The following is a 72089-nucleotide window of genomic DNA, read 5'->3' as shown; positions in this document are numbered from 1 at the left end:
ATTCGAACCCTAGTTGTGCCTCGTCTAGTGTGTTGCCTTGGAACCTGAACCATTGAGACTTTGCCTTTCACCCAGTCCTTATCTGTGCTGACCATCTTAGATCCTTGAACCTGCAACTGCTAGGCTCTGACTCTGGGAATGTGACAGGCACCTAGCCTTCTTTGGACTGTCCTTCATTGTTGGTTTATTAAATAAACTAATTTAGTTTGTGTTTCAAATTCTAGGGTCTCCATTCTTTTCGTTCACTTTCCCCTTTTGTTAGTTAAGAAGCTTCATTGGTCTTTTTGTTGAGAAATATTTTGGACCAACAATCAATGTAACATTAGAACAGAAAAATAGCTATACTACACATCATTTAGTTGGTGTGAAACAAAATCTAATAGTGTTTCTGCTTTCAGTCTGTTCCCATTCTAGTTTACATGTTCTTTATACCACATTCAATATATCTCAAAGTTTGTCATCTAAGGGGATTCATTGTGGATTCTACATATGATGCAGTAATGTAGGTTGGCTATTCAATCGGCTTGTTAGAAAAAGTAAGGCTGTAATCTAGTTATCTAGGATGAGGCAAATTTAATACAGAAGAGTTTAAGTCAAGTGGTGTTGCTTTCCCACAATGACTGAAGGACTGAAATTAATTTATTTCTAGCTAATTTAATGATGCACAAAGCTAAGTGAGACATCTTGAGATGACTCAACAATGCTCCAGGTAATAACAGAGAAATGCCGCATGTAGATTACTAAGTCCAGATCTACACCAAGCAAGATATAGCACTATGAAAGTGGTATGTGGTATGTGTCATGGACCCCAACAGTTGTCAGTGCATTTCAATACCACTATAAAGTAGTACTGTAGATCCTGCCTCTTATATACCATTTTCATAGCACTTTCATAGTGCAATATCCTGCTTGGTGTAGATCTGGCCTTAAGTATCCGTCTGTAGGCTTATTTATTGGGACTACCAAAGGTTGTTGGTTTTTACATGTGTATAATATGGCAAATGAGACAAATCTTTCATATATGCACCAACTTGTCCCTGCTGTAATGTTAGGAAATTTGATTCCTCCAAGAGAATTCTGGATGAAAATAAGAAATTTCAAAGCAACTCAACTTGGCCTCTTGGTACAAAAGTAATTAAACTTATCATCATTGTGGTGCCCCAGGTGGGAAATGGAAGTGCCAAACCATTAGCAATTGATGACTGGCTCATTGGTACTTTTAACTGATAAAAATGCAGACAGGAGTTGCCAGGTTTTGTATTTGGGGTGCCATGAGTCTAGTACTATGCTGAGTTGCAACAAAAATATTAAAACAAAAGCAGAGGTTAGAAGTAGCTTCATACACCAAATCGAATGACTATTATCCAGGTTGAAAATAATATTTCAGGAATATACAGTTTCTTGTATAGTTGATCTGATTCCATGGGAAATAAATTAAGTTCCCTAGTTACAAAAAGTGTGTGTTTGAAGGGAAAATAGAGGCTGCAGAAGAAAAAGGTTTGTTTTAATAACTCATTTTCATGCTGTTCTTAATATGAAAGGATTAAGAAGTACAACTGTTGAGAATTTTCACTTTTAAAACAGATATTACTTTTTAATGTACATGTCCAGTGTCATTAAAGTAACTTTTTTTTTGTTACTAAAAGGGCCATGACATCTCCATGTGATTCTTTTTTCTTCTTCTTCTGAAAAGGTAATTGCTTTTCAGCACAAGGCATTTCAGACTTGGTAACATAAGGTGAGTGACAATCGGAGCGAGTAATCTTGTGTTCCCATTACAGCAAATTAGGAAAGCAGCAGACCAGAAGAATGGCCCACATGTCCATCTTTTCAACCACTTCCAAATCAAAGCATGTGAAGCTTTCAAAAAGCTCCCCAACAACAAAAAGAACCCACATTTCATCTCAGATTCCTTAAGAAGAATTTGAGTAGAAGTTCATTTCTACCTGCACCTGAAATGGGAAATGCATTTATTCTGTCTCTAAATGTCTTTCAAAATCTTATTTTCCTTTCAAAACCTGTTTCCCATCGGTATGCATATCCATTTCGGGATTTGTGTGGGCTGGAGAAATCATTGTTGTCTTCAATAGTATATAAAAGAATGTGTTTGGCTTCCATGTCAGTGTGGTATAGTGGCTAGAGTGAGACAGGGGAGACCCAGGTTCAAATCCGCCCCCACATTTAGCCATGAAACCCACTGAGTAATCTTGAGCTGATCACCATCTCTTAGCCTACTTCATAGGGTTGTTGTAAGGGTAAAATGCTATGGGAAGGACCATGTACATTACCTCTGGGAGAACCAAATTGGAGCCACCAGCCTTCTGGGGGCAGGGGGGGGGGGACACAGGTATTGCAGTGAGGAGGAAGAGGCAGGAAAGCCCCATGGCACAAGCAGCTTCCGGCTGTGTGAACTCCGGATCCAGCCCACTGAATTTACACAATGTTGTGAACAGGGGCTTATCAAGAAATAATTGCATGTGTTAATGGGGAGATAGAGGAACTCCCAAGGGTGTAGCATGACTCCCCTCCCCATAGCAAGGAACAAATTCGCCCAAGAAGTTCATTCTTTTAAAAACAGGGATCCTTCCTTAACGTTGCAAAACAATGTGTGCAGGAATGCATGCACAAACCAAAAGCTAACATATAGGTGTCAAAATACTAATTGTTTTCCATCCCCGGCCCCAAAAATGAATTCTCCCTTTTTTCTAACTATAGACCATGGGCCTCTTTTTTCTAAGATCAAAATAATTCAATTGCTCCTTTAAGATTTCTTCCAACTGTGCAATTTAAAGGTAAGTGTCAGTACTGCAATGAAGACTTCTTAGAAATAATGACATGAACAGATTCCACAATTGTGTTGAGCAGAGAGCATGGTTGCTTCATTCAGCTTAGAATCAAAAAGCCATCATTCTCGAGTAGAAAAACTTTCATTCTTAGCCTAGCTACTCATGTGTAAGCCCTACTGAAGACAACAGGGCACACTTTGCATAACTTAGCATTCGTATGAACAATACCTCACATTTATGAAAGGAATGATTTCGGAAATGTAGGATTGTTCTTTATTTTTTAACATTTTACGAGCCAGTTAGGTAATGTCACAAACCAATATTTTGGTATTTTAGACTGTGTTGTTTTGAATTTGGGGAAAGGGACTTGTCTGTTTTGATTATGAGTTTTTGTAAAGCACCCTGGTAAATAATAATAATAATAATAATAACAACAACAACAACAACAATAATAGATTATCCATTCTAGGGCACAGCATTGGTAGAGTGAGCCAAAACTGAGTCTTCCTGCTTACAGATGTGCATTCAAACAAACTCCATTTTGCTAATGGCTTCTCATGCTGCTGGCAGCTTCAGTCAGTCAATAAGTGGAGCCAAAGGTTGGACTTGCTCATGCGTCTTCTGCACTTTTTACCCTTCTATCTGCCCCCATCTCAGCAAAGGCATTTAGGCCAGATTGGAACTTTAGCTCCTGCCACTTAAGATGAATGTTGCTGCAGGAAGTTATATAAATTAGCTATGGGCTAGAAATGCTAATTGCGAAGTTATGGCCTTGACAACAGTCAAGGAGTCATTTCACAAGTTAACATACATTTCAGTCCTACCTATCTATATCAGAAATAAGTCCCAGTGATTGGAGTTATCCTAGAGTTGAATTAGGGCCTTGCTAGACGAGGCTTTAGCCTGGTGTGATCCCGGGGCTCACCCCTGTGCATCCAGATGACGCCTCCCTGGGCCTGGGGTAACCGGCACCACTTCTGGCCCGGTTTTTCCACAGAAGCGCTGTGGCCATCAGGGCTACAGTGGGTACAGGGGGGGGGGGGGAAATCATGGCCTATGGGACATGGGGGGCAGGAAACGGAGGCCATGGGGAGATCAGGGGGAATTGTGGCCCAGGAGCGATGGGGGGGCATCGGACATGGCGGGCGCATGGGCGGGGATCGCACATGGCAGGCGGGTGGTGGGGAGATCGGACATGGCTGCTAGGTGCGCTGGTGGCACGCGTGGACAGGCTGGGGATCAGACATGGCGGGCGGGGGCATCAGACATCGCGGGGGAGGAAATTGGGGGCAGGGGGAGCAGGGAATCCTTTAAAAAAAAACAAAAAAAAACACCTACCTCTCTCGTTGGTGCGCTCCTGTGCACATGGTCCCTTTAAATAAACAAACAAATGGCCGACACGATGGGGCTTTCCTTTACCCTATCACATGTTATGTGTAGACAGGAGCGACAGCCCATGCTACTTCTAGCACGGGCTGGCCCCTCTTCAGGCCCAGATTCCCAGGTAGGTCTAGCAAAGCCCAGCTCATTTCCAGAACTCAAGGCCCTTTCCAGAGGTACCTCAGTACCTCTTTCTGTAATCATTAACTTGATCATAAAACACAAGCAGCAAACAAATCAATCTATCTATCTACACAGTAGAAGAGAGACATATTGGGACAAGCTCCAATATACCAGGATGATCTTTGTCACCACTGTTGGGAATTCAGTAGAATTAGGTTGTCTGAAAGGAGCCACTGAGGAACACGGGAAGCTGCCTTATACTGAGTCAGACCCTTGGTCCATCTAGTCCAGTATTGTCAATACTGACAGGCAGCAGATCTCCAGGGTTTCAGGCAGGATTCCTTTCCTGTCTTTACCTGGAGATTGAACCTGGGACCTTCTACATGCAAAGCAGGTGCTCTACCCACGGAGCAAGTACATGATGGCCTCAGAGGCATCATGCTTCAGACAAAGTGCATGACAACTTCAGCAGGCAGAAATGAGCAAAAAGTCATACAATAGGCTCCTTCAGATGACTTAGTTCTTCTTGGGCTGGGCTGGGTCTTAAACAAAAATATATGCACAAGTCTTCTTATTGACATTTAACACATTTAGGTTCTGAAAAGTGCAGACCATTGGCTTTTACCTTTACATCCATTAATAGAATTCCCATTTGACACTAATATATGTCCCACCATTCTAACTACAAGAAAAAGTGATAGCCGTAAGGAAGGTTGTTATGTTTAGGCTTAGTAATTGGTAGTTAGAGGTTAATTAATTAATTAATTAATTATTGCATTTATATCCCACCTTTTTTCCTCCAAGGAACCCAAGGCGGCATACATAATCCTCTCCATTTTATCCTCACAACAACATCCCTGTGAGGTAGTTTGAGCTAAGAGTCTGTGACTGGCCCAAAGTCACCCAGTGGGTTTCCATGGCCAAGTTGGGACTAGAACCCGGATCTCCCGACTCCCAGTCCAACACTTTAGCCGCTACTTATTTAGTTTATGGCATAATCCTATCCGTGTTTAGATGGGGGGGGAAGTCCTACAACTCCCAGCATTCTGGAACATGCATAGGATTGTGCCATAAACTTCTTACTGCCAGTTACTAAACCTTTTCAACCTTTTAAAATGGAGGGGGGGGGGAGAACTGGAAAACCTTTTTCTGTCTAAACATGCATAGGGTTGCGCCCTTAAGGTAAAATATCCCACTGGTGTTTCTATGTTGGTCCCTCCCCTTTTGTCCTGCCCACCACTGGAATGTGGCCCTGAAAACTTTCTGCAAAACTGAATTCTTTTTTTCTTTGGTCTTACAGACTCATGTGAATTACCTCCAGGACAACTTGGAATTACATCAATGTTCATCCAAGAGTTTATCACTCCTACAAGAGATTTACATTTCAAGGGGCCAAACTGCACATTATGATAAACACATGGCTGGCCCTTTGTGTTTGGGTTTTTTATTTGTAAATAGCAGTGAGAGAGAGAGAGAGGAGGGGACAGGGGATTGGGTTTGGGATTGCAATGAGGAGTGTTCGGGGGGTTTAAAAACAGTTTACCCTGTGCAATGATCCCTATTGGTGCAATGGCAGTTTTCCTCCTGGGACCAGGTTCGAACCACACAAGGTGTTTTGCTACCTGAAGCGAGGGACAAGATGGCACTCCACATTCCATGTACAAAAGCCAGCTGGACAGGACTCACAGTTGAATCTTACTTCAACACTAGCAATCGAGGCTGCAGACTACCTTAGAGGAAACAGGGGAGGCTGAGTAACATATACAGTTTGGTTCTCCAATACCTCACTGCCATTTTCTGCCTCTCAGCATTTGCTGACTGAGGCAAGTGCTTCACCCCACCTAATGGTAGGGCCGGCCATGGGACCATAGCATGGGAAGAATTTTTTTTTTTAATGCTATAGCCCAGTTCTGATCAAGAGACTTGCATCTGTTATTTAAAGTAAAATAAGTAAATGAGCATGCAAGAGCAAACTATCCATACAACAATGAAACTAGAATGTGAGAGTGTGTAATGGACACAACCTACCATCCTACAAATTCTCTCCAGAAAATCTCTCTCCAGAGCCTGGAGTACGCAGTCCATAGGGGTGCTTTGGATAAACTCTCCAGCTGGGAAATTAAGTGTGTAAATTGGCCTTAGCCATATATTACAGAGTTTGTATAGATGGCATTGGCTTTATACATTTCTGTCTGGCCTTAGTACATAATAAAGGATACCCCAGAGCAAACACTGACACAATAAAATGCTTAAGCAAAAAGGCCATTCTTGAAAAAAGATTCCCTGCCAATCCCAGTTATCACAACACCTCACTCCTTGGGACTTTCTGTGATTCCAACAGACTACGCACTCTGCTAAAACCATGTTTGCATTATTTAAGGCCAGACTAAAACAGTAAAAATCTAGGGAATCGGCCAGGAAACAGGCAGAGACTCACCAAAGGTTAAAAAGAAAAAGCGGGGGAGGGGGAAAGCCTCTGTTAGATCGTTATGGGAGAAGATGGGAGTTGATGGCATTCTCTCAGTTTTAATGAGGTGAATATAGAATTCAGGAGTCTCTGGATAATATTTTCAAAACCCACTAAGTGTCTTGGAAGCTTTAGTCAAATTGGTTACTTTGAAACACTGAGAATCAGTAGGACACGAAGCTTCTAAAACTGCCATCTTCAAAACACTCGCTTTGGAGTAGTCCTAGGGACTTTGATCACTCTAAGACTATGCAGTCTTAGCATGCCATTTCTACACTACAGTTACATGGAAATGCCCCAGACTGACATTAATGGAGCTTATTTCTAGACGATGTCATGTTCCTCAAGATTTTATGAAATTCCACTCTGTTCTAAATTTACTAGTACTTATCCATGCAAACTCTAGACTTTAATGGGATCCTCCATCCTGCATGGGTGGGAATGGTAGTCCAACATTCCTGGAGCACACTAGTCTGGGGAAGGCTGCTATACCTGTAGTTCTAGTTCATAATTATTCATGGAACAACTTATCTCTTGCATGGGGGAAAAAACCCCTCTATAGTCTCCTTGAGTTTCTTTGAATCCCATGGAACAGACAGCTCCAATATGATGCACAAGCTCAAAGGTCCTTTAGAGCAGTTATTCAAATGGGAAGAGGAACACAAATGGAGTTCTCATGGAGTCCTAGTTTCCTGGCCCTCTTCCAGTTAACATTTTTCCGTATAATCACATATATTTAATCATTCTAATTGCCACAATTCATGGCTATAACATGTAGGGAAAATAACGCCCTTCGTTGAATTAACTGCAGTATACACACTTGAAAAGTTTTCCATGGCTTAGAATTAAGGCAAATGGGGAAATGTGCATTGAGTCCAAAAGGAAAACTTATCAAACTAGCAAAATAGTTCACACATAGGGCTGGCCCTACCATCGGGTAAAGTGAGGCAGTTGCCTCAAGTGGCAGATGCTGGGAGTTGGAGGAGAAAGTTGCATGCCCTGCACCTGCTGAGTTAGCCTGCTGTCTTTGTTTTATTTATTTGAAGCATTTTTATGCTGCTCATCAGCCAAAAAGGCTTCCATAGCAGCGTACATATGACCAATTCAACAAGACAGTCTGTACCTACAGGCTTACAAACTAAAAAGATACAACATACAAAGAAAAAGTAACAGGAAGGGGAGAAGGAAAATATTTCCTTTTGCAGGGCTGGTGAAAAGGCCCTACTCTCCTTCTCATCACACTCAGCTCAGCCTGCTGGAACAGCTGGTAGTGGTAAAAGTTGAAGGAAGGAAGAGCCTTCATGAGTTCTGGAAGAGGTTGTCCCATCGCCAGTGTCGAAGAAAGATTCAGCTACCAGTTCCATCGGCTTTGGACATGGATTAGAAGGGAGTGCTACCTCGTTCTTTCCCTCAGGTAGAAAAATGTCTTGGGCTGGCCCTGCTCATACCCACTTAAAGCCAGGCTGCTGTCAACTTTGATTTGTCAGTCCCTTGGAATAGCAGAATCGGAGTTCTCCAAAACTACCGAAATAAGCAATGAGTCAAACCTACACTACACATGAGAGTGAAAGACCACACCTTTAAAAGTGCATCTTCCTCAGTCACCTCTAAAGCAGGGGAGCGTTGGTGTAATTTAAAGTGCAATGGGGATAGTCAAGTGGGGGACGTTAACAGTGATGCAACGGTAAATGTTGACGTGCAGGAGCTGTGTGTATACACATACACACACACATACCAAAGAGCAATGGTACACAGCAAAATGCCTAATGCATTAGGATAGCATTTCATTTCATTTCTAAACTGCCAATAGCCAAAACTTTTTGGGCTGTTTGCAAAGATTAAAAACCTTAAAAATACAATATTATACATAATATAAAAATGGTTTAAATACAACTGTGTAGGCATACATGCAGAGACACACACCCCTAAATATTTTTTACAATCAACCATTTTAACTATCTGCAGTAATAGGATTACATAACTGCAATCCTCTGAGCTTCATCCCACATACCTGTTCCCCTCGAATTATCCCCTACAGCGCTAAGCTGTCGCTGTTGTTGTTGTTGTTGTTGTTGTCATTGTTGCTACTGGGCGGCTAGATCCTTTGCATACCAGGAAATGGGTTTAAGGGGGGAAATGTAAAAAAAACATTAAAAATCAATGGATGACCCAATCCGATTAAAATTTGGTATGCTTAAAGCAATCCTTAATATCTATTACTGTGCCAATTTTGATGTCTTTATTTTTAAAACTTATGCAGATGTAAGCATTTGTTTAATTTTTCTTGAAATCCTGCTCCTGCGCCCCAGTGGCCACTCGGAAAACAACAAATGATACACTTGAAAACTAGTAGCAAAATATTGCACTTCTTTTGGTTAAGAAGTGCAATTAAAGCAGGATGCCTGGGGAGTACTTCACAATAAAAGCAGATTATAAGCTGTAAAACTTAGGAGTCCTTTGCACGCAATTCACAGTGATTGCACAGTATAACGCTGGTGTGATAAAGCTCTATGTACGGTTACCTGGGAGTAATCTCCATTCAGTACAGTGGCACATACTTCTAACACAATAGGTTCAAACACATTGGCCTGGTTCAGACAACACTCTGGGCTTTCATTTTTACAGCTATCCCTTGGCTGACAGAAGATCCAGAACTGAGGTTAGATCCAGAGAGTTGGATCTAATGTTAGTCCTACTTAGTGTAGACCGATTGAAATTAATGGGAAAAGTCTGAAAAGTCAGACTCCCATTGGATACCACCCAGACTTATTCATACTTAGAGATGACCCATTGAAATGAGGGGGAGTTAAATTAGTCATGATTAATTTAAAACCCATTGATTTCAATGGGTCTACTCTATTTATGACTAAGTCTGCATCCAACCCCTGACCTACATCTCCAGCAGAATGAGGTGGAAACAAGATATGGTGGGATTTTGAGGTGGTAGAATGACCTGAACCATGTCAAGACACCACATTTTAACCCCCTCTTTTGAGCAGAAAACTTGTACAAAACAGTGGGTTGGACTACAACTTCTCTCCCTAGTATACTTGTTATTTACTTGCTTGCAAGTTCATGGGCTTTTTTCCCCATGAAAGTGTTGGGTTATTGTGCCAGAACTTTTCTCTCTCCACTTTGCTGTTGACTGCTTTTTCTTCTTGTTGTTGCAATCCCGCCTTAAGTGTCCTGTGGAACCACAGTTAAAGCATTTCCTTGCCTTTAATGCAGCCACCACGTCAGAAGATTTATGGCTTTGTTGAAATTCAGCCACAGGAAGTTTAAGGCTCTGTTGTTTTGAAGCTTGTCTTCTTTCATAGGTTTCCAGTAGTTTTCCAGCTACATACTCGAGGGTTAAATTTTTCTCCTCTTGACTTTCCATCATGGTGACAACCGCGTCGTACGATGAATCAAGACTTGACAAAATCACATAGACTTGGTGTATAGTTGTAAACTCCATCCCTCGTGCCCTGAGTTGATTGAAGATTTCTCTCATGCTTTTCAAATGGTTTGACATAGACTCCCCTGGTTTCAGCTTCATTCCATACAGTTTCCGGGTTAGAATTACTTTACTGCCCGCTGTTTCTCTTTGATATACAGCTTGTAGCGCATTCCAGCACTCTTTTGATGTATTCAAAAACTGAATGAAGGAAATTTGAGAGTCTTCCACAGCTAATGCAATAACTGCCATTGCTTTTGCATCGTCCTTAAACCATTTAGCATTCTGTGGATCTGCTCTATCTGGTGGATCCTCTGTGACTACATACCACAGTTCAGCCTGAATCAGATACATTTGCATTTTGTAAGACCATAATGCATAGTTAGAGTCATTCAGCTTTTCTAACAATTGATTCAAACCAGACATATTAGCTCCTGCCATTTCCTCTGCTTTAGGAATTGGTATCTCACCGTCCTCCTGCTCAGAGTCCTCCTCAGAGTCAGCCGACTGAGATTTTTCCTCACTTTGCAGCACTGGCTTTAGCTTGATGTCTTCCTTCATCAACAGTTTTCTGTTTTAGCAGACTCCTGGTTCTGGTTCTGATACTGCACCGTTCCCACCAAGTTCTGGTTCTTCTGCCTGGGTTAGGCTGGCGTAGGCTGGTCTAGGCTAGACTGGTCTAGACTGGGCCCATAACCTTTGTTGGGTTATTGTGCCAGAACTTTTCTCTCTCTGGAACTCTGTTTGTGCTCAGAAACAAACACACATCACGCAGGTCTTACACAGCAGAGCTGGTTTATTTCCTTCAGGCTTCTGTGCAGTCCAATTCAGATCAGTTCAGATCAGCACACTAAGGCATACACAGAGAGCAGTGATTATAGAGCAGTGATCAGTAAGCAGTGATCAGTTCCATTTTACAAAGTGAGAAACTATATACACATCTTACACAATTCTTATCTACATTACATACAGCTGTGATGAGGCTAACTTAGAATCTTGGCAAGGTTCCCAGAACAGCCTCTATCTCAAGGTAATTGCCCACAGATACTTTCTCTGTTTAACCCTGAGATAGCCATACACACACAATTTTAATGACTAAGCAAGTATTTCTTTTCATATACTTAACAGAAAGAATATTCAGAAATGGTGTTCCGCACCTGCAGTCTAAAGTGGTGCAAATCACATTATCACCTCAAAATTCAACTACCTCATTCTGCTGCTTGTGCGGCATTACTCACAATATAAATCTATGGATAATGCTTCCAATTCAGAACAGGTAAAGAGACATTAGTCAGCAGTGTCAAAGTAAACTAGATGTCTCCAGCTTACTTCACTCAAAGGGAAAGAGATTTATACAATATGGGAGGAAGAAAAGTTGTTTGGAAGTTGATAACTCTATTGAAAGAGTGCCAAGAGACCTGCTGGAGGAAAGGTCAGGCGTATGAGCAGGTCAGGCTTCATGCTGATGCCCTATTCAAAGGTTGCTGCTACAGAAGTTTCTCAAATGTCAATACACAGTGTACTGTTGCAACTGAAGTACAACACTATAAGTGGGAGCTCATCAGCAGGGTATTAATGTAACAGTCACAGACGGGATCCCTTCTGAAATAGCTCAAGCCTCCTCCTGTTGGTACATCCACCCTTTTCATTTTAGGGAAATGAACGCATTTGAAAACATTCTTTCACAAATTGTATTTTAGGACTACTTAGAACAGGGGTGTTGAGCTTGTGGGCCACTTGGGGCCCTCAGAGGTTCCCTAAATGCCCCCTTCCCTTGGTTCCACCATCTTTTCCCCAGCCACCAACATTCAGTGGTTTCCTAGCTTTTGTGCAGTTTCTTTCCCTTCATTCTAAAAGGTTTAAATGCCTCTCCTGAGGCTTAGAGCATCTCTACATTAAAGGAAATTGTGGTTGCTTACCTGCTTTGCTTCCTGCTCCTCTTCCACATTCGAAACAAGCTGAATTACATGGGAGGAGAGCAATGACCACGTGGTCCATAATTTAAAACTTCCGAGATCATATAGTGGACATTTTATAGTGCAACTTTGACTGAACATGGCAGAGAGAATAGGATATTTCAGAAGAATCAGTTTTTCCAAGGTTTATTTTTAAGTGGAATAACCAAGAGAAGGAGCGAGAGACATGCAGGAGGCTCATGGCATCATCAAAATGACCCACAAACTTCTGTGCGTGACCAGTCATGAGCATGCTATAAATCACTCATTTAAAGAAGCCCTTAGTTGCCAGTAGCAAGAGCTTTAAGCTAAAACAAGCTGGTATTTTGGCACAACCTGTTTTACTTTTGGCTTCATCCATCACTGGAAGATGGCCCCCAAGAGCTTCTCCAAAACTGAACTTGGCGCTGAGGCTGAAAGAGGTTAACGCCCCTGACTGGCAATAAATTTAAGCATACATCCACTACATCCTCCCACATATGAACTTCATTGGAACTAAATGTAGTAAACTTTCTTCATGGCAAAGAAACATTGGGTAGCTCACACAGCGATAGTAGATAGCTCACACAGAAACCTCCATTCTAGACACCCACTGTGATTCCTGGCTACATGATACAATGTATTTTACAGGTTGGTATGTTAATATGTGGTAATGTTGTCAATGTCAATTATATAGAGTGAATATGGTAAGTGACTTAAGGGGGGGAGAGAGTGAATGGAATGTTGGTGTGCTGGTGACTGATTGGTGGAGAGCATGGGGCGAGAGTGTTTTAAAAAAGGGGTATGAGTGGTCAGGGGTAAGTTAGTGTCAGAGAGTACAGGAAAGAGGTGTTTTTAATTTTATTTTAGGGTTAGAGATTGAGGGGAGAGTTGAGAATAGGCTGGGTATTACATAAAAAAGGAAACAATAACTCCAGTGTTAGTTTTTTTAACACACACAAACACATCTTATTTACTGTTTAAAAGTGTTAATAAATTTTTTTTTTTGTTCATCAATGTATTGTATTGCATCTATCATTCAAGATAGCCTCAAATTGAGACAAAAGGTATATTATTGGGAATATGCGGTGGCAGTGGTATTGAGAGTGGTTAGAGAATAGTAGGGAAGGCAGAATTTTGAGTGGCTTTAAGTGTATATAGGATAAAGTTTGAAGTGAAAGGAAAAACTTTCTCTTATATACAAAACATGTATATATTTTGAGCCTCTGGGATCTCAGGGGAGGGATATGATACCCACATTGTCATACGTTTGTATCCTCTCTGTCTCTCTCTGTCTCAAAACCACTCCTGGGGGTGGCCAGGGGTTCTCTTTTACACAGGACAGTGGTCTTTCTGAAAGGTTGCTAGAGGACCATCCTCTCTTTGAAGGGCTGTCCTGTCCAGTCCTGTTTAGAGATGTTGAGCCATAAGAACTGTTGCCCATCAAGAATTAGCACCCCAAACAAACTTAATAGGCAGGCACACAGCTCACCTGGTCACACTCTTCCAGATTAGGGTAAAATGTTCTTCTATTTCAATTATAATAATTATTTCTAAATGTGCATCTAGACATAAAACTAGCACATGCAAATGTTATGCAAAGCACTATCCTCTTTTTGGGTGATGTCTTTTTTCTTTTCTTTTTTAGCAACTCATAATTGGCCATCCTACTCCATTCACTGGAAAAGCTGTGGTTTCTGAACCTTGTTAATCAAAATGCTGCCTTTGTTTCTCCTGAAGTGAAGGTGGTAGCATCACCAAGCAGCTTGTAGTATGGAGCCCCAACTAGAGTGATTCAGGGACATAAAGGGCCAGTTTGCAAAACCACCGCAGCCCACCATGGCTTGTTTAAGCCACAGTGGTTGTAGCATGGTGATCAATGTGAATAGTCACACTGTTTGCAGGGATTTGTTTCATTTTCTGAACCTAACCCTAAAACAACCTTCAAATAACACTACAGTAGACCATGGGTTATTTGAGAGTTGTTTAACCCTCAAACAATCCCTACTACCTGTGTTCGAATGACATAGTAATCCACAACTGGGATTTGAATATTCAACCTAGTGCCCACAGGCAGCACAGGTTATTGTGGCTTGAATAAGGCATGGTAGATTGCAGTGTGCAAGCCCGGCCAATGTGTGTCATTTTTATGAGGCCTGTTTCACATGTTTCAGCAGAATAAGAGTTGTAAAAACATAAGACCAAAGGCCTATCTAGTTAGAATTCTGTTCACATCACATGCTGGCCAGCCAGATGTCCACAGGAAGCCCCACAAGAAGAACACGAGTGAAATAGCACCCTCCCACTCACGTTCCCCAGCAACTGCCTGATACTAGAGGTAATATATAGCCATCAGGACTAGCAGCCAGTGATGGCCTTCGCCTCCATGAATTTGTCCAATCCCCTTTTAAAGCCATCCAAGTTGAAGGCCCTGAATCTAAGAATGGCTGTGCTAGCAAAAACAACAACAAATCCTTAGGATGCCAATAATGTTGCATGGGCATTTTAAGGACATTATGTCCTTAGACATTGTGCCAACATAAATGTTTAAGACTGGAATAGAAACATAGTTTTTAATGGGTCTTTTTGTATACAACTCCAGATCTTCTCTGATGTAAATAAACTATAATGAAAATGATGTAGTGTTGTGACTGGGACGCTATTGAAACACAAGGTAATCTTGGTCAAGAAAGGTCTCTCTGAAAATAATTGTTCCCATATTTCACAGCTAAAGGTCTTGCAAGGTTACATGAGTGGTAACTTGTAGAAATTACCGTCACCAGTGGAGTGTTTTGCATGGCCTCTCGGGATTCAGATCAGCTGCACTGCCCTTGACTTGCAACTCTTTCCCAAAACTGCCAGATTGGCAAGAATAATAGAACATTTATATTTAATATCTTATTTAGATATCTGATTTAGATCTAAAGGATATACTTATTGATTTGACTAGCCTGAGGGAAAACCCATAGCATTTAAATAATCAGACATTTGGGTAAACTGAAATGCTAATTACATAGGATTACACTGAAAATGAGGCTGGAAAGAAACACAGTAGGAGCTGCCCACACCCTGGCTCAAAGCAAGATCCAACCAATTCAATGGCCAGATCGATGTCTCTGGGATGCATAGGATTGAACCCATCTTGCTCTTGGCATGAGGGAGGAAAAGACTCGAACACAACCCTTAAGCACGTCATGTATCACAGAAGAGCCACATCTAAACCATTGTGCTATACTTTCCCATTGTGCTAACCCAGCAAACTGCTGTGATAAAGAGCATTGTGCACAAATAGTACCCTTCCCTATGCCTGAAAGTGCATCCAATTTGTACACATAGAAATGTCTTATTTCACCAGATGAGGCATTTCCATGCATACAAAGTGGATGAATGGAAGCAACATCAGAAGAGCTCTGTGGACCATAGTTCCATCTAGTCCAGCATCTTCTAACCAGTTGCCTCTGAGAAGCCCACAAGCGGGGCTTGAAGCCCTCTTCTGCTATTGGCATTCAGAAGCATACTGCCTCGGACATTGGTGGTTCCATGTAGCCATCATCACACTTAACAAACATAGTTGTTCATTCACTGAAATGAATGGGAGAACCTGGGCATATAGGAGCTCCATGTGAACGGCAATACAGATGCAAGCTCTGGATCAGATGTGAAACAAAGACAGCTAAGTCATTTTGTATAAGGAAAGTTCAGACAACAGAATTATTACATTTTGTGTTATCCATATTTTAAAGTTTATAACCTGTCTACTTGCATATTTTATAACAAGATTCTTCTTACCATGGCAATCTTTTTAAAAAATTCTATACTATTCCATATATTTATGTTTACTGAAATATTTATAGAGTGTGGAATTGAGAAAATATGCTTTAGTTTCTGTCATTCTATCCAATATTAGTTCCATGTAGAGTAAACCCATTTAAATGACTGGGACTTAAGTTAGACTAACATTGGATACAAGCCATTATATTCTTTTGGGGAAACATTAAAGTAGGAAAGGCTCAGACTGAAGAGAATCCAAGGGTTCATCTACACCAAGCAAGATATTCTACTATGGAAGTGGTATGAAAGCGGTATATAAAAGGCAGGAGCCACACTACTGCTTTATAGTGGTATTGTAGTGCACTTACAAATGTTTGGGGCCATGATACATCTACACCAAGCAGGATATAACACTATGAAAGTGGTATATAGTATGTGTCATGGGCCCCAACAGTTGTCAGTGTACTTCAATACCCCTATAAAGCAGTAGTGTGGCTCCTGCCTTTTATATACCGCTTTCATTCTGGAACATCTTGCTTGGTGTAGATGAGCCACAGGTTTCCCCAGTCTTAGGACTCTTTTGAGAGCAATTTTTGGATCTTCAGGTGTAACATCTAAGGCAACCCTAATACTAAATTGTCTTTGTTATATTTGGAGTGTCTCATGAATAACTAGCTAAGGCCTAAATCAAATCACCTTGGGCTAATAAGTGTGGTTTATTTGGGGCTTTTCTACATGAGGCTGTTAATCCACTTCAACCACTCTTGTTTTTGTCCCAGAATTCACTACATAAGGAGTGTTTCCTTTTGTGCCTTTCTACTACATAACCTCTGGGTGGCACTGTGGTATATTGAAATAGAACAAATACATGAGGGGAAATTGCCATCAGAATTTATACCCCATTTTCTCTGCTCTAAAAAAAAACTCATGGAAAGTGTTGTTTCCAAACAGAATCTAAGCCAGACTATATTCAGAAGCCACCTTGAACCATGGCTTTAACCACGGTGACACTCACTAACCATTAGCTGCAAAAGGATTAGCAGCTTAACCATGGCTTAGTGTATCATGGTACTTGAGGGCCATGATATCATCTATAGAACCTGTAAACAACATGAATAGAGAAGATGAGCACAGAACAAATGTCTTGCGTAGAAAATTGCTTTGTTAACAATGAGAAAGATACATATGCAACATTAGCATAATAGCCAGCAAATATGGTTTAAAGTTATGGTTTGCCACTGTACTGCTAGATCATTCTAAGCCCTAGTTTTAAAATTGTCAATAAAATGCAGTGTGTGTGTGTGTGTGTGTGTGTGTGTGTGTGTGTGTGAAATCAGCATAGGGCCTCTCTTCAATACATTCTGAGTGTGAACAGATATATTCATTATTTTACTAGCACTGTGTCAAAAATGGCAACACATACTATTTTTAGAAACAAAATACCTCAACATAGGTGTGGCTACTGAGTGAAATTGCTGAGAGCGTTACTGAAATCTATTTGAGAAAGAGGATGTGATTTTGATAATGCAGTAGCTACAATTCCTTAAGGCTTTTAAAAAAATCCTATGAAAATACAGAAAGTTCAGGTCCAATTCTCAGTGGAAGATAAAATGACGGAGGGAGTAGTGATGGTTATGAAATCAGAATGGGAAAGATGGGATTTCCCTAATCACTGTGGATGGAGAGCTTTCTGTACTCTATTTTCCATATCCAGTGGGTTGGACCCAACCCAGTAATTTTGCCTCTCTTTTACATTTTTATTGATTGATTTATTGGTTGATTGACTTAAAAATTGCTTTTTCATTTAAAGTATCAAAACCTCTTTTATTACAATTTCTAATTCTAAATGAAAACAAATCCGAAACAGTCTACATATGGTAAGAGTTCCTCATAAAACATTTGTTTTTGTTTTTATTTTTAAAAAAAGGTTAAAAAGCAGCAGTAACAAACAGTAAAATCAAGAAATTCATAAAGGTAAAGAAACAAGAGATGACAGAAAACATCTATATATAAAACTGGACATTAGATAATCTTAAGAATATTAATACAAGCTTATTGTTGACTAGTTAGTATATTCCAATAGTTTATAAACGTTCTCATCATCCCAACAATTATTTCATATATATGAACAATAATGTTGTCTTATGTGTACCTCCAGAATCGCTGTACATGGGACTATCAAGATCGAAATGTAAGGGAGGCATCAGAAAGAGAAAGCATTGTAGTAATGGGTACTTTAGTTAATCTCACATAGGCTGGGTAAATGCATGTTCCAGTAATCATGAAGAGGTAAATTTTCTAGATACCCTAAATTACTCTGCCGTAGAACAATTGGACATAGAACCAACTGAGACTACCCCAGGCTTAATCCTGAGTGATGCCCAGGCACTGGTGCAAGATATGTTGTTGAACTGATTAGAAACAATGATATCAAATTCAACATACATGTGAGTATAGACCAAGGAAATCAAACACAGTCACGTTTCACTTCAAAAGAGCAAAACTTCTTGAAAAAGAGTGGATTAATAAAAAGGATGTTGGAAGGGAAAGTCAAGGTTATCATGCTTGAGGGGTTATTCAAAACTAAAGTAATAAATGCTCCACTAGAATATATACCAGAGATCAGAAAAGGACCATCAAGTCCAAGAGGCCACCAGTGTGGTTAATGTCAAGGAGTACTGCCCTATTTTGTATCTGGTCAAGAGGGCAGGGCTCCTGCAGCTTTAACTGTTGTGATGAAGGGGGGAATTTCACCTGGTGCTGCATGCATACAAATGACACCTGCTGAAATTCTCTTTTCAATACAAGTGTTAAAGATATAGGAGCCTGTGGTAAAAGAGAAAAGCCTCTTCTGGTTCGTAAACTGTGATGCAAATGCCAATGAACACATCCCAGCCAGTGTAAAAGACAATAATAGTTTATTCTTGTGCAGAAGAAGATCCAAGCTGGAAAAGCAAGCCCCGAGTAAGTAAAAATGTAGCTGGCAGTAATACATATAGGATTACAAGTTTGCTTATTGTGTGATGTGCGTTTGACCAATCAGGGTCACCTATTCTACTAGGCCGCATGCTGAAACTTGAGGAAACAAAGAACATTCTTGAGCTGTAATTATAGGAACAAGGAAGACATTCTTAAGGGGCGCTACTATGAGAACCATGTTCAAAGTTGCTGTTTCTCAAGGTTAAGAGACACAGACAGTGTGTTTAACAGCAACAGAAATCATCATATAGAAACATGACAGAAATCATAACAGAACTGCTGAGATGTGCAATTTACAACAAGCCTGGTCCTCCTTTCCATGGGGTCACCCTAGGCCTAACCCAAAGCTAAACCCTGTGCTTGGCAGCTGACCTCATTACTAGGTCACCATAGAGAGGAAAACAATACAACGGTGGTAGGCAACTTGACGATTTCCGGATGTCTTGGACTACAATTCCTATCAGCCCTAGTCAGTGTGGCCAGTGGTCAAGAGTTAAGGGAGTTGTGGACCAAAACATCTGGAGTGCACCATCTGGAGGTTGGCTACCGCTGCAACACAGGAAAGGCACTTTCCCAAATGTTTCCCAGGCCCTAAGAACTTAAATATTTCTACTAATATCCCTTGTGGCATGATTATCTTCAGAAAAATGTGCTGCCACTGTGTTTCTTTGTTATGAAAAGAACAATTACTGCTATTTTTACAAATTTCATTATCTTTCTTTCTTTCTTTCTTTCTTTCTTTCTTTCTTTCTTTCTTATGTTATTGTTATTCAGATTTTTTTAAAATCAAAGCACACCAACACCAAATAGAAATGCTAAAACCTTGAACGATCATGTAAATTAGCAGAAGATGGCCGCTGCTACAATATCTAATTAATGCTTTGGGAACTCATGTCACTTCTACTTAACTTCAAGTACTTGAGAAAGAAAAAAATGCTTTCTGGGTTTTTTGTTCCCTCGGTCTTCTATGTCTTGTGTATTCCTGATGTGTAAAGGAAAATGGCCCGACTCCCTCACCACCACCACCACCTTGATTGATTTGGTATTTGATATTGCAATCCTATATATGTCTACTCACAAGTAAGTCTCATAATGATTAAGTTCAATGGGGCTTATTCCTAGTGAATAGGTACTACAGATTACTGCCTAAATTCCCATCATGACAGAAGCCTAGAGAAACAGTTCAGTACACAACTATTTCAACAATTCAGTAGTGTACATTTGTTCTGTCCAGTATAAGGGCTTTTCACGTGAGGCATTTATCATGCGCTCATCATTCCCTACTCATGGTTCTTTAGATGACATCATGACCCTCCAGCTTTGTTTCTGTGTCCAACCAGCACTTTCAGTGAGTTTTTTTAGAGCAAGGAAAATGCAGCATTTAATTCCAAAAGTGAAAGAACGTGTGATTTCCTTGTTTGTATTTGTGTTATTCCACTATACCACAGTGCCACCTGGAGTTTATGTAGGGGGAAAGTGGAAAAAGGAAACACTCCTCGTGTAGTGCTTGGATCTCAATTCTGTAATGAAATTGAAAGCAGGTACAGCTGATTAACAATCTCGTCTAGAAAAGCTCTAAGAAGTGTATTTTAATATAGTGCCTACATGAAGTGCATTTCAGTCAGGAAAACTCAAAGGCCCTGCCCAAAAGCTCACAATCTAAAATGACATTAGTCCAGTTCCCTTTATGGAACACCCCCTGAACGTCCTCTAAAGGAGCCCTGCTTTGAGCCCCATCACTATCTAAGGTAAGACTCTAGTGGTCACTAGAAACAGTGCCTTTTCTGCAGTAGCACCTTCATTATGGAGCCTCCTCTCCAAAGAGACCTGCCAGGCACACTCAGGTTTTATCAGGTATTTGGAGATATGGGGATGAGGCCCTGGAATGATGAGCTAGATTGTGAGACTGTTCTGCTTTAATTTAATTTATATTGTTCTGGAGCTCTGCTTTTTTGTTAGTAGGGTGGGTTGGGATTCTGTTTGCTTGTTTGTTTGCTGTTTATTTGGTGATAAACTTATTTGTTTTTATTGTTGCTTTTACCCCCACCCACCCCCTTTTCTTTTCTTTTTAGCCATTCTGAGGTATCTATGGAACCATGTGTAGTAGAATATAAACCCAATGAATGAATGGATGGATGGATGAATGGAAAGGATATGGATAGCAGTTTGTATCCAAACAGCAGAATGCACGTCAGAAGAATGTTTGAATAGGACATTTAAATATTCAATTAATAAGAAATATTTTGGTTTAGCATGTTGTGTTAAGGGCTTTCCATAGTCAGATAAGCTCCAAAATGCTAGGGAATTGCAGCTGTTAGGGGCCACATCCTTATTAAGGCAATATGGATGAAGTATGGCATCTGATACTGTAGTTAATTCCACCTTCACCACTACCTTGGAGCTGGATGGCTATCAGTGGCCTAGGGGTGGATCTAAGGGCTTTTCTTTATGAAGCATTTGTTGAGTTCTCATCATTCCCTACTCATGGTTGTTTATGCGTTCATTAGATGACGACAACGTTGCCCTCCAATTTTGCATTTGTGTCTAACCAGCACAGTCAGTGAGCCTTTTTAGAGCGTGGAAATTGTGAAAGTGAAAGAACATGCGATTTCCTCTTGTGTATTTGTGCTATTCTGCTATACCACAGTGACAGCTAGAGGTTATGTAGCAGAAAAGAAAACACTTCTCATGTAGAGCACAGTTCTCAATTCTGTGACAAAAGTGGAAGTAGATGCAGCCATTTAACATTTCCTACCTCACGTAGAAAAGCTCTAAGTCCCAGATTTGTCAGTTCACAGGGATAGAGACAAGGCTGGCAAGCACCAGTCCCTAGAGGCTAGCCACAGAACCTCCCCGGAAGCCAAACTTCAGCACTAAGAGGGATGGGCCTGCATCTCAAAGGGTGTAAATTCCAGGAAAGCTTTTCTCTGGAATTTTATTGTAGCAATGCAGCATCTCCCACATCCTATTCAGTGACCGTTCATGGCTCTGTACCACATTAGAAAACCCAGAGGGCAATTTCCTCCCGGTATCAGGCCTTAAAACTACCAGAAGCTCTCTGGGGCACTGGGAAAGTAGCTGGCAACCCTAATATGGCTGGCTGCCACACAAGCTCCCACTGTCTGAGAGCCAGCGTCAGTGTGACAAATAGTAAGCATTTCTGTCAAAATGAACCTATAATCTGAAGGAACACTCTGGCTGAAACAATATTACTGACATTACTGCACAGGGGAAATTGGCTCAATCAATCATTAAGCAATAAGCAAAATAAAACAACCGTCGACACTCAAAATAGGCAAATTGATTGAAATTTATGAACATGCATAATGCATTATTGCAAGGTTATTCATTCTCCCTGCAATAAATATGTTGTGTGTGTCTATAAATGTCATTTGCTTTGTCTATCTGTTTTCTGGTGTGTCTTACAGCTGCTTGTGTTTAGCTGATGGATGACCATAGCTCACAATGGCAAACATTTGGATGCCCATATTGCGCTTTGAAACAGTACTGGATTATATAGACTCAGTATTGACTTTAGAATTATATGGTTTTATTCTACAACAGTGTGTGAGAGAGCTAGCATATTGCAGTGGTCAAGAGCATGACCTGTGAGGGGAGAACAGTTCACATCTCTCAGCTCAGCCATGAACTCACAGGGGGAAACCTTGGGGAAACCATCACCTCTCAGATCTTCATATAGCATATGTTAGGGTAACCATATGAAAAGGAGGACAGGGCTCCTGTCTCTTTAACAGTTGCATAGGAAAGGGAATTTCAGCAGGTGTCAATTGTATATATGGAGAACCTGGTGAAATTCCCTCTTCATTGCAACAGTTAAAGCTGCAGGAGCTATACTAGAGTGACCAGATTTAAAAGCGGGCAGGACACCTGCACCTTTAACTGCTGTGATGAAGAGGAAATTTCACCAGGTTCTCCATATATACAAATGACACCAGATGAAATTTCCCTTTTCTATGCCACTGTTAAAGATACAGGAGCCCTGTCCTCCTTTTCATATGGTCACCCTAGCATATGTAGATAATACAGGTCCAGTTTAGATGGTTGTTCTAAGGATTACTGACAAAATGTGTGTGATTGACATTGAGCAACTAGTATTTCCATCACACTTTTTTTAAGTAGAGTTGTGCTTAGGATATAGGAACATAGGAAGGTCCCTTATAAGGAGACAGACCCCTGGTCCATCTAGCCCAATATTGTCAACACAGACTGGCAGGGTTTCAGGCAAGTTTTCTTTCTGCAACTCCCATAATCCCTCACCATTGACTATGCTGGCTAGGGCTGATAGGACATGCAGAGCAACATCTGGAGGGCCACAAATTGTCCTGCCCATCCCTGGCTTAGGAGACAGATGCCCGCACAACCATTGCCTCTTAAGGCCTGAACAGCTGTGTTTTTGAGGTGCTGAAATGATAAGGAAGTTTAGTGTCATGATATTCTAGTTTTTCTGTGTGGTGTGCCGGTCCTTTTTCAACCAGGTGCAAGTGGAAATGTTTATTTTTGAATTTTGTTAATTTATTTATGTATCTCATGCTTTTTCTTCTACCATTTCGCTGTGAATGGTGCCTCTTTCACTCCACGAACACATTGGGAAGCCTATGGGCTGCAGTTGCATGTGGCTAACACTGTGTGTGCCGGACCTGCCCCAATCCCTTCTTCCTCCTCCAGCTCCATATGCTGCATTACAAGTTAGTCTAGGTATTCCTTCCATCTTTGGAAGCAGCACTTTGGGGAGCTCTGGGAGAAAGGTGGAGCAGGAACAGGAAGCACTGAGTTTCATATGGAAGGTCCCTGCATAGCCGATTGGACCCTGGTCAATGTGGGGAGCAGACGTGTATACCCATTGTCAAATATATTCCCGCATTTTGGTGCCCATGCTTTGTAATCACATCATAAACAATACTAATAAAGCATAGTCTAGCGGGGGACAGAGGGAGGAAACCACATCTCCAAAAAAAGAACATTTTTTTCTGGATATTAACAAAAGCACAGCCTTAAAATGTGCAGAATGATATCTGAACTATCTTCTGGGATCCTCTCTGTACATTTTAAAGAGGGGTAAGAAGAGCTGGATAGACAAAGAATAATCCAGTTGAAGAGGTTTAATCTCACTTTGAACAAATCCCTTCTGAGAAGCTGCTCAATCATATATATATATATATATATATATATATATATATATATATACCATCTTTTAAAATCCAACTTCTTCTGCAATAAGATTACAATCTGTGACTTCAGGTTTGTGGTATACTTTGATGTGCAGGTGCTTATCACAGTCCCCAGAGCCACGCCCCCAAGGAGAGGCCAAAAATGCAAGCAGCTGTGTTGGTCTGTAACAACAAACCAGATCTAGCAGTTTTCATCTCTATCAGGAGCATGTCTTTTATAAAGATATTGGGTCTTAATTGGCCATTCAAGACCAAGCCTCCCAAAATTACTTTGCATTACAACTGGGATCGCTCATAACAATATACTGTATGGTTGCTGGGGAAATCCATTCCGCCAGCACCACATAGCTACTGTGAGGACTGCAGCTAAGCTCAGAGTGAACAGGGAAGCTTGTCCCTGCTAATCAGTAAGTCACAGTGCTTTTGTCCTGTGAACCCTGACTCCATTACATATGAGCCAAGCCACTATTAGCCCTCTAAGGATCCTCCATATGGTTATTAGAAGAACAGAAGAAAAGCCATGCTGGATCAGACCAAGGGTCCATCTAGTCCAGCACTCTGTTCACACAATGGCCAACCAACTGCTGACCACAAGCAGGACACGAGTGCAATAGCACCCTCCTGCCCATGTATGGATCTTCACAATGAAGGCATGGCTGAGGGCGGGGGGCTAGCATACACATTGAACCTCACCCCCATCCTTTGTGTTCCTCACATGTCAGGAAGTTCATGTTCACTTTTTCTCTTGTCCTTGTAAAATTATTATTTATTATTATTATTATTATTATTATTATTATTATTATTATTTATTATTATCCTCAGGTGATGGGGGTTGAAATATTTTCTTTAGTCAAGCAATGTTATATGATAAAAAAAAATTAAAGTGAGTTTCAGCCAGATGTGAGTTGTCAGATCACTTTTATTACCCCTCCTGGCAACAGAACAGGTGATGTATGATACAATTGCCGCCATTAGATCAAGTGGTTTAAGGCTGACAATGCTGCCATCTATTGGCCCAAAATAGATACTGTTACATCACACAGAAGCCAGGCTGGCCTGCTTTGGATGCTCTGCACTTTGTAGAAAGTTTCATCTCTCTCTGCCCAGTTCATTCTGCTAAAAAACAAAGCCTCTATCCCAATTTTAACATCTTCTTTACATTTATAAATTGTATTCAGATTTCCAGGGCAGAAAACACAAAAAGAGTAGTGCAGGTTATTTTAGAGCAGATATCAATAAGGAGTGGTTTAGCTGTCTCACTCCCCGGTTAGAAACCTGGGTGGTCTCTGTATGATTGGCAGGAAACAAAGATGGGCTAAGAGAGAGAGCAAGAGTGGGTGACAGGAGGCGGGTTTGTTGCAAAGTCATTGATATGTTTCTGGAGGGTTTCTTGAGGCTGATGCTGATTATTATTATTATTATTATTATTATTATTATTATTTAAAAGTGAAATAAATAAATAAAAGTGGATAAAGATCAGAAAGTGATGAAAAGAAAGGCAGGGTGGGATGCATGGCTTCACCTGCATTCGACTCAGCATCAAGATGAATCGGAAGGGGAGAATAGCTTTGCTTCACCTTCTGCACTGCCTGACTACTGTGAGAAGAACAGACTGTGCGTAAGGGGGAAGAAGAATGTTGAGAAGAAGGCAGCTGAGAATGGGTGAAATAGGAGACATTTAGGGCGCTTCCTGATGGAGGGCTTCTAGCGCTACTGATCAAAAGGCATTGCACAGCTATTCCATGGTTCCATCCTTCACAGATTTTCTATGGTAAGAAAAGGGAAGGAAGAAGATGCGGAAAACCTAGGAAGGTTACAAATGGAAGACGATGGGCTTTTCTAAACGAGCAATGTATAGTAATTGGCAACTCATGATGTCATCAACAGCCAGGATGTTACACCATGTTGACATCCAATATAAAATCAAAACTAGTGTTATGTGCTGAAGTCACTTTTCAAATTAATAAATTAACCAAAATGCTTATATCTCCCTCATTTTTAAAGATAAAGAGATGAAAGCCACTTCCTGTTTTTATCCCTGAAATTAGAAGGGAGCTGATCATTTGAAACAAGCTATCGATAGCAATTGCCTCCCTGGACATTAAGACTCCTGTTTGGTGTAGGATGTTACTGTATTCCATCCTTCCCCAACCTAGTGCCCTTCAGAAGTGCTGGACTGCAACTCCCACCATGGCCAATGCTGTCTGGGGTTGATGGGAGTTCATTAAACAAACAAAAAACCCTGTGGTTTACAAAACAACGTTAAGGCTCTATAGTTTTCAACCAATCTCCGATCTCGAGGAGCGAATTGTGGGTGGTTTTAAAACCTCAGGAGATCCTCGGGGCAGAGCAGATGGTTGTGAGACCTCCAAACCATCCCAAAAATGTCGGACTGGTTTTTAGGGTCTCTATGAGGCTTGTATTAGTCACTGGAAGTCAACGGAACAGTTCTTCATATAAGGAAAATGCTCAGGTAACCAATAGCCACAGTCTCTTCCCTGATCCTCCAATCCAGTGCTTAGGGGGAGGGATTATATTACCCAGTTGTGCTAGCTGCTAGCTTACAAGTTAGATTACAAGTCCCAGAATTCCTGACGATGGGACATACTGACTTGCAATGATGGGAGTTGTAGTCCAACACCTTTGGACAGCACCAGGTTGGGGAAGGGCTGCTCTAAACAAAAAAAGAGAAGTAGGTGCCCCTAAGTTGTTCATCATCAGTTTTCCACAACCCCACAGTCACCTCTGCATATCCTATTCTCCGTCTTGTCCTCATGATTTATCTGCTTTGGGAGAATGAGAATTTCACTGGCACTTTCTGCCTCCTTAGGGAGGATGTGGCGTTAAGGCTTGTGAGCTTTAACTCCCAATTTCCCTGCTTTTGGGGAAATTGGGAGCTTGGTTGAAAACTGTAGAGCCTTAATCTTGTTTTGTAAACCATAGGTTTTTTTGTTTAATGAATCAATGATGAATTGTGACTGGCCTAATAAAAGTATTACATTAATATGGATTTTATCATTTTTCTTACAGTTCTGTTTGGGGTTGTTGTTGTTGTTTGTTTGCTTGCTTGTTTGTTTCTTGATAAATGCTACAACTGTTGCAAACTGGATATCCCTCCTTCTCGCGGTTAGTGGACACACAACACACATACACTCCTTACCTCAGCTGTCTTCTGGAAGGGGAAAGAAGAGTGGGGGTGGGTGGGTCTGTCTGATGTTCACTTAATGAGCCAAGGAGAGGCAGGAGGTCCCAACAGCTTCTCTCCTGGTACTGCTTGAATGATTGTAAACCACACAGTGTTACGGCCATGATGGGGAGCTGGATAGCAAGGTCCAATCAGTGGAGGCTGGTGGCTCCAGTTTCGGTGGGCCTGTGAATCCATTTTGGGTTTCAGTCAGAGCCAGCCAGAACTCTAAAGGGGCTATCCAAGGCGCTGAACCCATTTTGAGGATAGGGTTCTGCACTTTGGATAGCTACGCTAAGAGATTTTATTGGTTCTGACTGAAACCCAGAATGGATTTACAGCCCTGCCAAAAGTGGAGTCACCAGCCTCCACCAGGTCCAATCCCTTTAGAATGGGGTGGCAAGGGGAGAAATTGACACTCCCAGGCAGTTCATAAACAAAAGCCAAAATGTAGTGACAAGACAACTCCGTTAGGACATGCTGGAAATAGTGGAGGCCAATGCAAATCGTCAGGGCCTCCTGAATCTTTAGGATCATTGGCAAGGAAGAGGAAGGTTTAAAAATGGGCTGGACCTCCCACACTGCCACTACCATTTTATGAGTAGTATGCTGGAGGCTATAACAGCGTTTAACGGCGGAAATATATGTCAGCCAGCTAAAGCCAACGGTATGTTAAAAATAAACCTGTAGAACATCAAAGGGAAACTGACAATGGCTTAATCACATCTCAGAGAGCAAAAGATTGTGCTTAATTCTTTATTGTTCAAATCCAAATGGGATATGTAGGTCCAGGCATGTATTTTAAAGGTGTTACCTGTTTTCATTTTGGAAAATAAAAGGCTTAAAAATTGTATCTGGAGTAATGACACAACTACCTTAGTTTTGTTAAGTAATCATAGAGCTTCAGACCTTCACAATTCCTAAACACCACCTTTTCCCCTAGTTGTCTTCCATTAATAAAAGAAACCATAATCTGAGTGTTTGATTCCACCTGTTCTCTAAAGTCATGAAATCACATTTTTGTATCTGGTTCCTGATGAAGAGGAGGACACCACTGACATGGCAGCGCTTGGACACAAACAAGACTTTCTGTCTCATTTCTCTCTATTTTTCTCTCCCTTTGGGGCCAAATGTCAAACTCATTGCAAAAGAAATAAAACTCATCTTATTTAATTTATACAAGCAATGTATTGAACATATCAAAAACATAGACAATTATAATTAATTGGAGATTTTAAAGATGGCCACTACCAAACAATGAACTTTTCCACTAGGCGTGTGCAAGCCTCAGGCCTCGGATTTGGAAATCTGAATCACAGAGGCCATTTTATCGCGGATCTGCCATTTTATGACAGATCCGCCATTTCCTTAGACAACCCTAGGCCCCCATACAGCCTACAATTCCCAGCATGCAATGCCTGGGAGGCTGTACTTACCAGGACCTAGGAACAGAGGGCATACATGTACTCGCTGCCACCATTGCCTGCTCCTTCGCGCAATCGCCAGCTTCCCAGCAGAATCAGCCGCTGCAATCCAGAATATTCCATTGACCCTAGTGGGGTCCCTGCATGTTCTTCAGGTGCCCTGCAGCCGCCTGGTTCCCCCAAGAGCCACCCACTTCCTTTACCAGAGTGGGTAGCTCTTGGGGGAAGCAGGTGGCTGCAGGGCACCTGAGGAACATGCACGGACCCCTCCAGGGTCAATGGAGTATTCCAGATTGTGGTGGCAGTGGCCGATCTCACCACAAAGCTGGCGATCGCACGGAGAAGCTGGTGATTGCACAGAGGAGGTGGTGATGGTGGCAGTGAGTACATGTATATGCCCTCTGCATGCTGGGAGTTGTAGGCTGTATGGGGGCCTAAGGCTATGAAAGGAAATGGTGGATCCACCATAAAATGGCCTCCTTGATTCGGATTTCCAAATCCAAGGTCCAAGGCTTGCACAGCCCTATTTGAGGAGCATTTCCTTTCCAGCGTTTCCACTACATAACCTCTAGGTGGCATTGTGGTATAGAAGAATAGCCACAAGTGAAAATAGTGTTTTCTTTCACTTTAAGTAATACCATGTTTTTCCCTATTCTAAAAAAACACTGAAAGTGCTGGTTAAACACAGAATTGAAACATGAGTAGGGAATGATGAGCCCACAATAAGTGTAGGAACAGGTTGATATTATGACTGGACTACTTTCCCAGTTTGTTACTCTACCAGGCCCTCTATCTGAAAAACGAAGTGGGAAGGGAAGAAGGGCACAGCCAGCCTTTCCCAACCTTCCACCCTCCAGATGTGTAGGATTACAACTCTCATCAACCCCAGACAGCATTGGCTATCGTGGGAGTTGCAGTCCAGCACATCTGAAGGGCACTAAGTTGGGGAAGGATGGAATACAGTAACATTCTATACCAAACAGTAGTCTTATTGTCCAGGGAGGCAATTGCTATCGATAGCTTGTTTCAAATTATCAGCTCTCCTTCTAATTTCAGGGATAAAAAGAGGAGACATTTGGGAGTTTGTTGTTTTCCTTTTTGTTAAATTAATCCAGTACTTGTAAGTTAATTTACAGTTTGTGAAAGCCACTCTTTAACAATTTAAAGTTATACTGCCTCCTATCTATGGGGCTGAGCAGGGTAGATAGAAACTGGAGAACCAATAAAAATGAGTCTATAATGATCAGCAGTGTTCAATATGATATTACAGAGAGGCTTGCAAGGTTGTTGGGATCAATGGTTCTTTGACTTTTTCTGCAATTCCACATTAGGAATTGCTTAGTGTCTATTTGGCTGGTAGTAAATGCTGTTCTTACTAGTTTGAAACATCAGCAGCAATGAAAACATCATCAGGAATATACCAACATTTAATTCTAGAACAATGTACGGATTTATGAAGTAGTCAAGGTCAAATGAAGGGTTTAATGAGAATTGCAGTGCAGAGGATGGGATGAAATATATAGCCAGGCTGTACCAGTAATGCACATGGAAGGCTCCCACATGGAAGGCTCCTCCTACCTGTAGGTCCCTCTTGCTAGATTGTCACAACTCCATGTCAACATCCTCAGGAACAACATTTTTCTGATGCCAGATTTGTTTTTCTGGAACTTTGGCATACAGCAAAATCTACACTGTTCTCAGGAATGGGAATCCCATCACAGGAGTATTTATGGGAAAGATGCCCAAGAAGGGGGGAAATGGTGGTGTGAATGAGTCCTGGCATTTGATGTACAAATGCCTCAAAGCCAAAGTAGAATCTACACTACTGCTTTTTATTGGTAATTAAGTCCACTGATAAGTGTTGGGTCACATTACACATTCCATATCCTGCTTTTCTAGTGTTATTTCCCGTTTTTGATTCCGTATTTCCCCAAATATCGCAACAGCTGTCACCATGTGCGCTAAGAGGAGGAGGTATAAATATGCAAGAGGGATATAGTGCCATCACGACTGGATCGTATCCATATGAGACGGGGGGGGGGGAATCTACACTACTGCTTTTAAAGTGCTTTAAAGTGCTTTGAAAACGTTTTGAAACCTGTATATGCAGTGTGTCCTGGGCCCCAACAGTTGTCAAAACTGTTATAAAGCGCTTTAAAGCAGTAGTATAGATCCTCCCCCCCACAGGTGTACATCTGGCCCTGGAGCCGCTGTCAAATTCTGTGGGTGAAGCAGGACAATGGCGCGATAAAAAGCCTCGTCCGGAAGCACCGCAGGTGAGCCAAAGAGGACGCGGTTTCGTCCAAAGGGATTGGGGAGGGGGGGGCGTTGTTGTGTTTGCGGTGCCGGTCCAGGTCCAGCAGATGGCGCCATTGCCCAACAGAAAATGTTTAAACAAGCGACGGAAGGCCGGAGAGCGAGACTAGCCGTTCCGAAACGTGGGTTTCCTGCACGCCGGCTCTGCCGGAGCCCCGCCTCTTCCCCTTCTCCGCCTGCAGGACGGAAGAGCAGGCGCGGTGGAGTCCCGTGGTTATAACTGCGCAACCTGCAGCCGAAGTACGTGCGCGCTTTTGTGGTTGCCCTGTCGTGGGAGGGAGTGTTCTATGGCTGCCGGGCTATGAGCCTTTCCACATGGAAGCCGCTCCCTGTGCCGCTCCTTCAGTGGGTAGCAAGCGGGAGACCCCTTCCCCCGGCCACGCTGCTGTTTCTGGGGCAAGGAAAGGACCGGAGTGGGGGGTGGGGTGGAGAAGACGTATCATATATTATTGTATAGATATTTCTTGGCTTCCACGTGCCGCCAGACCCTCTGTTGCCTTTGCTGCAATAGGCTAACAGCTACCTCTCTGGAAAGTCCCAAATTCTCTGTCTGGCTATTGCATCTCCTAGGAATTTGCTTTCCTGGGTGAAGATTATTTATTTATTTAGGGCGCAAGCCTATGCATGGTTAGACAGAGAAAAGGCCTACAGTTCCCACATGGCTGGGGCATGCTGGGAGTTGTAGGCCTTTTCTCTGCCTAAACATGCATAGGCTTGCGCCTTTACAGCATTTTATATCCTGCCCTTTATTCAAAAAGTCTTACAAAGATAACTAGCATGACAGTTATGGAGGAACATGGGCAAGCTGTCTTTACACCACGTCTGATAGCTATGTGCTCTCCAGTAGCAGAGGCACTAAGCCCATGTACACCAGTTGCTGGGGAACATGGGTGGGAGGGTGCTGTTGCACTATGTCCTGCTTGTGGGTTCCTGGTTGACAGCTGTTTGGCCACTGTGAACAGAATGCTGGACTAGATGGACCCTTGGTCTGATCCAGTATGGCTCCACTTACGTCCTTATCTGCCTGTTGGTCTTTCTAGGTCAGCATTATTGACAGTGGCTGGCAATGGCTCCACTGGGATCTGGGCAGGAGCCTTTCTCAGGCCTATCTGGAGATATTGGGAACTGAATCTGGGATGTGCAAGCATATGCTCAGCCGGAGAACTGCAGCCCGCTCTTCATAAAAGTTCTAGACTAGATCAAGGTTTGTCTAAGGCAGGGCTGGTTAACTTATGGCCCTCCAGATGTTTGGGCCTGCAACTCCCAATATCCTTCACCACTGGCTATGCTGGAAGTTATAGGCTAAAACATCTGGAGGGCCACAAGTTGCTCACCCCCATTCTAAGGCATGCTTGGGCTGTGGGGGAGATCAGCAGCTAGAGTTTCCAGCTAATTTATGAACAGAGGCTCTGTGCTTTAAAAACAAAACAAACAGAAAATAACCAGATAGATAGATCAGACTCTTAAGTGAAGCCTTTCTGTGGCTAGAGATGCGGAGAGAGGAGAAATCTGCTCCTGATTAACATCTGCCTTTTATGCAGCAGTTTATTGTTTAGAAATAATGTCAGTTAAAGGCACTATGGGTACAGAGTCTGTCCATAAAGTGACAATTCTTCATGTACTTGGGGCCTCTTGAATTGTATCCATATGCACACTCAATGGTTTCTGAGTAGATGGATATTTGCCAAATGCTAATAATTTAAAAGCTATGGAAAATGTATTAGGAGGGCTGTGGATATTTCACACAAATACAGAATTTGGAATAATTGCAGGATTCTGTATACCTCAGCTTTCATTATAGAAAAATTCTAGCCCCCTTGGCTAGGGAATTAGACTTGAAAGTGTATTGACTCAGAAACCACTAGATGGTGAGGCTGAGGCTGCAATCCTACAGACACTTACTAGGGAGTAAGCACAATTGAACACAGTGGGACTTACTTTTGAGTGGAAATGCATAGTATTGTAGTGAATAGAATTTCTGGTGGTGGAGTTTTAGTAGCTTGAATTATTCCTGGGCACTCCTCAGGAATAATTTTCCACAACCCTCATACATACTTGATGTATAACGTAGTTCACAAGACATGGTAAAGCTGATCGTGGGTTATTTAACCCATGATGACCCATGGCACCCACAAGTGCCACTGTGTCATGTTATGTGAACCTAGCAAGCGTGGGTTAATATGCAGCCTTCACATAAGCTATGGTCTGTTCTTGTTTAACCCTCATGTAACCCCCACTTGCTGGGTTCACGGAATACAAACAGCTCCTGAGCAGGGCTTGGATAAGCAAATTGGCTGTGGGCGCCCCTTATATGCCACAGTCTCACTGTGGGTTAAATAACCCATGCTGCAATGTCATGCCGTGCAATCTGATTGCAGAATTTAGCTTTGTTTTATGCAGAACCTGGTTTATTTTGGTCCAGATTTTTCTTTGGAATGCACGGTGTTGTTGAAATCAACAGAGTAACTTCCCTAATATGATAAAATCTGCATAGGATTTGAATTGTTTAAGTGATGCAGCTATTGAGTGCAGCAATTTCACAGCCAATCATTCATGCACATCTAGGGTTTGGCATGCATGTGATAATTGATTACATTTAGAATTAACATGTGCAGAAATGCTGGATGTGACTGAATATATTTTCTATCAATTCTCCCTTGCTCTAGATTTAATTTCTTGCTAAATTTCAGTACTATATACCCAGTGACTATCTCGGGTACGGGGGTTTGCGTAACTGCTTAGAATAGGTATCAGGGTTTTCTAGGAATGTATAGTGAATTAAAAGGATGAGGTGCTTGTTTGTGCATTTTAAATGGTAATGATTCTTCTGATAGTTAAAATTGTTACAGTACCCCTAAAATTTGGTTTAGTAGTAAAGTCTTTCTACAGTCTATGCAGACTGTTTTACTGCAGTTTGTTCCAAATTTGCTTCTCTTTGCTTAAATCAAGCAACCCTTGTTCTCGTATCATGGAGGCTGGGCAGGCAGGCAGTCTGACCCCGTTTCTGCCATTAATTCTCCCCCATTAATCGCAGCCAGCAGGGCCCACAATTGTGCTGTTCAGGAATGTGCTGTTTCCCCCGGTGAAGCCACAGAATGTGTTCTTTTGCCAGTCTTCTGAATCCCTTAGGGGTCCCCCTGTGTTGATGTTTATGATTTTGCAACTGAGCAAGGAGCTGGGATGGTGGCGTGTGGGAGGATATAGGATGTAAAACAGTGAGAACATGCGCTACAGGTTACACAAGTTTATTTGAACAGTTCTTGCACAATCAATTTCCTTAAGGCTTCGTGTAGGTCAGTCTTTTCCATCCTGGCATCCTTCCAATGTGCTAGACTACATACCCTATCATCCCCACCAAGCTCACCCAATGGCTATGCTGGCTGAGGATGGTGGGAATTATGGTGATGCGGGTTGCAGAAGGCTGGTGTGGGTTTTAACTGCCTACAACTTGAAAAAGCTGCCACCATCTTGCAAAAGTTCTGGCCTGCTTGCCCTTACGGTCCTGCACCACCTCTTTAGTCTCTTTAAATCTGAGATGGATGCTCCAGGAAACTGCTTGAGAGGACAAGGACTGGTTACTACTGCAGTGCCTGGGGCACTGTCCCTTTAACATTGGTTAATGTTTGAACATGTTCTTGGCTTCTTCTGGTCTGTAAAGTAACTTCTGGTGATAGAGCAGTAGATGGGCAGGTTGTGAGAATGGGGCACAAGTCAACTTTTTCGGATGTGGGGGGCAACAACTTTTGGGATTTGGGGAGCAACAGTCTTTGTGGGTTGGAGGATGGGTGTGCATACCACCTCTGCAGAGATAACATCAGCTGTGATGCAGGTGCTCTGTTTACACACTCACTTAATTACAGAGTCAGCATCTGTTTCTGAGCCAAATTCAGGATGTGGATTTTGGTCCAGTACCAGCTTGGGAGCAGATACTCTGGGGATTCCTCCCTCATGAACCAGCCCGGGTGTTAAGATCTCCACTGGAGGGCCTCTTGCCGCTCCCTCTGCCATACGAAGAGAGGGGTTTGTGCTGATCTGTGATAGGGACTTCTCTGAAGTGGCACCTGGCCTTTGGAATGCCTGGCTCCAACTTTGTTTTCTTTCCATCACCAGCTGACTGTCTTATTCTGCCATTCCTTCTGGTATTCTTTGACTGATGGGTTTGTCTGGTTTTGTTATTTTTTCCTACTGTTTCTATTGCATTTTTGTTGCTTTTTTGTTTTGCTTTAGATTTTAGGAGTTCTAGCTAAGAAAGCATTATGCAGATATCTAAAATAAATAAATAAATAAATAAATAAATGCCATGCATGATATTGTCGTTGGGGTCGGGGGAGCAAGGACACACCCCTCACTGACTGACATCCAAGTCAGTGTCTGGACATTTCCAAAGATTCTTTCATTTAGAACAGCCTTTCCTAACCTGGTCCCCTCCAGATGTTTTTGTCTATAACTTCCACAATTCCTGGCAATTGGCCATGTTGGCTGGACCCAGTGGAAGTTGAATTCCAAAACATCAGGAGGGCATCAGGTCTGGGAAGGCTGATTTAGATGCTGCCACCATATGGTCAAAGTCAAGTAGATTCAACAACAGCCAGTAATTGTCAACAAATGAGAAATTTTGAGTCTACTCTGTGTTGGCCACCTTCAAACAATGTAGGTGAATCACACGCATGGAATCTGCCAATGTCAATGCATATTGGGGCGGATTCTGGTATTTGCCTATGGATTTCCTAATACTGGTAGCTATTGGAAACATGGAATCACAGTCTTATGAAATAAAAAGCAGAAGAGATTTGCTCTTGTCACAAACTGACCTGCTTCTAACTGAGTTCAGAAGTGATTCTGTTAGATGACGACTTGAGGCAGGCTGTTTTTGTTTTTTTTAAATCTAATTACAGGCAGGAAACAGGAAGGGCAAATACAAAAGACTTTGTGTTCCGAATGTGAGAAAGGGGCCTTTATGTTTCTAACGGTGACCTTGCCAAAACCCAGATGTGTTATATTAAAGAATTCCAGTGGACAAGTATAAACTATGAGAGAAATGGGCAAACCTTAAAAGAACCAGAGCATGGGAAACTGAATGTTTTGGGATGAACAAAATAGAGCCCGGGCTTAGTGTACTGTAGATCTGCAGGCTAAAAATCCTGCAGTGTTCTCTGAATAATCACTTCAGCTTAGTATTGTCTTTTTGGGGGGTGCATTCTCCCCCCCACACACAGAGTCCAGGAGAATGATAGTAAATCCCATCTTCTTACCATCCTTGGATCTGAGAGATTTCAAATCTTTCCCCATGTGAGTCGGTAGATGGCCAGGGTGTATGTCCCTCAATACCTTTGGGGGAAGGGTTGGTGAGTAATGATCAAGCTCTCTCCCAGCTGTACAATTGTGCTAGCTGTGCCTTTGTGCTGCCTAATTTGCATTTCAGATGAATGGAGGCCATCCTGATATCACCCAACTCTTTCATTCATATCCGCCATGCTACGAGATGAGAATTTTCTGCTGCAGAAGATACTTGGAGTTCCAGGTTGCGCCCCATGAAAACTTAATAGCATGCTTCTTTTCTTTTCTTTTTTTATAGTGGTATAAATCCTAAGCTTCTGAACTCCTCTGTTTCCCAAAGATTCCTTCCAATGGAAGCATGTCTTCCTTTGGGACCCACTTACTGCTACTACTGACTTAACATTTGTTTAATAAAAGCAGTGCTGTAGGTGTACAGATCGTAGTATTGACACAGAGCCTATCTGACAGCATTAGTGGCTCATGCTGCAGTCACTTACTGGGGTGGAAGTTAATTCCCATTGAACACAGTACAGTTTACTTCCACGTAAACATAGAATTGCAGTGCCGGTCTTAAATAAGATGGACTGCACCAAGGGAAATTGGTCTGCAGAAGCACTTTGGATTTTAAGCCGTGAGAATTGTTGCCTTGGTCCATCAAGAGCTTTGGCTCTATACTTAGTACACTGTGAGCCAGACGATACATTAAATCCTTTGCATTTAAACTTACATCCCATTGTCTCAGGTCATCAAAGGTCTTCCAGGAGGTTCACAGTCAATACTAAAATGCACAATTAGAGCATCAAAGTGGAGCAATGCTGCATACAAATCCAATGCAGATCCTCAACCACTATTCTATTTGTTTTATTGTAAGTAAGGGGAAATAAAATAAATCCATTTCAGATGTGTTGCAAAACACGTAGGCCTGTCTTGAATTGACAAACACTATTTCTCAACCATTTCATCTATTCCAAACTTAGCTGTTTGTTGTATAGTCTTGCAAATAGCCCAAATAATGCTTTATTTGAAAGTAGACCCCAAAATTTAAACGATATCAGATGCTGGTGGCTGGGTACGTGGGAACTGGAGAATAACTATGAGATCCTATGCATGCTGAAGAGAAGTATACCCCCATTGAGTTCAGTGGGACCCACTGCCAAGGAAAATGGCTGAAGACTCGGTGAAGTGATTTGGAGAAGCAAGGTTGGGGAGGGTCTGTTTTGCACAACCATTTATACACAAATTACTGAACATAAGAGCCCTGCTGGATCAGACCGAGGGTCCATCTAGTCCAGCACTCTGTTCACACAGTGGTCAACCAGCTGTTGGCCATGGACCCACAAGCAGGACACAGCATCCTTCCACCCATGTTCCCCAGCAGCTGGTGTATATAGGCTTACTGCCTCTGACACTGGAAGTAGCACATAGCCATCAGGGCTAGTAGCCATTGATGGCCTTCTCCTGGATCAGTTTCATGAATTTGTTTGGTACCAAGCCTTACAAAACTCTGGAAAGGGAAATACCTTTGCTGCTGGTGGCTACCAGCCTTGCTTTTGATGGTAACAGAAGCAGAAATGGGGTCTCGATGATCTGGAAGGTTCATATGAGAACAAGAATCTCCCTGAGGTGGCCTCTCTGTAGACCATGTCGGGCTCGAAAGGTCAAAACAAGCGTCTTGCATTGAGTCCAGAAACGTAACTGGCTATAACACTCTTCCCCAACCTGCTGCCTTTCACTCTAGCTGGGAGATACTGGGACATGTCGCCCAGCCCATCTGGAGGTTACCAGGTTGGGGGAGGCTGGGCTACAGGCTAAATAATGCATTAAACTATATGCTGAACTTTGATTATTTTCACCTCTTTTTGTCTTTTAGTTTGTATTGGTCATCGGTGTACATCCTCACAGATAATGGTAAGATTCTTTCCTATTTATTGATGGCATTTGGTGTACTTCATGTTGGTAGATACAGATATGTGAATGGCATTTGGGAGTACCTGTTATGTATCTAAATTATAATTCAGGAATTACATGCATTGTGTGTATTGGCTGCCTTGTCAAAGACCCCTACAATGAGAGAAGGGGAACGAAGATGGAAGAGCTTCCCACCATCTAGCTCCCAATGGTTTCCGATTGCCCCTCTCAGCCCTATCAACTTATGAACCATCTTGTCTTCCCAGACTGACCCTACCGTTAGCCAAAGTTAGGCAGCTGCCTTAGGCAGTAGAATCTGAGGAATGGGGAGCAGTAGCAATGTGTTGGAAGACAGAGCTGTATGTGCTCCTCAGCCAGCCCTGCATCCCCTAAGTTGGATTTACTACCTTTGGGTCCGGTGGAGGTCAATGTCCTGCTACCATCATTGAAGTAATATTCAACTGCTGGTCTGATTAGCTTTTGAACATGAAATGGGCCACCACATGCTTATGGAAGATGTGTCGGTGACCTCTGTATGCCAGTGGTGGGTGGGCTGGAGTCCAAGTTGGGTGGGGCAACCAGAACCCCTCCTCCTCTCTCATACATACACACACACACACACACACCACCCCATTCAGGTCACACAGTCACACAAGTGCAAGCATACCCAGTTCAATCAATATCACCCATCCATATATATTTTTCTCTCTCATACATCATCCAGCCAGGCAGCGTGCAGCTGAGGAGTAGTGGGGAAGAAGAGGAGGAGCCCTGAGGCTGTGGAATTCCCCCAAGGGCTACTTCAGTTAGAAAATTAGCTAGTTGCAGGTAAAGAACGAGGCAGTTGGTAATAAGAGTGTAAGCAAAATGGTGTCTCAGTATTCAAAAATTAGGTGTATCGATAATTCTTCTTCAGTGACATTCAAACACCCCTTCAGTCATGAGACTCTCTAGTAGACTGAGGCCAGTGAAAATTAGCATTGTAGGCCTCTTATAGGTCCATAGCTGCTTGATAGAATATCTCCATATAGTAGAGCTTAGAAGCCAGTATGCTCATGTATCATCATCATCTATTTATGATATGACGGTTTTAACTAGGCTTTGTAAATTTTCAGTCTCTGTCTTTTAAATGCTTAAACTCTGTCAGGCTTCTTAACATTCTGTGTAAGTGAGAGGTTTCTCAGGGTCACTACCTCTTCTCCTCCTCCCCGCCTTCTCTCATTCCCTAAAAGAAGTATTTGGCTAAGCGTCAGAATCACAATTCTGACTACTTGAAACAATCCTTTGTGCTTCTCTCCTAAATTAACAACAGCTAGGCAAATCAGCCAGCTGTATTCCGCTTTTTCAGCGAAGTCGCCACCAAGATCCGCTTGAGAAACATTTTGGGTTATAAGAACAGCTGCTGATAATAATTTGCACTTCAGAATAGTCTTAAAAGGTGGAGGGGAGATTGAAACTGACCATTCCCACAAGTGCATAAACTATTGCCGATGGTTCCTAAAAAATAAATAAAAATCGGTAGGTTAAACTAATAAACTCCTTCCAAGTGAAGCTTATGAAATATTTTAGTACGGCTTTTCAAAATGGAACAAGAATCTCTCTTGACTTGGCTTTGCAAGGTATCCGTGGCTCCCAGCTCAGAAGCTGCCTCCATAGGTAAAGCTAGCTCAGTCTTCCTCAACCTAGTGTCCTTCACATGTGTTGGACTACAACTCCCATTGCAGGAGTTAAAATCCAACAGATGTGAGAGGCATCAAGTTTGGAAAGACTGAGCTAGCATGTGAGGGAGAAGACTAGGCTAGTGGGCTTTTGATGCGGTGTTGGTAGAGGGGGATTGCTTTCCAATGCAGTGAGCCATGTGCACTCTGAGATGGTACAGTCCTGTAAGACAACTCTATCAACAAGTTCAGACCTGCTCTGAGTGGCACAGTCGGCAGTGGCTGTATTATTTGCCTCCAGAAGCTAGTCTACCAAATCCGAACTTGAATTTGACATCCTTATATGAGATTTGCAGATTTTAAAGTTCCTTGCTTTCAAAATAAATAAATAAATAAATAAATATAAAGCAAGTACATAGAAACTACATAATATTTATTATTTATTTACTTACAATATTTCTATACTGCTCCCTATCCGAAGTTTTTGGAGCAATGAACAAATAGAATAAAAACAGAATAAAAATATAAACGCCCTTTGTGGGTGGGTGGGGAAGGTTGTCTTTAAAAATAAGCATGCTATTGGGAGCGATTTGTTCTTGTTCATGAAAGCTGACTTCAAAAGAGTATTGGGTGCAGCTCAGCGCCATGCAATAATGGGAATGATGCCATTGACTTCAGTGGGATGGAGATTGAACCCATTGTCAGGGCCTCCCCCTCCCCGAAGCTTTTCAGAGATGGGCTGGGAGAAGAGGGGGAGGGGGAGACTTCGACTTGTATTCAAGTATGTCTGACAAAAAAAGCGGGCCTCCTTCTAGTCCATGGGAACCAGAAAGTGAAACTAGCCGTAAACAAAAGGAGACTGACCTCTTAAGACTCATTGTCAAAACTGAATGGCAAAGAGTAAATACAATTAGGCTTTTGGAATTCATTTATTCTTAATAGTTTTCGATAGAATACTCGCATGGCAGAAGTCAATCCTAACCAATTCTGGGAATTTTTTTTGCTTCCAAAATGTGTATTCATAAGCCCAGATACAGAAAGCTACTTCATTATATCAAGTTTCTCTTGACAACTTCTTCACATTGAAATAAGAGTGCAGTGTTTCTCAGCATCGTCGATGGTGAGAAAAACATCTAAAATTCAGCAAACCTGGATAACGGCATGTTGAAATAAATGCACTCCACAGGTTGAGAGTCTAAAATGTCCTAGCTACATCATTGACCATAACAGTGAAATAAAAAAAGATACTGGGTCTACGGGTTTTGAGCCCTAAAAGGAAGGGTGTGCCAGTCTCTTGATTCATATTATAGGGGGCTTTGCATGATGGAGGAGTAGGACACACACACACACACACACACACACACACACATACACGATGCATCATCTGGGGTTTTCATGCAAATGCTAATCATTTAGAAGGCCTGTTTTTATGATTTCTTTCTCTTCAAGAAGGTGAAGACCGGGTTTGGTTGGGAGGGAGGGTTGATGGGAGAAAAGGAAACATTTTGGGGGGAACCATTTCCCCCCCAAAATCCCTGGGTGGATTGTTTCTTCTGGTTCTCTTCCACTCCACCCTGATCTGCTTCCTAGTTTCCCACTCCCCTCAGGCCTTCACATCTCTGGGGGAGGGTAGAGAAAGAAAGTGTGTGGATGGGATCAGACAGTGGGGCAGTTCACACAGCATGATTGAGGTGCATGCAGGGTGCCTGCGACTGCCATTTTGAATGTGCAACCCCCCTGCTCGGGGGTGTCATGCAAACCCAGTAAGCATGGGTTCTACAAGCGTTAAACAACTCTCGCATAACTCATGGTCTCATCTAGGGTGATAGGAAGGTTGTTTAAGCCTCCCATAAGCCATGCTCGCTGGATTCGCACAATACAACAACTCTGGCGCCCATGGGCGTTGTGGCTCATTGTGGGTTAAATAACCCATGATGAGCTGCAGGGTGTCATCCGAACCCAGTCATTCACTTGGAATCACCAGGTCCTACATTACATCATCTGTGTAATGCAGTGAAGAAGCCTTAGAAATGTATGACTTGGAGCTGTCTTGCTACATTTCTGTCAGCTTAAATACTTTGGATGGTTTTTACATGTTATATAGCTGTATTTGAGCATTATTTTGTGGCTTATGAAAATGGAATGCTCTGCAAAGTATGCAGTGATGGAACAAAATGTGTCATGAAATTTATTGTCATGGCTGCTGTAAGTATAAGCGTAGGCTATGGGGGCTCAGACAAATGCCTCATCTTTGAGATCCCCAAAGGTTTTTAATCTTAAATGAAGCCATACTTGTGACCACCATAAAATATGCATTTATCACTAGGAACAAAATCACCCCTAGAAATAGGAATGGGGGGTTTGAATTACCCAGTCCTTTTTCTTCTCGGGGGCACTTCTGATGGCATACAGATGAGACTTGTCACACTGGTCCAGATGTGTAATAGCAGAGCCTGGATAGGCTGAGGATGTTTTCAGTGGAAACACATTGGAACCCATTCCCTGCAGGCTGGATTCCCTGCAAACAATCCCTGCATATAAATCTGAAACATCTGTTCAGGCCTGAGAAGGTTTCATTGCCAGGGTGTTTGGGTAAAACTGCATTGACAGAGTGTAGTTATAAAGTTGGGATGGGGAACCTATGGTTCTCCAGATATTAGACTACAGCTCCCATCCTCTATGGTCATGGAGGCTGGGATTGACCCATTTGGAGACCAGCAACATCTGGAGGGCCACAAGCTTCCCACCTGTGTTACATGGGCTTTTATTTGTTTGTTCCTCCATCTTCTGGTTTTGTATTGAATCTTTTCCTTGCAGAATATTGTTTAACGACTAGCATTTTCTATGAAATAGTCCGTTAGTTTTTCGCCGATTCTTTATCTCTGCAGCTTACACATCTAATAGATCAATTTGTGTCCATCAGTGCTGAATTTAATTGTCAGTTGTAATGAGCTTGTCTGACACATAAGAAGATTGCCGGGGAGAAGTATAGCTTAGTTACATAACTGGACACTATCCTAGCCTGGAAATATTTATTTATATTTATTTATTTATTTATTTATTTATTTATTACATTTTTATACCGCCCAATAGCCGAAGCTCTCTGGGCGGTTCACATAAATTAAAACCATAATAAAACAAGTAACACGTTAAAAGCACAAATACAAAATACAGTATAAAAAGCACAACCAGGATAAAAAGCACACAGCAAAATTGATATAAAATTAAAATACAGTAAAATTTAAAAATATCAAAGGAGATACTGTTCTTTACCTTAAATACTGTCTATACCTCAGGATAGTATTATGGTAGTCCACAAAGATTTGACAGCTATGGAGAAGTATGTCCAGCAAAATCTAGGGCCTTCTCTTTTGGCCACTTAATGTAAGAACATAAGAAGAGTCATGCTGACTCACGCCCAGTCCAGCACTCTGTTCCTACAGCCACCAACAGGATGCCTACAAAGAGCCCACAACAGGACACAAATGCAGTAGCACCACTTGTGTTCCCCATCAACTGGTACACTGCCCCAGATACTAGAGGTAATATTTAGCCATCATGACAAGTATCTTTATTCTTCATAAAATTGTATAAAGTCCTTTTAAAAGTGGCCAAATTGGCACCCATCAGTACAACTTCTGATTGTGAATTCTATCGTTTAACTATGCACTGTATGAAGGAGCAATTTCTTTTATGTCCTGAATCTCTCACCATTCAGCTTTATGGGATGATCCTGGGGTTCAAGTATTATGAGAGAGTATTATCCATTTTCTCCACATCATGCAAAATTTTATACAACTCTATCAGGCAACCCCGCTCATCTCTTTTTTAAGCTAAAATGCTTCGAATATTACTTTTCCTCATAGAGGAGTTGCTCCACCCCTTTGCCCCTGGGTAGGTTACTTGCCCTTTGTGACTCACTGTGCCCATCCATGGCAGCCATTTTATGGTTATGACTAGGACAATTCCTAAAATTTCCAAATGTGCACACCAGCCCAGAAAGTTGCCTAGCCCTGCATTAGTATATGTCTAGGTCTCTCTGGTCCTTCCTTCCAAGAAATCACCTGAAGTAAAAATAGAGCCACCAGACTACCTCTAAAGGCCACCTCAACAGATCAATATAGTAATGTGACCTTCCTCTTGCTGTATCATTCTACATTTCTCTTGCCCTCCATTCTTCTCTCAACCTCCTGATGTCTCCAGTTTACCATTTTCCTCTGGGCAGCATTCTTTGTTTTTCTTTTGTCTTTACTATTGGTCTGTGAGTTATTCTGCAGAGAGGAATTGGAGCTGCTAAGGGTTCCACTTTCCAGGTATGTAGGGAAAGCTGGCAGAGCCCACTGTATTTGACTTCTTTCACGATACAGAACAGGTTATGTTACAGATACATAAATTTCTGTTTTTGTTTTTTGTTTTCATGCTGCACAGCCAAACTTCCATGGCAGGTAGTTTCCTTCTATAAATAAGGTGTGTGGTTCTTGTTTTTAAAACCCTGTTTAGAGTGGGTTCTTATATATATGAATTTTGTTTATTGTCCACATGTTTAGGAAGATTCAATGCCTCAAGATGTAGGACCATGGTATTCACAGAAAGTGTATGCAAGGTACTGGAAGCATTACAATCAAGCCATGGAGTGGATGTGCCGACACAAAATGGCTTACAGGAAAGCCATGGAGTCCTTGTACAATCCATCGTTTTCCCCTTCTGAAAGCCATGCCAGTAGACGCTACCCAGACTGGGATGAAGGTGAGCCCTTGAGAGATGGGCCCGATTATGCCTTCACCCGAAGCAGCAAAGCCCGGTACCCTTCCCGGCCTCCGCATGTCCCACCTAATACCCGGAGAAGAGAAGCAACGGAGAGGGAGTCCGAAACAGACACGGACTCTGAAGGTGAAGGGGACATTGAGTACGACCTGAGCAATATGGAAATCACAGAAGAGCTCCGCCAGTATTTTGAACAGACTGAGAAGCACAGGGAAGAACTGCGTAAGTGCCTGCCTTGGCCACGTTCACTGTATCCGTTTACTTTGATATTGCTCATCCCTGCTTTTTCTAATTGTTTAATTAATTTATAGCCCGCCTGTCCACTAAAAATAGTGCTGAAGATGGCTGACAAAAATAAAATACATATGCATTGTAACATAATTAAAACATTAACACATCAATTTTAAAACACATGCTTTTGAAAGAAATAAGAAAAAAATAGTGCCTACTGGCTAAAACCTATTTCAGCCGACAAGTGAGCTTAAAAGCCCCAATCCTGATTAAAGACATCTTTGCCTGCTGCTGGGGGAAGGATGTCCGAGATGGAGCTGGCCTGGCCTCTCTTGGCAGGGAGTTCCACAGCCTGGGAGCGGCCCCTTGTGTACCCACCAAACATTCCTCCAATGGTGGTGGGAATGGGAGATGGACTTCTCCAAAAGTTCTTAGAACCCAGGCAGGCTTGTATGGGAGAATGTGGTGTTTCAGATAGCCTGGTCCCAAGTCACATAGGGCTTTCTAGTTCATAACGAGGACTTTGAATTGTGCATGGAAATTGTGTGCTTCTGTCAAGGGTATCAAAAAGCACAAAAACAGCAAAGGCTTTTTTTAAAAAAAATGGGGAAAAATATGTAGCTGTTCCATGTGAGGTGTTTTAAACCCTTATTATTAGTACCACAATCATTACAACCACATTATAAGGTCAGCCACTTCATACCTGAGGCTAAGAGAACAGAAATTTCCCCAAGGCCCCATTGAAGTGAATGGGGTTTTTTTTCCCCTTTGCAAATTGCAGGTGTATGGCCCGATTGGACCATAATGGGGGTGGGGTGGGGATGCTGGGGTCCCAAACTGGATTATGTCTTACTTCTGAATGAGAAAAAAACACTAACATAGCTGCATGCTACCTTTTAAAAGCAATGGATAGTTTGGCACTGCTTTCATTAGTGAGGTGAGATTTGGAGCTGGGAGTTCCAGTTCACTTTGAGACACTGTGTACACCTATAGTTTCACAATGTAAGACGTTTAGCCTTTTTAATTTTGAAAAGTGAGCTGGCCTAGCGAGCATTCCTAGGGGAAGAATTCCATCTTGGCCATGCGTCCATTAAGAAATCACCCACTTCTCAGAAGCCCCTCGCTCCGGCAGTAGAATTCTGAACAGAGCTTCATTTATGATCCTAAGCAAGCATAAAGGTTTATATCTGAGTATCTGTAGTATCTGTGGGATGTGTAAACTTGCTACTACAAGCCTCTGGATTTTAGGGCTGGGGGAGTGTTAGTGTCCCTTGCTGTGACACCCAGTCATGCTTCTTTTCCCATTTCTTCTCCATGGTGACATTTTGATACACTACAAAACACACACACGCACACACTTGATTCAGCTGATATGTATATTTTGAAATCCATGCACTTAGAATGCCATCAGTGCACTTACTTAAATTAATCTGGTACTTCTGCTATTAAATTTAGCAGACTCTTGGAGAAGCCCAAAGGAAATTCTTGGCTGCTTGGTTAAAGTCTGTAGGAAACCCCTGACGTAGCATATAATATGGAGCAGCCTTTCTTTTTCTCTTCTGCAGTGTAAGTTTCAAGACGTCTTTACCCTTTGGCTACTCCTAGTTCAATGCATTGCAAGAAGTTATAGCTTCCACTCCCTTTTCATAATTACAATTGGACTCTTACTTTTGAGAGAGAGATGCCTTTTGGCAAATCAATAGCCGCTTCTTCCTTGCATACCACTTTGTCAAGGTGTCTTGGATTTGGAAGGGCTTTTATCGTTTTTATTTGATTGGTGCAGTTCATAGTGTGAAGGCAATCACTTCTCCCCTGTGAATTTTATACTGTGACATTCACAAAATGTAGTGTCTGCTTTGGAGAATAACCTCACTTCTCACCCAACAAGAATCTCAGCTGCCAGAGTGTCTTATTAAGAATAAAAGCTGAGATGGAGGAGTATCTTTTCCAACTCTGTTAGAAGTTGGAAGTGGCACTGCCCAGGCAGCCTCCTGAGACCTGGTAACGCATTTACTCTGCATTTAATTATAGAGAGCTATTGATTTTGCAGAGTACCGTTCTTAAATTGAACAAGATTTCAGGATAAAATCTGATTAAGCTGAATATTAAAATCACATTATCTCGTTTCTTCTTTCATCCTCTGCAGAAAATTTCCGTAGTACATAATGATAGTGAAGGAACTGTATGCTGTTCTTTTTTTTTCTTTTTTTAAAGCGACAACAAAAAAGCCAGACGTCATCACATTATCCACCTTAAATTGTACAATAGAATTATCTGCAATAATTCAGCTGGTTTATTGGCCTACTAAAGGGGAGCCAAGTCCCATACATGCATGATCTGTGTGCTCTTCCACATCCACGTGACTATGTGCATTTATTTTTCTTTCCATTTACCCTTTTGACTGACCCTTTCAAACATCAACCTGTCTCTTTATACTCCAGCTGCCCTTCCTTCATCACTCTTGGCAATCCAGAGCAGCCCTAGGTTTTGACTAGTACACCAGCCTGGCTCGGATGTAACAGGAAACCATGTTTCCTTATTATAAGAACACACTGTCATGAGCCTCAGGCCTTTACACTCCCCCCCGCCCCACTCTTTCAACTGCTTCCACCTTTGCTTTTAAACGAAGCACAGTTCCCTATTACGCTCAGCCTCAAGAACTGTGGTTTGTTCAAACTGTGGTTAATTATTTTATTTATTTATTTTATTTATTACATTTTTATAATGCCCAACAGCCGAAGCTCTCTGGGCGGTTCACAAAAATTAAAACCATGAAAAGCATAAAAAAAACCCAACAGTCTAAAAATACAATTACAAAATGCAATATAAAAAGCACAACCAGGATAAAACCACACAGCAGAAATTGATATAGATTAAAATACAGAATTAAAACAGCAATGTTTAAATTTAAGTTAAATTAGTTGTTCAAATACTGAGAAAATGAAAAGGTCTTCTGCTGGCGACGGAAGGAATGCAGTGTAGGCGCCAGGCGAACCTCTCTGGGGAGCTGAGCCGGGGTGCCACAGTGGAGAAAGATCTCCTCCTAGTAGCCTCCTGCCTCACTTCCTTTGGCAGGGGCTCACCAGGGTTCTACTTTCTTAAATAATCCTACTTTAAGCTGAAGTACACATTATGTTAATTCTGCAGCATGTAGCTGGGGGTTAGATTTTTCTTTAGTATAAATGTGCATGACTCCAATTTATATCAGACCACTACTCAGTAGATGGAGAGAATTAAACCTTCCCCACCACTATTTCCCCTCAGGAATTGGCATCAATTGAGGCTTTTTCTTTAACCCCCAGTGTGTTGGGGGAGGGTTTGGGGGGGGAATGGTGGGGGGGGAATTTAATCCTCCCCTCCCATTGTGTCATGGTTCTGATCCAATTTGGGGCCACACAGATTTATACTAGAGTAAATAAAAAGCTATCCCTCAACTACACGCTATGTGATGAAAGTAACGTAGTTTGGCTCTTATTTATTTAAGTATTTTTATTTATTTATTTATTACATTTCTATACCGCCCAATAGCCGAAGCTCTCTGGGCGGTTCACAAAAATTAAAATCATAGTAAGACAATCAACAGGTTAAAAGCACAAATACACAATACAATATAAAAAGCACAACCAGAATAAAAAACACGAAGCAAAATTGATATAAAATTAAAATACAGAGTTAAAACAGTAAAATTTAAATTTAAGTTAAAATTAAGTGTTAAAATACTGGGAAAATAAAGTCTTTAGCTGGCGACGAAAGGAGTACAGTGTAGGTGCCAGGCGGACCTCTCTGGGGAGCTCATTCCACAACCGGGGTGCCACAGCGGAGAAAGCCCTCCTCCTAGTAGCCACCTGCCTTACTTCCTTCGGCAGGGGCTCACGGAGAAGGGCCCCTGAAGATGATCTTAAGGTCCGGGCAGGTACATATGGGAGGAGGCGTTCCTTCAAATAACCTGGCCCCAAACCGTTTAGGGGTTTTGTTAACCTGCCACCATTAGAGCAAACTACATTGTGTTCACAAGTTTCAAAGTCATGGGAAACTGATTGGTTAAAAAATGGAAGTTCAAATTATGATAGCTGGGACACAGCTACCTGTAACCACAGTAAGGACAATGTCTCTGGGTTTTGGAGCATTATGCTTCAGAGGAGGGGTCAGTAGAACCCTTAAGGAAGTGACTGTTCAAAACAGGTGAAGTTCTCAGGATGGTGAACAGAGTAAGGGGAAGCCAAGACACTGGGCTGGTTTACAAAATCAATAAACCACTGTGGCTTAGATAATGTGGTGTGTGCCGACAGCCATAATGGGCCTGTTCAGATGACACACTAAGCCATGGTTAGGCTGCTACCCTTTTGTAGCAAATGGTTAATGAGCGTTTTTAAACCATGGTTATGTAGTCACCGTGGTTAGTAATGGTTTACATGACTCTAAGCTATAGTGTTTAACTCAAAATCCTTAACCACCATGGCTTAGTGTGTCATCTGAACAGAGTCTTTGAATATTCACTGCCCATCCACGGCTTGTCATGTCGTTTGAACCCAGGCAGCAGGGGTTGTGCAAATGTTTAAAAGTTCTCACATAGTCTGTGGCATGTTCTAGGGTTATGCGAGGGAAGTATAACCCTTACACAAGTCCTGCCACCTAGGTTTACACAACACAACCAGCTACGGCCGGACAATGAATATTCAAATCCCGCTCAACATGCACTAGCACATTCTACAGCCTGCCTATTTTGGGCTATTTTGATTGTATGAACCAGGACGCTGAGGTATTATCAAGGAAGCTATTGGAGAATGGAAAGTTTCCTCAGAGAGGGATTACAGGATAAGACAGATGTATCCAGCGTTCCCTCCCTAACTGTTGTCAGTGTATGTGAGCATAGTGGATTCACTCCTTATCTCTGCTCTGAACTGCAGAACCTCATTGCTTAAATGGCAGGACCCAACGAAAGGGGACTGTTCTTCTTAAAATGTCCACTTGCCAGCTAATAACTTCCCACAGGGTACAGGTGATCACTTAGTAAGACGGCTGCAATTTCTTGCCAATGATGGGACATTTACAACTTCCAAGACTTGGGGTCTGGCACGGATGTATGGAAAAATTATCCTCGCCGCTTTGCTGAGACAACGTGGTTGATTAACTTATTGAGTGGCTGAATACACACTGCGGTAAGTACTGATTGTGCAGATTCTGGAATAGGGGTGAAAATGGTTAGTTTTAATCCCCCCAATCAATGTTTCATTTGACTTTAGACCTTCTGTAGTCCAACTTAGTTCAGAATTGGTCCATCATGTATGCCAGTCCCTGCGGACACATTCCACCAAACTATCCGCCTTGCCTCCTTTTGTGCCACCTCCCAGGGCATGAGGAACCTGGGAATGTGGCATTGGGGACTGCAGTCTGGGGTGGTGCCATGTGTGCTCACCACGACTTACCTGTAACTTGTGACAAGCATGTACTGCATCATACAGTCTCTGCTATGTTGCTCCAGAGACCCCTCATCATCCCCCCTTGCCATAGTCCAGTGCATAAGGCAGTGGCAGTCTAGAAAGCTTCTGAGCACTGTGGCATGTACTGAAGCCCCTAGGCCATGGGGTGGACAACTTGCCTTCCATATGTTTTGACCTACAACTCCCATCAGCCCAAGCCAGCAACGTCAGTGGTCGGGAATGCTGTGAATTGCAAGCCAAAACCTCTGGAGGGCCACAAGTTGCCTATCCTCTTGCCCAGATGCTGTTTCCGTCATTCTGCAGCAACGCCTAAGCAGGGGTGGGCAACTTGTAGCCATCCTGATGTTGCTGACTGCAACTCCCATCATGTCTCACCACTGGCTATGCTGGCTAGGACTGATGGGAGTTGTAATCCAACAACACCTGGAGAACAACAAGTTGCCCACTTCTGGCCTAGGGGACTGTCATTCTCCAGACAAAATCCAGAGTTTGGGTTGTTTTGTGCGTCCAGCAAGTATTAGAGGAAGCAAGTCTATTTCCTCTGCATTGATTCCCAGTCAGAATTGGGTGACTCCACTGATTAATAGTGATGATCTATGACTTGGGGCATGATTGTCTGTCTTTACCCATGCAATGCCATGAAAAATCCAGAGCGGTTGAGAGGGGTGAGTTTAGGCTGACTATAATCCCTTTCTCTGTATATGCTTTGGATCTTTACTCTAGGCTGGAGCAAATAAAAGCCATTGACTTTAAATAATTTTCATTCATTCCTTCCTGCTTTCCACCCTCACCCCAGGAACCAGACTCTTCAGACTCTGACAATCTGTGGGTTTCTATGCACTTCAAATTCATTTCTGGCAGCATCCACTGCTGCAACTCTAATGTTGACAGGGACACATTTTTTAAACTGGCAACTCCTGAAGCTCTGTGTCTGATGGAACCCTCCAATAAGGATGGGTGGGTTGTGTGTGTGAGAGTGTTTCCTTCAACTGAGCCCACTCTTTTTCTTCCCCCCTCAAACAGCTTTTCTTTTCTTTGGATTCTTCTCAAGTGCTCTCCAACTCTTTGTAATTCACATCATGTGCCAAGCTCCTCAATGGCCCCCCAAACTAGCTGTGCGAACAGTGCTTCAGTGAGCCTTTATAATATGTCACGTTATTTGCATCATTACGCTATAGAGAGAGTCGTATACCCACAGGTGAAAGGAACATAACCATTAAAAAGTGTAAAATGGTTTTGTTTTTTTCCTGGCCTCTGTGTGCTTGTTTTCGTTCAGAAATGTATTCATCCAGTGATACATCTTTTTCCAACATTCAAAAGTTATTTAATGGCTTAATCATTTGGTTGTTCTTAATACTGGCTTCTCTCTTTTTCTCTCTCTCTCTCACTGTTCCTTGTGGAGCTGGTAATTCTAACCTGCAGGACATGTTTTGTGGTTGTGTTTAAATGACTTCCCAGAGGCTATTTATGAAGAGCATGAAGTCATTTTTCCGGGTTATTGCACCTGTCAGATGTATCCAGTATTCTGTTGTGAAGCTTTTCAGGAATGCTGGTTATAAAGAACACCAGACAGCAGAATGGCCCTCTTAGATTTGCTGAGAAGTTGTTCTTAAAACTGGGAAAGTATATAAAATTCTGAAAGAAGTCTTGCAGAATTTTCTAGTTATTGATCACCTACACTTCACACATCCATACTTCACATTTTCCTCTTTATTAGAGTTTGATTTCACGCACCCTACCTTTCATATTAAATAAGGCAAGAATAGAATGAGAAACGCAAGAGAACACTGCTTATTTGTTGCTGACTGTGGGAATCAACTGGCATGTAAATAGCTTCTTGAATTTTCCTTCTTTTTTAACTTGAAAATCAAGGAAGCCATCACTTATAACAAGCTGCAGGATTTTTTAAAATTGCCAGTTGTTAGGACTGTATCAGATGTTCCACCCTAGTCACTAAACTGTGAGCCCACCCTCTCCTGCCTGTCATTTTTCCCAAAACAGTTCAGACTAAGACTTCCCAGGCAAGGGTTTCAGCCGGGGAAGAAGCATATTTGGATAATCAAATAAGTCACTTGCCTCCTATAAGAGTATGAGATATTTGCAGTCTCTTGTAGATCACTTTGCTATATCTGCTTGGTTTCTTTTGTTTTCTTCTGTATGGATGAAATTTTCTGTTTGTTATCTTTTCTAAAGCTTATTGGACTTAATCTGGAATTTGTTAGTTTATGATTTCTTAAGCCTATTAACATCTCCCAGGGGTTGGAGTGAGGAGTGAAGCTTTATTTGCAACATATGCTACACTTGATTCATTATCATCTCCCTTCTTTGGAAACAGCATAGGACCTATCACATTCAGGTATGCCAAGAAGGTTGTGCCATAGGACATGCTGTTTCCTCAACACATGGAGAAGAGAGGCTGGGGCAGATGTATGCACCTTGACAGACAGCCCATTCATACATCTCTCTTTTGGGGGGGGAGCTGTACAAACTTCCAAACTGAAACAAGTCTAGGGCCAACTAATTTCATGGTGGGCTGTCCCTTGTGACAATCACAAAACTGCCGCCCCCAATCTGGATGTAGAAAGTACTGATTGGCTGGTGGGAATCATTAAGCCCTTCCCCACCTTAGGGTGCCCAGTGCTCTGTTTGACGGAACAGAGTGGAAACTTGCAATTTTGTGAATCAGTTTCTTTCCCTTTCTCCAGTGCGTACTAGTTCCCCTGGCCTCTTGTCTTGCCCAAAGCCTTTGACCCTGATCTCCTTTACATCCTTTCCGCCTATAGCTTCTCCCAGTGATTTCTATATCTGCAAGAAGAGGAAGAGAATAACTTGACCTCGGCTCTTTCCTAGCAGATCCATTAATGATTATACCAAACCTTTTAAGAATCAAAACACAGTCCCAAATGGAAATCCTGTCACTGGAGGTTTGGGTCTGATGAATAGAGAGAAATGCACCACGCTTTTCTTTTGATTTCGGCTGTTTTGATTAAGGAAATGGAATTGAGACAGAAGAATCGTTTAATACAAAGGCCCTCTGACAACCTGGGGACAGCTGCTAAAACTAGGCGTTATGGGAAGGCAATTGTTGATGGCTCCTTGTGAGGAACAGAGGACAGCTTTCCTCATGTTTCTGGACTTTCTCATCCTACATGTTCTTCCCATGTTGAGCCTTAAATCTGTTTTTCTACTAGTGTCTGCAGCAGCCCTTAATGGCTTCTATAATTTTTCTTCTTTTCCGTCATTCTTCTCCAGGGGAGCCTATGAGAACAGCTGTTTGCAAAAGGAGCAGGTGATATTACTGCTAGGAGCACCCTCAGGAAAACTCGTTCCGTCCCTCTGCAACATCTTGTCAGACGCCCCCACCCCATAACCTTGAATTCTTCTTCCAGTTTCCTGTGCTTGCTCTCAGGAAATCCAACTTTCTCTCAAGCCCCCACCCCATTTTATTGTGGTTTCGCTTTGTGAGAGAAAGATAGGAAAGATGTTGGCCCAAACATTTGAGCTTCTGCATTAGGATTTGACTGCAACAATTTCTTGTTGTTGTTCCATGTGGATCATTTTGTGCTTTCTTTTCTAATCGGGTGTCACTTCTTGCCTTCGTTAAGAATGGAGTTAAACATTTCAAAATTACATATTTCTTTCAAACTAGGATGATCAGCTTGCAGGCTACATCTAGCCTCCATGCAACTTTTTTCCTGGAACCTGTTAGCCTTGAATATTTTACAAGGTGTGGCAAGATAACCAAGAAATCAAACTTAAACTAAGATTTGTGTTCAGTTTTGTATTGTATTAAATAACACCAAGGATAGGTACCACTATGTTTATCTAATTCTGCCGAAGGTTGTAGTTTGATATTTACTAGGAAACGCTGCTTAAACGTATTCCAGAAGATCCCACAGACATCTGAGGGATTTAACTCCATATTATATTTGCAGAAGTGGAGATCCATATACACACTGGAAAAGAGGGAAACACCTGTTCTTTCTGCAATCTCTTATGGTTTGAACCAAATGTTTAAGGGCTAGTTTACAGATTGTGCTTTCCACGTCACATGACTATAATACGAAGAGTGGGTTACATGGATCACTTTGATCCCTACACCACTGCTGGATGTTCCCAGCAGGAGCATAGGAAATGGCTAGCATTTCAAACAGTGTTTTGGGAGGGGTGTCCCATTCCTGCTGTGTGGTTCAGCTTTCTCACGGATCAAGGTCCTCCAATTAGCAGGGGAGCTGCCCAACAAAGGAATCTCAGAGGAGTGCAGTGAGTAAGGTGTTACTTCAACAATGGCTCACATATCATGAGGTTGCTGATCCAGAGCATGTGAAGAGTCAAGCTTCCACCTCATGACTAGGGCTTAGGAGGCCTTGTGCTGGCAGATGGCTACTGTGCTTTTGGTTCTGGGTTTCTGCTCACTCGAGAGCCTCGTGTGGCGCAGAGCGGTAAAGCAGCAGTTTCTGCAGCCGAAACTCTCCCCATGGCCTGAGTTCGATCCCAGTGGAAGCTGGTTTCAGGCAGCCGGCTCGGGTCGACTCAGCCTTCCATCCTCCCGAGGTTGGTAAAATGAGTACCCAGTTAGCTGGGGGAAAGGTAATCAAGGCCGGGGAAGGCAATGGCAAACCACCCCTCTATAAGGCCTGCCAAGAAAACATCAGCGAAAGCTGGCGTCCCTCCAAGAGTCAGTAATGACTCAGTGCTTGCACGAGAGGTTCCTTTCCTTCGTTCTGCTCACTCATGGCATCACTTCTGTTCCTGGGGAAGAGACTGGAGAAGCCAGAGAAGGGGAGTGGGACTGGTCAGGATGTATGCATTCCCCTGAACCCTCAACCCCCTCTAGTGGTTGATGACAGTGTGATGACAGTGACTTCTGACTCCTCCTGAACCTTGTAGGAAGAGTCCTCTTCTTTCTCTTGTCATGATTGGAAAGTGGTGGGATACAAGGGAAGAGTTGGGGACAGTTCTTTTGCCTTTTGGTTGGCAAGGGAAGGGCCTTGTAGCACCCTGCCAACAAGATGAATCTAATCAGGAGGCCACCAATTATTGCCTCTTTTCCTAGATGCTTAGAACTAGGCATGTGCTTAACTGCCCTGCAGAGTTGAAGCAAAACTTATCCTCGGGTCTCAACTCTGAAAGAGGTTGCAGATGAGTTTTATTTGTCTTATTCCAGATGCAGAAGCAAAACTGCATTATTGCCTGGTATAAATATTTTGTAGATGGAAGACGTTACAGAAAAGTTAAGCAGCTACAGCCCCATGTGGAGTCAATAATTTCTTTGATTCTTACATCATCTGGGCATAGCAGTATTTGCTACCTTTTTAATTGACTGAGACTAATAAGCTCACCAGAAAATTGTCTGAGATGACTGTATTAGATCCCCTGCCCCATAGCCTTTTATTTCAGGACAAGTGTTTCTATAATTTCTGAGAATAAATTCAGGCATTCTACTTTTACAGACTGGCATCATTCATGTGTTTATACACTAGCAAGAGACTCTGACATTATAAATGTAACTATTTTCAGGGTCTTTTATATCATAAGGAACTAAAGGATTTGGTGGTAGTGGTTAAATGAGTGGTTGAGTGTCACAACCTGCTCACCTTGAGACTCCTTTTTACCTTTTTCTTTAAAGGATCCCAACCATGAACACAGTTGGTATACAGCTGCCCACTCTGTGGATTAATCTTCCTTTCTGTTCCCATCTCTGGACATCTCCTTTTACTCTCCCACTGGTTCTGTAATTCTCTGGCCCTTTTTGGTCCCACAGCAACCAGCTTGGCACTTTGTGCACCTTTTTATTCACCTTTTACTTTACTGCTGCCACCATATAACTCCGTACCTTACCTCTGGTACTTAAAGAATCTGATCAAGTGTGAAACAAAATAACATTTTCTTAACAAGAAGTACATTTATGCATTTTATCAAGTTTGTGGTTTCATTTGTTTCAGTAGTTGGTTGTTACAATAAACATGTCATGTATCCTTGCCTACTCTACCCTCTAAAGTCCTATTCTAACTCCTCTTGCTCCTTCTTATTCCCAAAACAATAAACCACAAACCCTATACTAATCTGTCCTCTTCAGCAGACTAACCCCGACTCTCTACCAACTACTAACTGATTTTTAACTGTCATTCCCCTTCACACACTCAAATCCAACAGCCAGTCATCATTCACTCCAACATTCCATTCATTCACTCCCCCTCCCAACAGAGTTAACTACTTACCAGCCTTATCATACAAAGTCTAAACCGCATTTACATAACAAATATATAGCGTACAACAGTGAAACATCAAATTGAGCTTCTGCGATGTCATGGAATTTCACAAACCTTCTAAGGGAACAAAGCTCTATACAGCAGAGGTTCCGCCGTACACTTCGTTTTGGCTTAAGAGTAGAACATCCACAAACACACACACACCATTTTATATGTAAATATGGCAGATGTGTGGACAGTTGACCTATCATATCATGTGTTGTTCTGTGTCATGGCTTCTATCTACAAAACAATAAAAACAAAATAGAATGTGTGAATAGTCTTTGACACCTCTTATTGAAGTAAAAAAAATAGGCATGAAATGTTTACATTTTTTTCCACTGCCAGGCTCCAGCGGGCAGTCTAGGTTAATGTTTCTTTTATTCACACAGGACCTTGTTGTGTTTCATGACACATCATTGAATCTTGTCAGCCTGCCTGTTACTTAATGACAATTCCCTGCCTATACTTGGATTACAAGCAGGACCAAGATGCACACCTGGATGAAGGGAACTGAGGGAGAGATTGGTCCCTTGGGGGAGCTTTTGTGATGGAATATGGCTGGAGACCAGTAATCCATCAGTCATGTGAAAGCACATTAGTAGTACTTGGAAAAGTACCAGTGAGACTGTCCACTCAGTGATAAAAATGTCACTTAGAATAATTTGCTCTTCATGCCACAGCTGGATAGCTCCACAGCTGGCTATTATAAAATGCTGCTATATAATTGCATTGTATAGGTTGAAACAGTTCTGCTACTTGATGGGAACTCTCATCTTTTGTTTTTCCCAGGCAGTTTGCAGCAACTCTGACCAATTCCATTTTTACATATGTGTATTTATTTATGAAAAGATCCTTCAACTACATTTCAACTGAAGTGCTTAAGATCTATAGAACTGCATATGGATGTTTCAAAAAGGCTTCTCTTCGATCTCTAACATTTTAAAGCATAATCTCACAATAGCATAAACATATATCAGTTCAGCAAAAGGTCTGGCTAATGTCGTTGGCCCCATGGACATGTTCCTTGAGTAGATATGGGGACAGAGTTGGCAGTGGGGGAATTTATACGTCTATCGAGAGGCCTGCTGTTGCTAGATCCTTAATGACAATTGAAGATGCTTTTGGCAAGCTGTCTTATACCTTAAATATTGGCGTAGTTCAGCAAAAAGGGGGGGAGTTTGAATGTGAAGCTGACAGAATGGAATTCATTAGCAAATTTGACACTGGAATTCCATCTCAACAAATCTTGCCAGTGATTAGCTCACTACAGAAAGTAAGATTTAATTGGGAAATTCTTCCCACATCAAATAGCTACTTTAATTGGGGGCGGGGGATTTGCCTCAGGACTGCATCAAGGGGAGGAAAAGGGGCGAAATCCCCCCTCCACGCTTGCTGCAAATCTTAACAATGATCAGCCCTCCCACCAGCTGATGCTATTTGCATTTTTTAAAGCTGCGTGTTAAATGCAAAAACACACACTGATGTATTTGGCCCTAATTCTCCTTTATTGGTTTGTGTATGCTACATCATTAGGCTTGCTAGGCCTAGACTGCTAGTGGGCCATTGGGTTTCATCCATGTTGATTGGTTCTTGCTTTCATCTCCTTGGATTCTGTATTTATTTGAGCTCTAAATAGTGCTGTGACAGATCCTCTGCTGTCATTTGTACTGCTTGACCATTTGGCCTCACTTTGTAATTAGTGTGTGTGCATAATGTACCTACCCATTTAAGTTACCAAGTAAGCTCTATAGCACTAAGGGCAGTATCCAATGCTGCTTCTCTGCTTATGCTATTGTCATACAACTAGCATAAGCTACCTCAAGGAGTATGTCAATATAATGAGCTGATGCAGCGGGTTTCCCCAGAAAACCCATCATGCCAGCTTACACTGTTGGCATATTGCTAGAGGGCACTTGTGGCAGTAGTATGTAAATAATGTAAGCAGAGCAACAATGTTGAATACTGCCCTCAATGTTCAGAGTACTTGATCACATTCACACATCCTGCTGAACCAGTGCTATTTGCATGAGCCTCAGTGAGCCTAGGGCCAGGAGGAGAAGCTTTTGCTTTTACATCCCTCAGTTGGTTGAGTTGTCTGGGGCAGCAAAACTGTGGTGAACGCTAATCATGCTGGTTTGTTCAAACTCACCATAAATAGTTCCAGTCAAAATGTTGAACCTCAGATAAGGGAAAGTGAAACTCAAAACTTCCTAACTCCTTCTCTCCCATCCAGGAGGAGCAGATGGGGACTGTGTGAGGGAAGGCCAAAACAGACATTATGGATCTAGCAGCTTTGACTAATTTTTATTTTTACTCTACAGTAGGCGCAGGGAGGCCTAAAACTGATCTTAGAAGCCTCCCTACAGTAATTTCTGGTTTTGCCCATAGGCATGCAGCTTGTGCACATCGTACTAACCCATGGCTTAGAGCAAGGGTAGGCAATCTTTTGCGGTCATGAGCATATTTGGCAGTTTGGGAAACCGTCCTGGCCACCACCACCACAAAATGGCTGCCATGGGAGGCATGGCAAAAGACAGTTAACCTGCCCCAAAGGGCAAAGGTAGGATCTGAGCTCCAGCAAAATATCTCTTTCAGCACCCATAGAAACATATTTCACAGCAATCCCAGCAATCCGTAGTAAGAAAATGTGTTGATTTTTTTAAAGGAGTGGGAGGGATAGGGCACCTTGTTGAGTGCCAAGAAAGGGGCCTGGGGTACATTGTTGCCCAGAGGTACCGTGTTCCCTACCCCTGGCTTAGAACAATGTGTGAACATAACTATTAGCATGTTAGAATAGCTAGAAGTCCCCGTAAGGTATTTACACATTGCAAGAGGATGGGGGGAGACTTTGTCTAAGGCTGCCTGATGAGTACATGACAGAGTAAGATTCAAATCTGGGACCTGCTGATTCATAGCTCAATTTTAAAAGTTGCCTCTTGGGATGAGGCAAAGGGGAGATTAAACCAATTTCCAGCCAAAGCAAGTCTCTGAGTCCAGTCTCTTCTTCCACATTCTGGTCAAATGCTCTGTGGATGAGCGGAAGGCTCCAGCCCAGCCTAAAATAACCCATGTTGAGTGGAGGTGCATTTGATTTAACCTAGAGTTTTTAATTCGTGTGTGTGTGTGTGTGTGTGTGTGTGTGTATGTGTATGTGTGTGTATATGTGTGAGTATGTGTATAAGCTTATAAACCCTCACACAGTTTACCTTTTGTCTGGAGACAAAAAGGAAATACGAAGGTCAACTACAAGAAAGTGGTAGGAAGGGATGTAGAATTTCACAGCACAAAGTTGTACATTTTAATTACACCCTCTCAAGGGCCCCCTTTGCAAAACTGATAGACAGGACAGCCTGCTGTGTTGCCAAGAAGCATGGAAACAATTTTAATTTTGTTTAAAAAAAAACTTTCTGAGACCAGCTTTATCCCGATCAGTGGAACTTATTTTCTCCTTTGTGTGTGTACCAATAATTACTCAGACAACTGCTAGACAGCTGGAGGTGCTATTCCTGGCAGTAACACAGTTGTATATATACTTTTAAAAAGTTAACTTGACAATCACATAGTGTGTTGAACATTTTGAACCTTTTACCAAAAAAAAAAGTGTGTTGGTCATTATATTCTCCCAATTTTACTTGGTTAAATGTTGCTTCACAACAGAGTGGGCAAGTATATTTTTAATTTTAGTGTGTTAACCTCTGGAAGGTTACAAAGAATTTTTAAAAATCAATATTTTGGTTTATATTGAAGTGGTGTCCATCAGTTGTCCTTACTTTCAGATTATGCTCCATTGAAGCTGGTCACTTCCTTGTAAATATATTTAGGATTGTAGTGATAATTTATTAATTCAATTGTAACTTACAATGTAGGCTAAGATTATTATTGATGCAATGGAAAAGCAGATATTTTAATAGTGTCTGGTTTTAATAACTTTTTTTTAATACACCGATATGATTTGCTAATAGAATGTGTGCAGACGGTATGTGTGAAAACATGCCAAAATGTGTTAAGTATCATCCTTTGTTAAACGTAGTTGCTGGCTTTCTCTGGTGACAGTGCTGTTGACTGAGACAGATTGGAGTCTTATGGGAGGAGGAGAAACAGTGCAGAGTCAGCTGGTCTCCCTGTAATCTTATTGTGGTAGACTTGATCCTTTCTAGAAGCAACTGCCCATGCCTGATCCTGCACCAATTTTGAAGTAGGTTTTGGTCATTGTCTGATATGGAATAACTGCAGCCAGGAAATCAGAAGACGTTTACTTCTTGGGAGGAGAGCAATGACAAATCTTGATAAAATAGTTAAGAGCAGAGACACCACACTGACAACAAAGGTCCGCATAGTTAAAGCAATGGTATTCCCCGTAGTAACCTATGGCTGCGAGAGCTGGACCATAAGGAAGGCTGAGCGAAGGAAGATAGATGCTTTTGAACTGTGGTGTTGGAGGAAAATTCTGAGAGTGCCTTGGACTGCAAGAAGATCAAACCAGTCCATACTCCAGGAAATAAAGCCAGACTGCTCACTTGAGGGAATGGTATTAAAGGCAAAACTGAAGTACTTTGGCCACATAATGAGAAGACAGGATACCCTGGAGAAGAGGCTGATGCTAGGGAAAGTGGAAGGCAAAAGGAATTGGGGCCGACCAAGGGCAAGATGGATGGATGATATTCTGGAGGTGACAGACTTGACCTTGGGGGAGCTGGGGGTGGCGACAGCCGACAGAAAGCTCTGGCGTGGGCTGGTCCATGAAGTCACGAAGAGTCGGAAGCGACTGAACGAATAAACAACAACAACAAACCTGTCCCATAGATGTTGCACAAGTGATATCTGTAGTTTATTGAAGTACATTGATAATGTACCTACTGCAGCCTTTCCCAATTTACAGAGACTGAAGTCTAACTACACATGGATGTTGTATTTGTTTCAGGTGTGTATTTGAAGGGGGTTCCAAAGGTTGGGGGTAGCCCCTGAGAAGATCCTCTGGCCTGTCCCTGCTAAACCTGATGTCTAATTTTCATCATGCTTTCTAGAAACAAAATTATTCCACAATTCATAATTAGAAACAAAATTGTTCCATAATTCTTAATTAGATAGGGACGGAGCTCTTTGCTTCTAGTGTTTCAGCGTTCAGGAATCTTGGACAGAAATTACATGCTTCAAAGTTATCCTTTGCTCTAATTTCTATGTTGCCAATGATCTGCCATAAGTGAAACTGAACTGGGGAATATATAATCCTTTAGGTTGAACAATGTTAAACTAATGAATCCTGATTTCCAGTTTGTTGATTCATTTTGTGTGCATTGGCAGAACATTAGTTTGTTTGCTTTGTAGCGCTGGCCGACTATGAAGTCATTGTATACGTTATGATTTTCAAGACTCTTAAGATTGTTGTCAAGTTGCTACATGGCTACATAGCTATTTTCATATCTGTTGATTAGAAAAATGGTATATCTCTGTGCCTATTTTTATTTTAAATAATTTCTTCAACAACAAAAAATGCAAACGAATATTACTGAATGCACGAGCCCTTTAACTGTTGTCAGTGGGAGTTCCAGAATATTTGAATTATTTTTATCCAATGTATACTGGAAGTAACAACATGTTTTTGAAAACTCATAGCTTAACTTGGAATCATTAACCTAAGGAAATACACAAATTTCCATAATTTGCTGAAGTTATGTGGATTTGAGCTTTTCTTGGGGTCCAACTACATGTTACCTTAAATCCACAGCATGTGGCTCCCTATGAGTTTTTTGCTCACTCAGAAGCAAGGGTGGGGACTCAGTCCAGATGGGGGCTGCATGGAGTAGACAAGGGAGGTTGCAACCTTCCCCAGCCATGAACCCCTTGCCAATCGTATGGCACATAGAAATGATTTTTTTTTAAAAAAAATCCCATTGGCTCCTATTGTAATTTGAGTGTTCCTGTTGCAGAATTTTGATTTATTTCTTTTAAAGTACTTAACACACACTTCCATATGAAAGGTTTACACCTTTCTTAAAGCCCTCAAACCAGGTTACAAACATTGCTAAAATATAAAATGCTACAACCAACTGCTGGGAAACATGGGCAGGAGAGTGTTGTTGCACTCAGGGCCTGCTTGTGGGTTTCCCATGGGCAGCTGGTTGCCCACTGTGTGAACAGAACACTGTAGTAGATGGACCCTTGGTCTGGTCCATCTACTGTTAAATAATAACAGTTAATACAAAAGTAAACAATGTAAAACTAGATAAAATAAATAAGTATAAATAAAACCATGGCAGCCATAGGCTGTTAAAGTCTTGTGCCTTTACTATGATACACATTTTTACCTCTGAGTTGTCTAGACTGTGAACTTGGTCTGGCACAAAAAAGCATTCAGCCATCCAAAACTCATTTAAGCACATTATACCAAGAGCTATTAAGAAGGAAATCCTTTTCTGGCTATGGATGCTTGTGTTAAAAACCTGACAAAGTAAGAAAAGTAGATTGGTGGGGTGAGGATTGAAAATCTAAAGGTTCTTCATCCCCCCATTCCACCATCATCTTCAGCATCAGTCCTACTTGTTTATGCTGATTCAATGGAAATGATGGCAACTTTTAATGGGGAAACAAGATTTTGTCTGAAAGCGTTGCTACCCAGAAATCCAGAAAATAAAGTTCCAGATTGTACTGTTTAAATATCTCTTCTCCATGAATGAGGTATAATCTGTTTTGTGAGCCAGACAGATTGTCAGTGAGCTGCTACACAGAGAGAGAGAGAGAGTGTGTGTTTTTCCAGCCATAAAATATACTGCAGGTGTTTTGAAACAGATATGACAAGATGCTTAACTTTGTCATGCAGTCAACGGATGATTTCGGTGGTGTGCATCTGGATGAGTCTGAAGAGTGAGGGTGTGCGCTAACCAGAATTGCACAGAGTCACTGTAAATGGGACCGTGCTTGTGTCTGCTTGCCAGTTCCTATGCATGTTGTGAACACAGGAGTGGTAGGCCAAACAGTACCTACTAGGGGTACTGTATCAGTGGCTTACCTCTGACTACCTTCTGAAATTCTGTTGGAAGGTAAGGGTGATGGTTGCAAGATTGAACTACAAATTAGGAACTGCTTGATTAAAATCTCTTAACTGCCATAAACTCACTGGGTGATCTTACGCAAACCATACGCTCTCTGCCTTGATCCCTCCATCAGCAGTATGGGGATAGTTGGTTAGTATTATCTTACAGGAATATTAGAACTACAAGATTTGGGGCTGTCTGCAATTGTGTCCATCCACCAGCAAAATGGACACTGCGGCAAAATGTATTCCCCCTGTGCTGCCTCCCATGTGTTCCCCAAATCCGCGCTTGTGGGTGGGGAGCAGATTTAGGGGCACACATGGGATGCAGATGGGAGGAGAGGAAGGGGAAGTCCCATTGTGCAAGAGATGGTGTTGGAAGTTGCTCTATGTATGTAAAATTATTGAACACTCTAAAACAGCTTCCCCCAAACTAGTGCCTTCCAGATGTTTTCATCTAAACTCTCAGCACTCCTGGTCATTGACCATGCTGACTGGGGCTGATGGGAGTTGGAAGTCCAAAACATCTGGATGGCACCAGGTTGCTTCCCCCTGGTATAGAATCTTCTGTAGTCTTGGAAGGTAGGGATTTTCTTACCCACTTTTTATTCCCCAGCCTTTTCTGTGGCATATCGCGGTGGGGAACAGCATTTCTGTCCTTGAATACATTGTAGATTGTTACCCTCCACAGTTTTATTTGCAGAACGTAGGAATGCATAGAGAAAACCTAATAAAATTCAGCCTGCAGACATTATTGCCTATTTGTTCTTTACAAATAGGGATGGGTAACCTGTACCCCCACCCCAGATGATTTGGTCTGCAACCCTCATCAGCCCTAGCCAGCCAGTGGTGAGGGTTCATGGGAGTTGTCGCCCTCCTGATGTGTTGGTCTACAAGTTGCCTGCCCCTGTTTTAAAACTTGCAGAAAACATTCAGAGTTTAGTCTATTCCTTGCTAATACTTCTTTGAAAACTGCCGAGAAACTTTAGTTGTGCAGAATATAGCAGCTAGAGTGTGAAGTGGTATTGGGCAATTGGAACATGTCTCCTTTTTTAAAAAAAATAAAAGCTGGGTTGGCTCCTGGTCTCTTTCTGGACACAATTCAAAGTATTGGTTCTATTTTTAAACAACTCTAAATGCCCTATAACTGGGCTACTAGGTCTGTCTTCTCCTGCATAAACCTGCTCTGAAATTCAGAGCCTCAGACAAAACCCACCTTACACATTCAGTAGCCATTTGGCACACGGGATCTACATCAAGATCCTCCACATGAGAGGGGGGGGGGTCCTGAGTAGAGTAGAACTTGCCCCCCCTTGTGTTGAGGATTGCTACACATGTACCTTGATGTGTGCATTGAGCCCCTTCTCACATACCATGTACAGGGGGCATGGCAACCGGGTGCACTGGAGCTAGGACTAAGACTAACGCACGTAGCTCACTATCTCCATCACTCATTCTTTGAATGCATGAGGGTTTGTCTCAACCCCTTAAAACAGTGTCGTGGAATCTCTTTCATTACAAGGGCAAAATTCCAATCTGGGAAAGGTCTTCAGGAGATAAATTTCATCTATGGGCTGGGCCAAAGGCAAAGTGGGTGGAGCCAAATTGTTCTTGCCAGTTTGACGTCTGAATGGGTCAGCAGCTTCCTCCCCAGGCCCTGTCCCTTTTCCTTAGCAGAGAAAAGCTGTTATCTCTGATCAGCTGCTCATCGGAGATGAGAGCCTTTCTCTGCTGAGCTTTGAGACAGGGAGACTTTTTCAGTGCTCAGCAGGGGAAAGCTTTTATTTCCGATCAGTTGCTTATCGGAAAGAAAAGCTTTTCCCTTCCTATCGAGAGGGATGGGTCCTGGGGAAGAAGCTAGCAGGTCAGATGGGGAACCCCACAGATAGTAGCTGGCACACAGAATGGAAGTTCCCTGTGCCTGCCGTAAAGAAATTATTATTTGATGCCCTCTTCTAACCCATTTCACTTTTGGAGGTGAGACAGATGATAACCCAGGATAGCGCCTTCTCAGATGTAGCACTCTGACTTTGGACTTCTGTCCCCAAGGACGCTTTGTTTGAGCATGCGTTTTGATACCTTTTTGGCACCAGGTGAAGACCTTTTTCATGTGCCCAAGCCTCTTATATGTGTTACTTTTAGATTGTATGTTGACTTAGCTGTCGCTAGCATATTCTGGAAGCTGCTCTGACTTACGCCGTTTTTTTGTACTTTGTAGTCTATTGTTAGTCATTCTAAGAGCTTCCGGGCTGAATAGCAGAGTAAAAAACGTTCCAAATAAAATAAATAAAATTAAAGACTCCACTCTTGGATGATAATCTTCCCCATACACTGTTGGAGATGGTAAGCAAGAACAAAGCTCGGCTGTTTCCGATGTGACTTTAGATGCACACAGCTATTGCTTAAGGAGAGGTCTACACATTTTGCTCTTTCCTGCAAAGACACACATTTGGAAAAATAGCATGAGCCAGTAAAAGGGAGTGGTATGTAACTTGTAAGTGATGTATGCATAGAGACGTAAGACTGGGGCTCTTAAAATGTGTATATACTCTTTAAAAGTTATGTCGGAAACATTCTTGGCTGGTCTGACTTTTTTTTTCTCCAGGGTCTTCCAGTGTGACAACTTTTATAATTCTAGTAGTCGTCTTCTAAATGCCATCCTTTTTCAAAGTTAGCATTCAACTAGCGATGCAGAATGAGAACGACATGTGAATCCAAATGATTCACTTTTTAAACTGGCAGATAAGATTTGGCCGCAATGTGTTTCCGTGAGTGAGCAAAGCTCAACATTTTAACAGTGTGAACCAGAAATTAAAGTCATTCAAGCAGCGAGGACCCTGCGTATATCCGCCTGAATACTAGTCACTCGCATTTAATGCTATATCACGCCGACGCCGCTGCTGCTTCGGATGGTGTTTAATAGGAAAAATAATGAGTGTGTCTGTGCAAGCATTCAGTGGTGTGTAAATTTGGCAAAGATCTGTAAACACATTGCTAACAGCTGTGTTTCACAAGATGAGTTTAGCTTGGGCATGTGTGGCAGGCCGAGGCTTGTCCTCTCGCTTCCCCTGGAAAATGTCAGCAGTTTTCATTGGCAGAAGTTCGGCTAAAGTTACATTGTCCTGTTTTATCATTTCATCACCACAGCTGCAAAACAATTTAGGCCTGTTCCATTTTATGGTAGGAGACCAAGTTTAATTTAGCTTTCGTGCATATATGATATGTCTGTTTTCCAATGCAAAGTCTGCTTTATTCGTTTGTTCTCGCTTTTTTCTCGAGCTTTTACAATAGGAATGCATCTTTACATCCTTCCTTCAATTCCTGTTGTTATATCCCTCGCCCACGCCCCTGCGTAATTTACACAAGAGCTATTGTTTAAATTTATTAAACATATTTATATCCTAATGTTCAGGGCGGCTTACAGATTTTTAAAAAATAATAACATCCAACCGAAACTAAACGATCAACAACTTAAAAGCAGAAACAGGTGGGGCAGATCTAAAAACCAGAGGGGCAGCCACAAAAGAAGCTCAAATGTCTGCCAGATTTTTTTTTAAAGTCTTTGCCCGACAGTGAAAAGCAGCAGGGATCGGGGCAAACAGACCTTCCTAAGGTAAAGAGTTCCAAAATCTAGACCGCAGAAATTGCCCTCTCCATGTCCCAACCAGCTGTGCCTCCACCACAATCCAGGCACGAAGCAGAACCTTTTCAGCAGATGTTGTGGGGGCAGGCAGACTGGTATGGAAGAAGACAGTCTCCGAGATATCCTGGGGCCAATCCAAGCCATTTTGGCCTTAAAGATCACCACCAGGACTTTGAACTGTGTCCAGTGCAGCTGTTGTAAGATGGGTGTAATATGGTCCCTTATATGACAGTATGCTTCAAGCTTCTTGTAACAAGATCCAGAATCCTTGCAAGGCTGAAGTTGTTTTTGAATATCCTATTTGTTTTATAGGTATACTAGCTGATACGCTCGGTGTTGCTCGGGTCCGTGAATAATGTTTATAACATTTATTTGATAGATAATAACTTTCTATGCAACTTATTCATCTATAGGTTGGTTGTTTTTCTTAATTTGGTTGAGTTAGTAAATTGTTTTGTTAGAATAAATGGGAAATTGTGTTAATAAGAACTGTATTTTAAATTAGAGCTTTATGATAAACCACATTTTTTGTTTTACCTGAAAAGCCTACACCTCCCATCAAGTCTTGGCCAGAGCAGCCATCTAAACTTCAAAAACAATCAGGACACACAACACCCTTTCTACCAGCTAAAAAGATGCAAACCTAAAAATATGTTTTCAAAATATACCCAGCATTACCCAGATATCTGAATAACATATAGTAGGGAAGCGGATCTACCATTTTAAAGTAGCAGGCCGGTGCTAGGGCTGTGAGTTAACCTTTAAACAAATTAAATTCATTTCCCCCCTCTCTTACCTTCATGACAACCCTGCAAGGCCTGTGAGGTAACTTTAAAACAAATTAAATTAGTTTCTTTTCTCTCTCTCTCTCTCTCTCCCTCAATGCTTGGCCAGGGCCGTCTTGAAGTTGTTGTCATGATTTTCCTTGTCCCTACAAAAAACAAAAACTACAACTCCCAGCATGCTTTTTGCTCAGTGCTGTAATCTCCTTCCCTTCTGCTCCCAATGGGGCCTAGTAACTGAGGCAGCCAACCCAGATGCTCTCCCTTCAGACCCATGATGGCGAGCCACTTCCAGATGATGACTGCCACAGCCTGATAAATCTTCCCACCCAAGGCTATTGAAACAGAAAAGTGAATGGAGGAATGATTGACAGCTAAGGCTAGAATGGAATGGTGGGCAGAGTTAGTGGCAGTTGGGGAAAGTCAGTTAGTGGGGTCCGAGTTCGGACTGAGAGATAGTGATGCCAGTACTACACCTCCCAGCATTCCTTTGGCAGCCCTCAGGTGCCCGTATCCTCTGAAAGGTGCTTTCCTCCTCTCATGGCTGATGCTGCTCCTTGACAGAGCATCATGGAGTAACATCGCCAAGGAGGAGAGGTAAGCGGCTGTCAGTGGACAAGCACAACTCCGGCCAAGTCCTGCTGGGACTGCCACAGCCCACACTTCTCACCCATGAAGTGCTCCATCAGGAGCCTATACTGAAGGGCCAGGCACTTGCCCCCCTTCATCAAGCCTGTTTCTGGGCATGCACAGAGTGCTTCCCTTTCCTCCCTCCCTCTTAAGGGTGAAGGCTGTGCGTGTGCTTCCCTCTTCACAAGTTGGGCTCTCCATTGGCAGGAGTTGTAGCATAGTGTTGTCCCTTATCCAGGGATTTAAAGGCCCACTTCCCCGGCGCATTAATAGCCAATCAAACACACGAGGCTGGCGAATACACTTAATCCATTTACTTCCGATACTGCACTATGGGGGTGCTCTCCGGTTCCACAAGATGGAGGCACCCAGAACAAACAAATCTCACAGTATATATAGGCCCTGACTGCAAGAGGGTGTTAGTCTCTTTCTAACCCTTCTATTGGTCAGTTCTGGATTAGCAAGTTAAGTTACATTCATTTTTCAAGTTAAGGTGCACAATCTCAATGAGCCATAGGTTACATTCGATGCTCTATTGGTTGAAAGCTTTCCCCTTTGTCTGCTAGGACATGATGCCCACCATTAAGGAATGCAAATCTAGTATATAGCCACTTGTAGCCACCCTTTGGCAGAGAAGCCATCTTTTAACCCTTGGCACATTACATTCATTAGAGAGATGAAACCTCTCCCTGGGGCCATCAACTGCTGCTTTCTTTTTTCATACATTTTTGTTTTTTGCACTGCCGCTGCAAGGGGCAACACAATCAACAGTGTTGACAGCCAACCCCACCTTTTGCATCTTCCAAAATGCAGCTGGGGGTGGGGGGTTGTGTTGTGTCCAGCTCCAGGAAAGAGGTTCAGCTAGTGCTGTGCCAAAATTTGTCCTCCAATTTCCTGAAAATGTTCTTCCCCCATTTAAAGAGGCTTCCATTTTTTTATTATTTTTTTGCCACATTCTCAGGACATTTCATAATTTATTTTAAATTTAATTTGGTAATGTTTTTTGAGCTTACCTAATCACTGCAAGATGGCCAAGGGTGTTCTGTGTGTTTATCTTTCTATTACACACATGTCCATTGCTGTGCAGCCTTCCAGACTGCCTGCACTTCGTGATCTGAAAAAGTCCTGTGGGAGGAATGGCCGCATAATGTCTTCCCTTGGACTTTAATTGAAATGCAGGAAGCCAAGGAGGTTACAGGAAAGATGAGTATACAGTAAAAGACAGGACTCCTGTACACAATCCTTGGCCACCTCATAAGTAAGGTTAGCACAGCCACCCTGAATGCATCCCATGAGAATTTCTCTGAAATGTTCTTCTCCTTTGAATTTCTTTTTGAAAGCAAATTGGTGTTTGTTTTTTTCAAATTAAATGAGAATAGTTGGGAAAATGTGGGAGATTTTGGAGGGTATGGCACGAGTATATATGCCCATCTTTAAATTAATATATGTGGCTGGCCTAACTGAAGAACAATTCATGAGGTATATTGTATTTTACTTAGGAAAACAGCAACAGCTTGAGGAGGAACACCAAGGCATGTACGTTGAAGCTGACCATGACCTTCACCAATCAACAAGCCGATCCGCACAGCCCCCATCTGAGAAGCCTGGTGAGAGGAGAATGGCTGAAATGAAGAAACTCTACGGTGCGGGCGCCAACAAAATCCAAGCTATGGAGACCACCATGCAGCTCGGCTTTGATAGGAACTGTGATAAAAAGCAGCCCAAGTACTGGCCCATTATTCCCCTAAAACTCTGAGCTGTGTCTGCCTGTGTGTCTCCCTTTTAAGAGACTCAGAGTTGCATATCTTGATGCTCAACCAAGCAGAAGGATTTAAGTGAATGGATCAAGAGTCAGCAAAAAGGCCCTTTTTTATTTTCCTTTCCCCTTTCCAACGCTGCTTTTGAATGTGTCTGCCAGTTTCCAGAGTCCATTCCAGCTCAACAGGAAGAGCTGAATTGGTCATTTGTATTGCAGGGGATAGGAAAAATTCTCTTTTAAAATATATTTCAACTAATTTCATTTTGGCTGGCCTCGGTCGTGCAGGAAATGAAGTAGCATTTGTTTTCACTTAGTTGTGCTAGGAAAAAGGTTAAAGACTACCCAATTGTAGCATGTCCTGGTAGAAAATTATTTTTTTAGTTGTTAGTGATATACTAGTTTTGACACAGATTTGTGACTACCTTTTTTCTTTTTTGCCACAGGTACTGATATTCTAGAGGTAGCTGAAGTAGTTGTTGAGCCTACTGTAGCATAGTTATTTGAGTTCTTCCTCAAACAGGCAGAAACCTAGCCTGTAAGGTTTCAATTCAGAAGCAAACATGTAAAAAGTATTTTCCATTCATGTTGGTTGGTTTGTCTTTTCTACACAACTGGGTAATAAACATTTATGAGATTAAGCTGTGTATTTCGACTCAATACAAAATGGCTTCCTGATCAGGAAGCAAAACCATTTAAGGGCCAAACCAGACAAGACATCTGTCACGTGGTTTGGTCCTGCAAATAGAAGCTGATTCCATTCAGTGGTCTGCAGTGGAGGCAAAGTGGAGTGCCACGTTCCTGATCCTGCTCAGCCCACTCCCCATCAGCTATTTTTTAAAGGAAGAACAGCTGTACAGGATGAAATTATGTGACAAACATCACATTTAGTTTAACCTTAAATAATAATATTTCTTTTTTAAAAGGGGAGGGGAGCTCAAAACAGATTTGTGTGGTTGATGACCACTAGTCAAGAGTATTGAGTTGTTTGGGAGAAACAAGCCACGATCTTGGGTTCAGCTGTGATGATGAAGCTATCACTCTCTGGTTATTTTTACCTGCTCACACGAAGGGAGGAGTGAAGCACATACAAACAGACCTTGCTTGTTAGCATATACCATTCGTTCACAGTAAGCCTGGAATCCTGCCTTTTCATTATGGCACAGTTACCTGCTGTTTGGGTGCCAAAAGTCAAAACTGAATTTGTGACTTGATTATAGTTCCACAGCAACAAGAGTCTGCTATAAGCACCGCATGATGAATTTACTACAGGATCAAGTCACAGGAACAGCTGCATTGTTAAAAGGGAAGGCTGTTGCTGCAGCCGCGTCGTCTTTGGTCATGGCAAAGGAAATGTAAATAATGAGTGGAAAGAGTATACGGCAAAGTTTTGATGTTCTGTTGTGAAAGTGCCTTACACCTATTCATATTTAGACAGAAAAAAGTCCTTCAATTCCCCAGGTGGCTGGGGAATGCTGGGAACAGAAGGAGGGTTGTTGTTGTTTTGCCTAAATATAGATAGGATTGCACCCTAATTAAATCTTCTGTGGAAAGAGACGACTACAATTGGCAGTATCCAACGCTGCCCACATGCCAGCAGGACCCACCGCTTGTGTAATGGGGATTCATCACTTTATACAGGAACCGAAAATGAGCTGGTCAGTGGAGCTTGCATGACTCCTCCAACCTGTCCCAATCAAAAAACTTGATTTTCTGTCCAAATTAA

The 72089-nt window shown here is 42.2% G+C and overlaps 1 protein-coding gene across 1 annotated transcript; it reads left to right on the top strand.

The window, feature by feature from the left end:
- The first annotated feature begins 31183 nt into the window (after positions 1–31183).
- On the top strand, positions 31184–71004 carry GEMIN8 (gem nuclear organelle associated protein 8). Its single transcript, XM_063126396.1, has 4 exons — positions 31184–31229; positions 38137–38174; positions 44380–44818; positions 70107–71004. Exons 2-4 carry the CDS (start codon positions 38172–38174, stop codon positions 70361–70363), a joined length of 699 nt encoding a protein of 232 aa, XP_062982466.1. The 5' UTR covers positions 31184–31229; positions 38137–38171; the 3' UTR covers positions 70364–71004.
- Positions 71005–72089: the final 1085 nt, after the last annotated feature.

This window comes from Elgaria multicarinata, chromosome 5, assembly GCF_023053635.1.
Source record: "Elgaria multicarinata webbii isolate HBS135686 ecotype San Diego chromosome 5, rElgMul1.1.pri, whole genome shotgun sequence".
NCBI lineage: Eukaryota > Metazoa > Chordata > Lepidosauria > Squamata > Anguidae > Elgaria > Elgaria multicarinata.
The sequence above is the reverse complement of the archived record's forward strand: the minus strand, read 5'-3'. Positions and strand labels throughout refer to the sequence as shown.

What these genes read in the sequence shown, in the direction of transcription:
- GEMIN8 (XM_063126396.1), top strand. An exon ending in GAAGCACAGGGAAGAACTGC is followed by an intron (nt 44,819 to 70,106) that starts GTAAGTGCCTGC and finishes TATTTTACTTAG; the next exon opens with GAAAACAGCAACAGCTTGAG.